This window comes from Megalops cyprinoides, chromosome 4 (assembly GCF_013368585.1).
Source record: "Megalops cyprinoides isolate fMegCyp1 chromosome 4, fMegCyp1.pri, whole genome shotgun sequence".
Lineage (NCBI taxonomy): Eukaryota > Metazoa > Chordata > Actinopteri > Elopiformes > Megalopidae > Megalops > Megalops cyprinoides.
In genome coordinates this window covers 24093993-24154991 of record NC_050586.1, presented here as the reverse complement: position 1 = coordinate 24154991, position 60999 = coordinate 24093993, and the positions used below count along the sequence as shown (strand labels likewise).

The window sequence follows — 60999 nt, the reverse complement described above, 5'->3', positions numbered from 1 at the left end:
ACATTCTCATTCAACACTGCAATGATTTGCAGAAATTGTTTTGGGTTTTGATACATGAGCTTCAACTTTTGATTTTGTATGTATACTTGGAGTGACAGTGTGTAAACAATTCAGATAAACTACATTATGTATGATCTTCATACATTTTCAGTTGCAAAATGAAAACAAATATTGCTACTACTAATACTCTATACTAATACTAATGCCAAGACTACTAGTAATACTAATGTTTTTCAAATCATTTTCTTCAGACAAAGGAAAGGCTGACCCCAAAAACAAAAACAATGACAACAACCCTCCCCCCACCCCTCTTAAATAAAGAGTGTTTCATCTTTCTAAATTGTAACACAGTTAACACAGTGTATATTGAAGAACGTTTCATTGTCTAATATGGAGGATAACTACAGTCTAATGCTGTTGTTTGCCAACACCATGGCCACTATATATTGCATCTCTTGCTCTACAGATAAGAGACTGCTACCAGCAAAAGGTCATTTTTCAACTTACACAAATACAGATATGTTGCTATATGGGACTTCACTTTCCAGTTTTACACACATGTAAACTATATTTATGCTTGATTTCAGTAGTTCACTACACACTGTATTGCATTTTGTATGATACTACACATAAGAGTACAACAGACTGAACAGCAGAGCACCAAATAATGTTCACTTGCCAATGATAATAGATGCAAGCATGATATTTTGAATACACTGTAAGTGCATTAGGAGGAAGAATGAGAGGCACAACAATAATAAATAGTATTACGATAACTGTTACGATTTATCAACAACTCTCCAAAGAGATGGTCGTGTTCATGACATTTGTAACATTTCAAATACACAGTATTATAGAAATTTGGCTCAACCATGCAGTGGTATAGCAGTAATTTAAGAAGACAGATTTTTTGGAATATGACTTGTCCAGTTTGTGTGAGGTAAGTTTGTCTAAATCCTTTAGTGTAACTTCATTTCATTTTGATATTCTATTCTAACAAATGCCTCTATTTCCACAGCGACATTACTGCTTGGGAAAATACAACAAAACAGAGACAGCATCAGTTTAGATACTCAAAAATGTTCTTTTAAATTTATTGCGGTTCTGTATATACATTTGTGTTTATTTACATCAACAACACACAACAAGTTAATCTTTTTTTATACAATTTGTAACTTAAGCCAATTTCTATAACAGAAAAATGCTTTTGTTTTTCTTTGAAAGTTAAATGAAGCAAGAACAAAACAAAACTCTCAACAAAAAAAAAAAAAACAAAACAAAACAAAGAGAACAATTTAACTAACAATATAATATTTTATGAGCTAATAACAAATGAATTTATAATACTAGAACAATAAATACTATGAACAAGAACAACACAAGTTACTAAAAACATTTTCCAAATGACAATTTTTCCATATGTAATACTTATTGCTTGACACATACATAAGTATGTTTCTCTCTCCTTAATTTCTTTATGCTTTATGCAGACCTTTAAACTGTATCATGAAAGTAGTGTCAAACTGAAAACTGCATTTTGATTTGTTATTATATTGATACTCATCAATGATCAATATTCACAATTTAGTGCCAACATAGGAAGGCCAGCTTGTTGATCTTTCCTTCATCTTCAACACTGTCATATTCATTTCTAAGCTACCCAATAATGACTTTTGAATTCTGAAAATTGAATGGATGATTTCTGCTAATTATCTTGATTGTCTTACTATTACACTTTCCCCTTATTCACTCTAATGTCAGATGATTTCTGCCAAACAGTAGAAGAAAATGAAATGCTGTTGGAGAACCCTGTCATTTTTAGATCATTTGCTGGAAAACTGAAAATAAAATGATTAATTTCCAGTGGTTTATTTTGTTATTGATACATGGAGTCACCAATTAATCATGCAAGCTTGTCACCACCACAACGACAAGCTCTGTGCCCACTTATGAGCACAGGCCAAGGGGCATTATCCTCTGAGACACATACAAGCCAACAGACTATTTTCCACACAAGTCCCACAATGCACCAGGAATCAGACAGTCAGAGGCGCTGGATAGGTCCATCCTCCTGATGATATATCTGACTAATTCATAAGTTCCCAAGTGACCATGGTGCTGACAGCATAGTGACGAGGAGAGTGACGAGGTTTCATCCATAACCTGCAAATACTTTGAGTCAACAATAGATAAATATTGAAAAATAATTTTAGAAACACTTGTTTGAAAATCGTCTCCTTCCATAAACAACTAGCTTAAATGGGACTTGTCAGAATCAGTAAAGAGAGCTAGAATACTGCTGGCTACCATGGATGTTGTAATTTATTTTCCCTGTTGTAATATCTTTCCACCTCTATGCTTTTGAGGCTCAGCAAGAGGTGCTGCTTACATCAATGCTGTTTGATGGAAATCGATGTGAACATCTTCCCCAGACTGCCACCCAATTGATCCGTCACCTGAGTTTTAACTGCGAGCTCCAGGTGCAGCAACTGCATGTTCATGTGTTTATGTTTGCCTGTACTAAAATGGGAAACTATAATCATTAGACCAGTGCCCTCCTCTGGAGTCAGGACCTGAATTTGGGCCCTCATTTGAAAGAAATGGGGTCATCAAGTCATCCATATAAATTTGTGTAAAAGAAAAGAAAAGAACTGGGGACAGTGAACTGTGAACTGACCTAAACTGAAAGGTTAAAGGATAAAACCCTGGGTGGAATTACATGTAGCTATGTATGTTACGCTAGATGAATGAGGGGGCCTACTTAGGAAATAAATAAACTGAAAATATTCTGTATTTTACACATAATTTTATTTATTACTTTTCCTTTTGTACATTATTGTCTTTGTTGTTGTTGTTTTTAGAATGTAAATTATGATTGTAGTGTTCAAAGTAATCAGATGTTTATCCAAGGGGTGTAAAAATGTTTTCAGTGATAGAGTAGAGTCATTTAAAGGAAAAGGTCAGGAAGGGAAATATTAGATGAAGGTCTGATTTTGTTTAGTCAGGAAGCCACACCACCACAGGTCAATGAAGAATAGCTAGAAGGAAGTATAAAATCACAACCAAAACCATACAGGAACACCAAACATATGTCCATTTTCTTTTTTTCCAAATAGTGCTATTGTTACCCTGGTGTCTTTTTGAGTTTCATTTTGTGCACCAGCTATTTCTGCAGTCTTTAAGATTGGCTTAAATTGTACAACATGCTATAACCGTTTGCAAATGCATTAATTCTGAAGTCACCATTTATCCGGTGACTCACATTTGTAACAGAAACACTGACGCAGTAAATGACTGGGGTTACTGAAAGGACATGTGTGATGGTCACATGCTGTTTGTGATGCTGAGAACTGTGCAGTTGTCTCATTCATTTTAGTGCTTGATGGTTATTCTCTGTGAACACCACGTCCAGATCCCAGCCCCCCGGGCCTATTTTAAATAAATTGTTTATCTGCTTGATATTCGGCCCCAAGCCTTTACAAGTCATTCAGCAGGAACAGAGTCATCATATTCTTAACAGAGGAGACGTAAATATTCTCCATTGTCTTTTTGCCCAGCTGAAAATTGTTTCTCTGTAACTGTTTACCTATTATGACAGAATCAATCTTTTCAATGAGTCACTGAAGGAGACATACATGTACTCTTTTTGATGAAAAAGATCAGACTCCCTGTTTGTCTCTAGAGGTAACTCAATGGGTTAGGCTGCAGAAAGCCCAGATATTACATTTTAAGCACCAATGTCACTGATAAACCTGTGAGGAAGATCAGCTTTTTTCAAGACCTTTACAGGTCTGATGGCAGCTCTTAACAGGACTGGTACAGGTGAGGGTAATGTTTTCAAAGTGACAAAATTGGATATAGTATTCTTAAACAGTAAGGTAAGAAGTAGGAAATGAAACCGCAGGACTGCAGAAAGAAAAGTCTAGGCCGCTCACAGAATCCCTGTGTTCCTTACCTTCCTATAGAAGTGACTTCCACAGGAACTGTCTGCCTGGTCTAATGAGATGGAGGTAATGTTTTCATGAACTTAAGGAGCCCAAAGCAAGCTTATTATATCCTCTACACAAAGCAAAATACAACTGTTCAACAATGTCATTAACTTCTCTGGAAAATAATTTCTATTTATAAATGTCTCATTTTATCCCCCACCCCCACCCAAAGTCTTCTTTCAACCTCCCCACCAGTATACAAAAATGTCCAATTAGCTGCTCTCACTCCACTCCTGCATGATGCCAACGGTGTGTACTGCATGGTACTGGTGTGGAGAGAGGGTGCGAGGCATGCTGTGAGGGTAGAGATACTCGTTGCCCTGCAGGCCAGCAGTAGGCGACTGGATGCCTCCGCTGGGCCCGCACTGTCGAGCAAGGGGCTGGTGGGACACTGAGCTCTGGTACATGCTGTGGGCATCGCCCAGCGGGGGTGAGGCGTGGCTGGCCACCCCGCTCAGTCTGGGTACCAGGGGCCCAGAGGTGAAGTGGGCAGAGAAATGCTGGTAAGGCAGCCGCTCCATGGGCTGCATGGCTGTCACCGGGCAGCTGGTGTAGGGCGGCACGCCCGCCCAGGTGTTACAGCTGATGTCCTCCAGGCTGGGCACTGGCTCTGTCGCTTGCGAGGCGCTGGCGTACATGCAGGCCTGGCGCTGCGCCGACTCAGTCCTGTAGGGGCCCGTCAAGCTGGAGGGCTGGGAGTAGCTGGTGGACCGATAGTAAGTCTCATCCTCGCTGGGGGAGCTCTCAATGTAGGACTTCTTAAATGGGTGGTCTCCTGTGTGGCACTCATCCTCCACTGTGAACAGGCAGAGGGAACCTCAGTCTATTGAAAGGCTGTCATGTTGTTTATCTAACTGTTATTTCTATTGGCTGCTGACGTGTTACTAACGGAAAAATATAACAAGGAGGAGAGAGGGAAAACCAGTGAATTTGAGCATTGATAGTGCGTTTGTGGTGGGCTTGAATATGGCACTGTAGCGAAGGGTGAGAGCAGTCACCCCACCTGGCCTCGAACCCGGGTCTACAGGGTACCAACCAGGCACAAAGAAATAAAAAAGGCTATACCAGTATTTTTCTAATACATTATTCTCACAGGTCCTTAATCAATTGATCATTTCCTGTTCACTTTCAGATTTGAGCCCTCCGTCATGCCAAACTTCAGGAAAGGCACTCATGGCATTGTGGAAAAACAGAACAACAAGAGTGTAAAGAATGTAATTCATGTGGCACACACTGTCTGTGTCACACATTTCCATGAGTCCACAATTCTTAGCACCCTGAAACTGTCATCCTGAGAAAGGCACAGGTGAGCCTGATCCTGGAGTGCCTGAGATGTTGTTTTACCAGCAGTTAATTACATAATTGAATTAATTGCTATGTTTAATTAATGCATGTGACAATATGCTGCAGGCATCAAACATTACACCAATGAGAATCTGATTGTAATATGTTCCCTTTGGGCACACAATCACATGACTAACCTAAAAGCATGCAAAAGAAACAAAACTGGATGATTTTTGTGTTTGTTGCACGACAGACATAAGACGTTTTCAGTCGGCAGTCATGGAGAAATGATCAGCTGTCTTTTGCAACGTATGTGGTATTTCCAGAGGGGCTTTGTCACATCTGAGCAATGTAATCAAACACACATTTTGTCTATAGACAATTCATGTGATATTTACTCATATTCGCCTCCTCAGGACTGTTGTAATGCCCTACTGTTAAGCAGCCCAAATTACTCTCTATCATTATTAAGTGATTGACAGAGGTGTAGCACATGCGAAGGAGAGAGATCTACCTTTCCTCTTGGTGCAGTGGTAGACCTGGCTGTGCTCATGGGGGAGGGGATAGGGGCCTGACTGGGACAGTAGGTCCTGGGTGGTGCTAGTGACCCCATTCTCACATGGGTACTGGGAGCCCAAACTGCCAGGCGTGGCAAGCCCTCGCACCTCCCCGCTGAAAGGGCTCTGGCTGGCTCCCACCCTTTGGCGAACCGTGCTGCGTGGGACCACCGGGTACTCTTTACTGCTGTGGGCAAAGAGCACAAGACATCATGAAGGGCACATGGCAGATGACATAAACAGGACACAAAACAGAGGACATCTGACTGGGCAGCAGGCAGCCATATTTGCACTGATTGTCAGCAAAACAATATATTTCACCATAATATTTCATTATAGCCCATTGTTACATTTTAATTACGATATTTATCTTTTGAAATTAATGTTTTTTTTCAATAGCACAACATCACCCATTCACACACTTTATAAGACTGGCAAAACATACCCTCCAGTCATGTTATGCCACCATAAAATAACAAAGTACAGAAGGTGCAGCATCATTGTACACCCCCCCCCCCCCCCACACACACACACACACACCCACACACCCACACCCACTGCCCCTTCCAAGTAAAACACCTATTATTCCACTCAATAATCAGGACACACCCTGATTACCTGACATAATCAGATAATACCCTTAATGCAACTGGATGAAGCCCTTGTAACAAAAAGGTTGCTAGTTCGAGTCTCCATTGGGGTACCGCTGCTGTGCCTTTGAGCAACGTCCTTAACCCAGAATTGCCTTAGCAAATATCCAGCTGTATAAATGGATAAAATTGAAACATATGTAAGTCACTCTGGATAAGAGCATCTGCTAAATCACAGTAATGTAAAGTAATATCCACTCTTCCTTGCTGGATACCAATAAACATACAAAATGAGCTGCATAACTGATGATTATCCTAGGAATCCCTTTTGCCCATCTGACATATCCCCTGCTTCCACAAAACCTCACACCACATGTTTTGGCCATGTGTGCACACGCACGACATCCAGGTGTGTGTTGCTACATCTGCCAACCATATACCACTTCATCATTTTAAAATTCTACGATTTTGACAATTAGCTTGAAGAAAAGCCATTGCAGGTTCACAGCCTAAAGAAAAGTGAGGATGACCTGTCGCATGTTGCAAACATTTATAATGTATCAATGATAACAGGGAGCAATCTATAAAAAGTGAAGGACATGAGAAACAGGTCAGATATAATTAATGTGGCAAGGGTCTCACAATAAGTAAGAATCATCATTTTATTACTGTTTTATGTTTAAAGGGAGGAATTTATTTTATTTGATTATTTCATGAAATGAAAGCACGCAATGAAAGCAATGTTTGAATCATAAGGAAGAAAGGAAGCATTATCATTGTTTTCAAGTATATATGCTATAATTGAACTTATGTAATGTTACTATGAGGAGATGCATTGGTAAACACTAAACATTTTATATAGTTTACATAGTTAGCAAACACTGGAAAGGGCCTATTGGAGGTAAGACTACCAATGATCAAAAGTAAGCTAGCAAATACCATCCAGCTACATAACGAGTGCCAACAGTCTAGCCACCAAAGCCATAGATCAATACTTTAAGCCTGGCGTCATTTATTCATAAATTAATGTAACATTATTTTATTGAATACAGCCACAGTACACTTTGAAAAGACCTGGAGCCAATGCCAGCTTGCAACATCATTGGTGGTATGTCTGGGACACTGTTTTTTCCACATACACAATGATCAATTTATTCACACCTGATAACACTAGCTGTATTAACGGGTGTTCATGCCAGAACACCAAGGGAAGAAAACTCTTCTGAAGAAACCACACAGAAAGAACCTGTACACATGTGTCAGTCTGCATCTTAATCAATGTGTTCCAATAGATAGTGTAGTACTTAACACTGATCTGTCTCTAAGTTTGCAAAGTACTCATGGGAAGAAGAAATAGTTTAGTTCCACTTTTTTGCCTGAAGGTAAATAATTACTGCTACTATGATCACTATGCTTTCATTTACACAATCATTTACACTTGCATTGCTCATTTGCATTGATTTGATTGCAAAAAGGTGAAGTTCATATTCAGAATATTATCTCCTGCATACAATATAGATTTTAATCAAATTAAAATTTAATTAAAGACATGGATCTCCCAGCTCAGGCTTGGTTGAACAAGACATTCCAACATGATGATTAAGCATCAAAGTCAAAGGTAAACAAAGGTAATGGTTAAATGACAACAAAATCAATTTTCTACATTGGAAATTGCACTACCCTGAGCTCAAACCAATCCATTCCTATAGAACGTTTGTGGTACAAACATTAAGCAGTTCCAAAGCAAAAACCAAGAAATCCGAAAGGTCTGAAGAATAAGTCTGCAGGGTATGGAAACCACTATATAATACACATACACACACACACACACACACACACACACACACACACACACACATACATGGCAACACAGGATGCAGGAGCAGGATAAATCAGGCTCTCACTATATTAACCCATGCAAACAAGAATATTAAGCAAACAAGAATAGCTGCTCCGATTTCAAATGCTCTGAATCCTTTATTTTACAGTATATACTGCTTATGCACATGCACACACCCTCATCCCCCACCCATACATGGCACTCAGTTTGACCTCTCTGAGATGTTAGCTTATTTTGAAGCTTTACCCTTATGCTACCCTGCCTCTAGAGTTTCTGTGACACACTGTATAGTAAGATAAAGCACAGGTCTAAAAATACTCCCCAGCTTCTTGTCACATTACATAGCATCTCCACCGTGAAACCCTAACAGACCCGTGACTCACCGGCTGTGTTCTCACTCATGAACTTTGCTCTTTAACGGACAAGATGTTCTCATGTGGTGGACAGTGAGAAGAAGTGACATTCTTTTCTACAACTTCACCCTTTCCCCAAACAAACAATTACTGAATAAATTACTGAATATTATTGACTGAAGTCATTTTTCAAAAACCGATAGTTTACTCTGGGATTTCTTCCCATTTTAAAAATAATATGGTTTGGAGTTGAGTTGAATTTGTTTATTTGTTGTTGAATGCTGAATGAGTGTTCTTTGGCTCAGTATGGACTGTTACAATAGTCATCTGGAGGGAATAAAGGAGAAGGACTATAGACGAGTATGCTGCATATAGACATATTTTTTGCGAACAGCCTGCAATAGTGTGTGAGTGGCAGACAGGGAGAAGGCACGTTGGTTTTGATTCCATGCCAGATCAACCATGAAAGCCTTTGCACAGGAAGGCCAGAGTCAATCGCTGGCCCCTGCTCAACAACTGCACTTGCGTCACCTCTGGGAGAGAGAGGGGTTAGGGGCCACACCATCTGCATTGAATCATAATTACTACTTTTTTTCTGCTTAAGCGATTGGTTTTCATCAGCTAAGATGGAGACATGGATACCAATATGCCCAGAGGAATACACCATATGTTTTTGTAATAATTCTGATTTTAAATGAGGTATTGTACTTTATATTCTGTATTCTACAAAAAGAAAAAAGCACAAATTGAAGAATGAAGCAGATGATAGCAACCTCTAACATACCATCACAGAGCTGTGCATTAGTTGTTCATAATGATCATACTATTGAGTCATCTACATAAAGCAGAAACCTTATAAGCATTTGATTAAAGATGCTCCTGTATGCTACATTGGTTACTTTAAGTCTTAGGAATCCAGAATGAATGTTAATTGCATACAGTACCACAGGTTGTCTAAAGAAAAATCACAAATCAAATCTAATTGAAAACCAGAGACCAGATACATCAACATCTCAGATTCTGATTTCTTCCATTATTTTCCTAAGATATGTCTGATTTCTGCAATGATGTGTGTGATCTCTGCAATTTCTAATTATTTTATTATTACCACGAAACTGTATTGTACTGTATTCTATTCTGCTGTGTAAAGCCAACCGTGGCATATTATTACTAGTCAAAGAGGGGAGCGAAGAATTGAATAACCACTGTTGCAGTTATGCTAGTCAACAGAGGGGTCTATGAGTCTCTGGTGCCTACCTTTGCATCCTCGACATCCGATGCAGCTCCATGTCATCACTCCCCCGAAAACCTTTGGCAAAGGGGTTATTCTCAATCTTCAACTGTGTAATCTGTAAGACAAGCAAAAGCACTAACATAAGTGACAAAGGCCCCCAGCTAAGTGCATATGGATGTTTCCCTTCCACAACAGTACTTCGCCTGGCAACATTGTATTTTAAACCGCAACACCACTATGCAAAGTGTAACGAAAACATGCTCCAAACAAAGGTGCTGATTGTTAACTCCATTTTGCGGAGCTCACGTTCCGATTCGCAGTCAGAGGCACAGGGACCATCTGAGCCTGCTCCCGGCACGCAGTTTGTGGGGTGCAGGGAAACGACCTGAGTGGAGAAACCTGGTCAATCTGTTTTTCTGCTCTTGCCTCATTCATCGTATGTGCAGACCTTTCCTTTGTGCAAGAAAGAATGCAGATGTGACATTGATAGATGCCAATACGGAAAACACAGGCAAACCTCTCCAAGACAGAAGGCCTGTTTTAGTCCCCTTCTGGTTATTGTACTGAAGCAGCCTCGTGTCTCCTCCTGGAGCATTGGTTCCTTATGAAGAGATGGAGTAAACACTGTCCATAGTTCCAAACTTTCTATTAGGCCACCTGTCATAGCTGTGGTCTACATTTCAGTTGAAAAATGACATATGGGTCTATGCACAGTGTGATGAGTCTCACTTTCTAGCCATATTACTGTGGGACCACAGTCAAAACACGATCATAGCAATTTATATATTAATGCTCATACCATGCATCTCTTGCCTGGCATGGCAGGGAACACACACTGATTATGGAAAAAAAATCATGGACATATTTTTATGTGATTTTCTATTTTTATTGTTATTGTTATTGTTTCACTGTAATCTAAGTTTCACATTTACATTTGAACAATGCTATATCTCTTCATAAGTAACACTGCAATGCATTTACCACCTGAATCCCCTCATCCATTTAACTGGCTTTGACTACTTTTGCCACAGCACTACTAGATGGTGGCAGAGAATTCAGTTTGCTAGTGCTATGCAGTGTGGCTGCCTGTCCACCGCTGCATCACCTCTGGTAGAATCCCTCTGTTGTGTAACCAAATTACAGTTGTTCATCAGCAAAATGTGTCTTTGCACATTCAGTTTAATTTTGAGTGACTGGCATCTCATTGGTTGGCTAAATCACTTACAGAAAGTAAATCACAATAAGTGTCCAAGGCTGCAGTGTCCTTCATTGTGACTATGGGTGCAAAGATTCTACCACACCGAGGTTACTGATAGTTTACCTCTAATGAGTAACAGAGGGCCGGCTGCAGCAAGAATCATTAGACATTGTTTTTCAGTAAACTTTGTTCAAGTTGGATGACAATTTTTTAAGATCAGAAAAATCAAATCCAATTCGTTGTATAAATCACATAGCACTGCACTGTTGAAATACAGTGTAAATTGTTTATCTTAACATGCTCCAGTTTTACAGATATGCTGCCAAATTTAGCTTTCCTGCGGTTCTTGGAATGCCTGCGTCAAACCTACAAGTAAAGAAATGGTTATGCCGAGCACGGGTATTCCCACATACGACGTGTTGTATTTGGCAGGTATGGGAATTTTATTGGCAGGATAACGGTGTATATTCCTGCAACAAACGGCATTTGCGCTGTCGCTTTCGTTGCAAAGTAACCTTGTAAAAACCCCTTTGTTGTGCCAAAGACCTCATAAAAACACAGTACGTAGGCAGCTACATTCTCAGTGCTTCCGTGGTTCCCTTTAAAGCAAATGTTTATTGATCGATTTTCGGCATGCATGACAAGACTTGTGTCCTTCATCAATCAATTTATCATAAGAACCCTTTCATATGAATTGCTTTTTCATCACTGACCCGATGAAATTGATAGAACAAGCTCTGTGTAAATACCAATGCAACCAAATCCTGATTGAGTAAATTCTGACGTTTATAGTCTTTAATTCGTTCATATGAAGTAGAAACATATATTCTGCAGCACTGAGTCGCTGTACGACTTCCAATGTATATTTTACGTAAAGTTTAGGAACGATATTTACATCGATTAGTCGCTATTTAAACTGTTAAGATTGTTTTAGGAAATTAATAATAGAATTATGATATAGTATCAGAATGATATAGAAAATTAAAGAGAAACAGGGGATTAACGACAAATTGTGTCAAATGTCTATGTAAAAATTAAGCATACTAATTATGATTCTACCCAACCTTTGTCGATGTTGAAGTGCCTTCGCAATACTGAAATGTAATCATGCTTCGCATCATCTATGTAATTTAAACTTGTTTTCAAAGTTTTTTGAAATGTTATGTACATACAATCGATTCAATAACCTACCTCCCTGAGGACGTACTTCTGACTTTCCTCAAAATTCTTATGGAAATCAAAACAGCAGAGAGCTTCTTTGTTTGAAATGTTAAAACTACCTACAGAATAATGATAAATCCATAGACGATAACAGTGATTGGCAATACGTGCAAGTTGTTCAAGTTTGCAAGTATTTTCGTAATTATTCGATCATTTTAAATAATTGTGGTTATTATCTGTATTTGTTAAATTTTAACTGTGAATGTGCGGCTTTACTTCACAAGCTACTTACACCACAAGTATCTTTTCGCAGGGATCTGATACCAGACTAATCTACTGGTATGGGACCTTAAACGTCGCTTTGCTGGAAGATCACCACATAACAGTTAATGAGCGCGAACTAAATATTGGTTCATCTTAGTTTTACTACATCATTTCACTGTTTCACAAACATTGCTCTCAGGCTAAGAGTTGACAATGCGTGAACTCTCAGGGCGCCACAGCTGTACGAGCGTTACCATGCAGTCGCATACTCATTTTACTTTGTACACTTTCACGTTAAACAATGAAGGCGACGATAGACTACAGTATTGTATTTCAGTTGATAAAATAACCTAGGTACATGGATTATCATTAATTCCCGGAAAAGACTGTGTTAATCATTTTGCCAGGCCTCAGTTGTAAGCTAAACCTTAATGAGAACAATTATTGGCCAAAATGCTCTCACGAATGTCCAGTTGCAGGTTTGGGTATAATTAGCGTTTTCCTAAGGACAGTTTCAATTTAGGTTTTCTGTTCTGGGTGACATTGGACATTTTCGATTGAAGTCATTAATGGTTCTCATTTCCCCTTTTAATTGGCCCACCCAAATCCTAAACAGAGGAAGTCTGTCTTGGGACAAGAAAACATACACAAACAACGCTGCTTAATAGTCGAGGTAATATACGCGGTCATTGAGTGTTCATTGAGTTAATTTGGTTACTTATGCTGCACATTTTTAAAATATAATTACATTTGTTCTTTCTGCCACAAATGGGGCCTTTGTCCACTGAAACCCCCAATGACTTGATAAACATTCTAAAAAATTGAATTATTATAGCCAGTTTTAAATGGCCAATAAGTACAGAGATATCCTAAGTGATATCTGATTCATCATGATATCATCAGTATCTGAACGTTTGTGGAGAGTATTACGTGCAGTGTGGGACGTAGCATTTCAAGCACTTTCTGTCTCACAGAGTCATTCTATGTTTTTGCTGCGGTTTGCCCCTTCAATCAGACGAGTTTGAGATAAAAGTCTGAATTATTATAGTTTATCTTCAATGCAGCAATCGAGGCGGAATCATAATCAGCATAAATGTGTCAGGTTTGGATTTAGGCTAGTTTTGTCATGCGTGATTTAAAAACACTTGTCCGAGACAAGTCTTGGGTCACCCCTAACTACAAAACTATGACCGATAACGACGTCTGCACTCAGCGAAAAACGTCATTTGCTGCATCTCGGAGGGTTATAAATACAACTTGTAGCATTAATGATAATTGTCACAATTGAAATTTAAAGCTGATTACATACCTATTACCCCTTATACTTATGTGCTCTTACTTTATAATACTATTCATAAGCATGGTATAAACATAATGCTAATTCAAAATCCTGTGTAACTGAAAAATCGATTTGCACGCAGAAAATCGATGTAAAACAATATAAATATCAGGACACAACGCATGTGTATGAACTGAATGCTCATTCAGAACAATGCTGTATGATCCAACAAAGCTAACTACATATCAAATATATCTTCACATACATGACATACAACTATTTCATATAACATATCATATCTATGAGACAACATATCCACCGCTTAAAATGTTCAAAAAATACCTAAAAATGTTACAGCAATAATAGAATTTTCTCCAATGGCCAAAGTTTCATGCCAAAGCTTATGGGAGCTATTTTTCAATTAAAACCCAAATACTTTTTACAATGATCTATAGTACATTCATAAATGTGTTTTTTCAGGTAATAAATAGAATGACCTACACTTGATAATCAGTTGTATACACACATGGGGGAGAGAGAGAGAGAGAGAGAGAGAGAGAGAGAGAGAGAGAGAGAGAGAGAGAGAGAGAGAGAGAGAGAGAGTAGTGGAGGCTACTGTGAATTAAGTCAGCCTCTTGGGTTACAGGAGAAACCACGCGCTGCTGGAGGACCTTACATCACTATAATTGCAATCATCTTGTTTTTGTAGAACTAAAACGGGCCAAATATTATTTATGCCTACAGTGCTTCAATTGAGCCTGTGGTTCACTATTTCTGTTTTTTAAAGACGTGAACTCTCACTTTTGCTCCAAAGTTGCTAATTCTAATGAATACTGAAGTTACTACTATAATTAATAATTATATTGTAACTGACTTAAAAAACTTTACAGATGCAACATTTATAAAAGCATATACAGCCTTTCATATTTTTCATAATTCATATAAATGCAAACATGATTTAGCATAAGTGAAACAATGGGACTGCTCAGAAAACTATGCAAAGCATAGATATATCAAATAAATAATTTTTGTGCACAGAAATCTGTTCTAGAATAGTAAAAAAAACTACCACTGGCAGTGCCCCTCCCACTCCTTATATAAATAGATAGGCACAATACTGAGAATATGTAGGCTAATCGTTTTTCTATCCCTCTCCCGCACCAAGCCTCAGATCTGCTTTTGAAGCCCTTGTGGTGTACATCCCTCTGGCACTGGAATCATAACAACAATGATCAAGGGAAAAGAGCAGTTCACTTCTGCCTCTGACAGCTGTAAACATTTTTGTTGAAACAGGACAAACTCGAAGAGCCGAACTAGGTAGTATAAGAAAGAAACCGCACCAATGCGTCATTTCACGTGACAGGAGTTATGGCAAAGCAATCCATTTTAAAACAGTGAATAAAGTGAATTACAACTAATGCCCCCGAGTTATTTCTGCCAATACGACATGGTATCAGGCAGTCAGATACGCGGAATAATGTTACTTTAACGTAGGCTAATGCAACAACTCGCCAGTATTGCCCGACTGTTTGCGCTTCGCATTGCGTGTGAGCAGTCATGTCATCTATAATGTCATCAGCTGTAATTATGACACCAGCCTATGATCACTGACCATTACAAAAAGGCAAAATATACAGCTATTTAAAATAAATAAAATAACATAATTAAAATACCGCAATAACACAAAATTGTGAAGCCTACCCTTCATGCAAACAGCAAATACAGCTATGCAATGGATAAACGTGGCGCTCGAATAGCTCAGTGTGACCTCACACTTCTAAGATATCGCCTGAGGTAGGTTATGCTTTTCCTGGTTGATTTTCTGGGCATGCGGTTACAAAATCGTTCCGCTCATGCTACGATTCCTCGCGGCCAGACATGGTGTTATTCTGTAAGTAGCCTATTACTGGGAACCTATGGGTGAAAGGTGTTATTTGAAGTGCCATCAGCTGGCATAGAACAGTGCATCGGGCTATCAGTATCTCGCGATATAGCCCAAGGCCTCTGTTCAACACAAACTTTCCCAATGATAAGGAAATGCTGCTTCTTTCAACACGACTTAGGTGGTCTCCAGATTTAACGCAATTTATCGTGTAAGAGTTATAGAAATCACTACTTTGTACTTCTTCAGTACTTGTTAAAATATGAGGAAATGTGCACTCCAGACACATTAAACAATCTGTTATTTTAACACAGTAACGTCCACTATTGATGAGATATGAAAATCATGGAAATTTAAATATTATACCCTATATTAAATATTATCTATATATACTATATTATATACTATATAACACTTTATATAAAACAATATAATGATAATAATAATAATCATCATCATCATCTCATTTTCCATCTAAATGTGGAGAACTTACGTGTGAGCGCCGAATTTAAGCGCAGCGTGTTTGACTACAATGTGTTTATGTATGGCATACATGTCAGTGGTCACCAATGAAAGACGTGTATAAATGGGAAAATGTACAAATACATGCACAAACAATTTACTTCAGTAATCGAAATACTGAAACGTATGTATAAACAAGAAATAACCATAACGTACAAAAGTAGTAACGATCCGAAGACATCTAGGATAACGATTGTAAACCCGCGGGTTTTTGCATGCACTTAGTTGGCTTGATCAGCAGATATTACACACTTTAGATACTCGTCATTAATATCATCATTTAAAATCAACCCAGCTCAGCAACATAGTCTTACCTTATGGTTTTGGTAGGATGTGACAGCAATGAATGCTGTTTCGGAAAACACGTGAGTGCAAAACGCTGTGTTTTTGGAGCCGAATCCATTGTTCTCATCTGCTTTCACAATGTGAAGCCTGGGTTGATACTTATGCATGGAATTCAGTATGATCTGAAAAGAAAGGAGCATAAGCATTAGTACGTCCTAAAATAATGTCTCTCCCATTACAATTGTGTAATTTCCAGATTAAGTGATACAATTCTATCTGGTCGAAGTTACAGTTGCCATGGACAAGTGGAATACCAGTACTGCCACTGCTAGTAATACCACCCTACCATTACTGTACATTTAAATATCAAGCATATTGCATGGTCATAATAGGATATTGCGATGCAATGTTTTTGTTTTGCTACTGTATAGAGTAGTGTTTGGTAAATATTTCACAGAGTTGGCCATTGGAGGAGTGCATAGCTGACTTATTGTGGCCAGAAACTTCCATATATGCTTCCAGAAGGCAGCAGAGGAGACAAACAAACCAGTGTCTCATCTCCCCTCATAGCCATATTATGTATATCATCCTCATTGCACACTTTTCTCCTTTTCCTATAATATTTAGGAACCTTTTGATCCCTTTCTCCTCCCCGGGCTGCACCTGCCTTATAGAAAACCATGCTATTTGTGCTCATGTCATTGTGATGTATGTCACTATTCATAGGGGATTGGTGGACAGGGAAATGCTCTCTGCCTTGTCAAACTTGACTGTCCTTGCACTAGGAAAGCCATCCCAAGCCCTTAGGTAAATTACTTTGACATTCCAAGTAGGCAGGGACATCAACCATGAGCAATCTGAAGGCTTTTAATTTGATTACAGACATTTTAATGGAATTGTATTGCAACAATTGTTTTATTTGTGACCTCTTGTCATTGGCCACTCCCTCATGCTTGTGTGTACAGTACACCTCTGGAGTCGACAGCTGATGTGTCATGAGGTGGTGACTTGCCACACATTCATATCTGTCCCTTTGAACACTCCTCATGCTACCCTTTATCCTGCTCTGCTCCTTACAGGTCTCATTCAACCCTGTACACAGTCAGCGCATTGACAATCCAGGCCTGTCCTCTCCCAATGAACACACTGAGAAACATGTAACATAAGTTTAAAAATGAGTACAACACAAAAAGCACATGGTTTCATTACTGTATTTTAATAAACTAGTTATACCAAACTAGTTATTATTAAACAAGTTAGAACTGGGGTTTGTTAGAGATGAGGCATGCCCCATGAAACACTAGATTTTGCACTTGCTCCACAGCTATGGTGTGCTGCTTGCTTTTATTGGAAAGAGCCAAAGTTGGACTTGAATGGTGTATGTAATTACTCTGCACTAAAGATACCCCTTCCAATGGTGAATTGATTTTATAAGAAGAAAAGTTTAATCCCCTCCTATATTGCCCTAAATTATGAAATTTATACTATTTATTCTCTCCTTTAGACAAAATCACAACATATGTCAATAAAGTAACAAAAGCAGGTCAAACCCTATGGCATTACTCACACACAAACACACACATGTACATAGTGACTACGTTTTGGAGCTCTAAACAGTTAAATATGGCTATTTTATGTGCAACAGCTGAAGCAACAAGTCAATAAATGCTTTTTGGTGGAGAACCCATGTTTTCTTTATTACTCCCATGACTCTCTTTCAACAAAGAGCAGGGGTATGCTATAAACTGCTGTAGATCATCAAAAGAGTAAACCTTTACAAACTAAATCACAATCAGACTGTTCCAGTGTCACTCCAGCAGCTGGGACTGGACAATACAGCAAAGATAATTTACTCTCCCATCACCGCTGGACTGAGTTCAAAGGGTTCCTTATATAAATACTGCATTTTCACCAAAACAAGTTATACTTTTTGCCTGGTTAAGAAAATTAATATATCTTGAAAACAAGTACGACTTTCACTGTCATATTTTCTTTACAACAAGAGCACCACTCACCAGCGAGATTGATGCTTTAATGCTGTATTTTCTGTGAAAGAGTACTACATTTTAAAAAAGACAAATATCTGAGTGGACATTTTTTTGATAAACGTAGCTGCTTTTCTTTCTGGTTTCACCCTCATTTTTCTATTAATAGTATGCAAGCCCTACTATATAATGATGTGACAGATGATGGAATATTTGCATTTGTATCTATTTTTTATGTGCTTGACTCAGATTTAACTTTTTTCCTCAACAAGTCTGTTCATATTTTCACTGAAACTTGGAATCAAGTACATATGGCAACAGACATGAGCATGCAGACAAATATAGTTAATAGGCTCTTAGAATGCCTATGTAAAAGTCAGCAAAGGGGCTGAAATGAAACCCAGCAAAAGAATTGCAATGCATATATCAAGTGGTTATTCCAAATGGAAAACACACTTTCAGCACTCTAAACCTTACGAAATACCTTTACACTTTAAGACATTTGAGTGTGCGAGTGAATTGTGAGCGTGTAAGCATTCGATTAAGGACATATGTCAGCATCATCTGTTTATACTTAGTTAAATCCCTATTGGCTAACACGCAGGAGAGGTGCGATAGAAGGACCTGGGCAGATGTATTGATCGTCATTAACTAATTTTCCTGATCTCATGATCATGTTTAATACATTCACTAGAAAACACCTCACCACCAATTAACTTACTCATATGGCATTTAAACACACAGCACTTTCACTATAATCATATATTATTAATGAAATCAATTGTTCAAACAATTCTATTTTCCTATTTTTGCAGCTGATGTCTATTGTATTTGCTAATTTTCCATTTTGTTTCTCTAAAAATGTAACATTTCAGTATTAGATTAAATAATTAGTTAATTGTATTGATTATTGTATGCATGTACAGAAATGCACATCACAGTGTATCTTATTCACCCAACAGTTTATAACATCTTTAAGAAGTCTCCAACTTTACCTCTTCAACATACACATTCAGAAGTGCCATAAAGTTGTTCAAGATATGACCAAATCATGCCTGCTTGGTATAATATATTGTACTTGTCCAATAACACACTAATCTTAGATTTAATTCTCAAATTATCAACTCTATCCAGCATTACAATGTTTTTAAATCCTTACTTTACATGTGCAAAGTTAGGTTTGATTACCATGGTATTCATATTCAGAAATGTGGTATCAGCAAGACAAGAAAATATTAGTGTGTTTCTATAATAATACAAATACTGGAAATACTGGTACAGCTGATTTACCCACCAATAAAGTAATAATCACATTGTGGTAACCTTATTTCACTTTCTGTTGTTGGTTTGACAAACTAATTTTGGCTTCATGTTTACAGACAAAACAAAAGCAAAGTTTTTACATGGAACCCATAGCCAGGTTTCATTTGAGTAATTACATTTTTCAAGTGAGAACCATCACTGCATTTAAGCATGGCGTACATGGGTCCTTTAATAATCTACTTGAGAAGCATCTACAGGTTATTGAACATAAAGTATACAGATGTAGGTGAAAGGGTGTTTTAAAAATGCATGGATTTCAGAAACACTAGGGCACCCATGAATGTTGTGGATTTGTCTTCTCTGAGCTTAGTTGGTGCCACCTCTCCTTTAGTAAAAACATACTTTCAAATGGCACAAATCTTTCGGGTGCCTGATCTTTGTCATATTGGCATTAGGCTACCACAGTGTGCTTAATATATGTAATGATTTTAAGCAAGTTCTGCACTTTTTCATTATTGTACATTTCATGTTATTTTCAGATACATTTGCAGTCATTATTATCCGTAAGTATAAAAACAACTCAAAGTTAACTACAAAGTACTTTGCAGTTAATTTGAATCTCATTGTAAATGATTATGATTAAGCTTTTCAAGCTCACTGGCAGACTAATGATCATAGCTTTACAGATGAATTAATGGCTTGTGCTGTTGTGAGTGATACTTTTAATCATTCCTGCCGAGTCCAAGGATAAATGAGAGAATTTACATGTTAAACATTGTTTCTAGTAGTGTAAAAAATAATAAAGGCATTCCCCAGACATTTGGCACTAAACACAAAGCATTACATGAGATCAAATGTATAAGTCACTGCGTCATTTCTGAAATATTTAACTAATGCAGAATTATGCACATATACACTCCAATTAATTCTGTCTTAGATTATTTCATAATATTATGAAAGTAATCAGTGCTGACTCAGGGGACGGAGTTGCCTAATATTTGTTGCTTTTATTGCAAGTCATCATCTCTAAAACTTAAGTATATTTCTTAGTTAGGCTTTTTAATGTGGAAATTCATCATTTTGACTCCTTTTCAAGCATCTTTTCATGTTTTTCCAAACACACCATATAAAATCTAAGCCAATGGAAGGAGGTATGAGACGTAAGTGATGTCAATTTTTACAACATCATTAAAGTCTGGGTTACTAAAACCTGCTGTTTTGAGAAAGCCATTTGGGCTTGATAATATGCATCTCCTGTGAGTGAGTGAAACTGATGCCAGTATATTTTCAATACCCTGACGACTATCAATATCATCACAATGTTTTTAGGGTCAAAACCCTGATAAAGAAAGTTTTTTACTTATGCTGATTATTCATATCAGCAGAAAAAAACTAAACCTACTATGATTTTAAAAAATGAGTTGATCTCAAAATGAAATAATCAAACATATCAGTTCCTACTGATGTGCAATTGTAAACAGTTTAAGGAACTTTAAAGTTAAAATAAGGATTTCTTTTAAGAAGAAAGAAATAATAACAGCACCGACTTCTACTATTTTTACCATAAAAACACTACTACTGCAAACACTACTACTTACAACTATTACTAAGAATGCTATTACTGCTGCTGTCGCCTCAACGACTATTACATGCGTACTAATAATAGCCAACATCTCTCTGTCCAACATCACTTGAGGCACGACCAGCAACAACCGGAGAACATCACACGGAGACAAAAGGTAAAAGTAACTAAATACATGAGTAAACACATTACACTTACATGTCCGAAAGGATCGAGGTGGTTGTTTGTTAGTTTTAACTTCTGGAAGGAGACAAGCTGCCTCATCCAATGCGCCCCCGTCGCCGGTGAGTCTGGGTGGACATACAACCTCCCGGGCATGGCAGGCTCTGCTTTCCCCGTCACAGACCTGAGTCACACCACAAATTCACAGTATTTTAAAATAACTCTAGCATCTAACATGACCCGGTCATTCACTGTTCTCCATTTCAGATTACTACGCATTGCTCATATCGAACTCATCTCGCGAGTGCAAGTAACAGTATTACTTTTTTTTTCCATTCGTGGGGACTGAAAACAAAAGGCCTGTGTGCGGCTAATTTAGGTGTAAATTGTTTGTGTGAATGCGGGCGAACAACCTCAGTCGCTAAAGAAAATTTTTGTCGAGCTGTGTCCAACGAAGTAGGCTACTAGCACAATTGACTTTTCAGTAATGTCAAGTTAAATTCGATAAGTTATGAACAGTTTAATGCACTGCATATCATAAACCCTTTCACCATCCATTCTCAACGGCAGTGTACTTTTCTCTGATTATTATTCTTTACCATGAATACGTATTTCGGAACTTTTATCATTAATAACTTTAGGTTTTGACATAAATATTTTTTACCTGAAAAAGAAAAGGCTGACTACATAGGTTTTTGCTGTCGTATGAAATACGTTGAGTAAGCAACGAAAACATGATTTGAAAAGCTATAGGCCTATTACTCGTGCTAATATTATTTAGGCTAAACTTTGTCTATGTTGAGTACTGTTACCTCTTGACTATGAATCACCTAAAAATATATTGTTGAAGATCCAGCCCAGGTACTGGATAGGAGAAAGAAGTCTTGGCAGAAACTTTGGACATAGCGCGAGTATACACCTTTTAACAGATTTGCATAAACAGTAGTTTTCAATTTGGAATTGCGACCTTGCACAATTCACACTGAAAAAATATAGATGTCAATATGCTGGGAGGTATAGATATTCTGGGAGATGGTGTTTTAATCATGGGAAATTTACTCGGTCATGGTTTAAAAAGAAGGGATTGAGGAACCTATCATTTGGATAATGCAGAAGACGCCCAATTGGTTGGTGCCGGTCTTAAATCGATTTTTCTACCTTAGACCTCTATATTATGACCTGCCGGGAACTATTTTACACTTTAATTAGGCTGTTTCAAGTAATCGGTTTTTGTACAAATGTAGTTAAATCTTTCCATACCGAAGTGTAGGCTAGGTGTATTTGATTCATACGCCGCCTGCCTAGTGAACCAATACAATACACAATGTTTGATGAAGCACAAATCAGTAAATGCTGATGGCGTTAGCCTACATTATACAGCTATAGATGTCGAGATTCGGATTTGACTTTGTATAGACAGGCACATTTTCGAGCTGCCGAGATGTTTTAATACTGTTGGTAATACTGACAGTCTGAAATGCTTGAGTCGGCCATTGGGCATTTTAAGTCCTCTCTATAAAGCCAAGAAATACTATCATACCGAATAGCCTACGTTAACATTAATCGTTCTGTAATACATTTTCATGTTTTAGCTACTACAAGCAGTATTCGGCTAGTTTAAATGCGATAAATAAATAGATATGTAAATATGAATTAAGTTTGATTTTTTTCTGGGATGGGTTCAATAGAGGGGAAAAAATCTGTCTGTGACAAGATACAGCTACATGAATCAGTACAAAAGTGAGCATGGAGAAGTACCCTGTTATTAATATTTAAAATGGCGTCGCTATGGCTATTGTTGCTGCCATTTTCAAGAGTGTGCTAAGCGCAGTAGAAGTTATATTGCCAACGGTCATTCCCTGCGGCCTCTGCACGTCGAATGACCACAGAATTAGTAATCACTGTTTATTTTACCACATCCAACAAACACCGATGAAAACAGCCTCACTAACAAATTATGGCGCTATTCACGTCTCTTGTCTGATATGGACATTCTGAAAATATGACCCAGTACCGACGGGAAACGAGAAAAACTTGCAAGCCTTGCTTTCCACACACTTTACAATGATCAATGCTTTTCAGTTTTATCAAAGTCATGGCCCGTTGAAATAGCATGCCAATACACAGGACTATGCTTTATAAAAAATAAAGCGCAATCTTTCAATATGGATGCATGGATTATATATGTTGGATAGCATAATTAAACACGATAAACATACACAAACCGATGCTCACATTAACGTTAACAAAAGACTCCATTTCCGAATAGACAGATGCATTTCAAAAGTACACTAGTTAAACGAGAGTTAAGCACCCATGGCAGTCACAAAGCAAGGAAGGAGAATCAATCAGAAATAAGTGAATTATTTAGCTTGTAACTTAACATTTTGCGAGCATTAAGCATTTGCTGTCCAAAACCTAGAATAAAAAAATCCTGAAAACTACCCTACAACAGTCGCATTTAAAGCTGTGTCACTTGAAATGATATATGTATTGTACTCTTGTCACATACCATTTATTATCAGCGAATTTGTAGCGGTGATCGTCAGCTGGTACTATATCCATCAAGAGAATATATTTCGTTTTTGGATTCAGTCCAGTAACCTTCACTTTGTAGCTTGGAAACATTCGCCTGCAAATTAATTAAGAAACAAAAAATTAATACTCATTAAGACTACAACAACTACAGTGTAGTACGACAATTATTGATTCAAAAAAGTAATGAAAAAAAAAAAACTGCTGATCCTGAAAGCAATAGCGGCGATTAAAACAGCATAGCTGGACAGCTGCAAGACACATGGTATAGGCTCTTGATAGATACCCTTCTAAAAGTCTAGTTCATGTATGAAGTTCAATGGCTTCCATGGTGATTGACATGACAGTGGTGTAAAAACCGCAGCCATGTTTAATAGAGCATTTATTCAGAAGTACATCTCGTGGTTCTTTCAGCTGCCTGAACAGGAATTCATTTTCAGCATTGAACATTTCTGTGTATATATGCACAGACAATATGTAATTACGACCTTTATGTTTAGGCCAAACCATTGCAGGAAAGGTTACCCCTTTAGAACAGTGCAAACTGACTACATCAAAGGCCAACATAAATAAAACGGAGGAAATATTGTCCCAAATGCAAATCAGTGCAAACCAGAAGTATTTTTGTTATATTTGCTTTCCTTCATTGGGAGGTTGGTGTGTGTGTGTGTGTGTGTGTGTGTGTGTGTGTTTGTTGGTGGGGGGGGGGGGGGGGGGGGGTTGGTTGTTGGGGTACATGTTGGGAAGCAAACTCGTTTCACCAACTTTACCCCAGCAAATGCAGCATACTATGTAATTGATTAAAAAAAAAATGCCATGTCAGTGTTAGAAATCAAGGGAGACCTATGTTTTCAAAATCACAATCATTGAAACAGTGAATTTCCTTATTTTAAATAATTGCAAATACATAATTATATAATTAGAAAGAGACATTTTAGTTAGAGGAATTGACAACTGAAATGTGTTTTTTTACATCTTTACATTGTGGACTCGATTTACTTATATTCCTTTAGCCATAACAAAAGCTGGACAGATCCACAGATAGATCCATTATAGGAAACTGTTCCCAGAAATTTATTTCAAGTAGATCTCAAAAAGACAGGGACTATGGGAGGCAAAGCTGGAAACTCTTGAATTGGACTGCAACAACCTAACACTGACCAGGTGGCAATGACGTTGTGCCTCGTCTTATCCTGGCAGGAGGGGGTGGGGGAGTTCATTAAAGTTTTCAAGTGGGAGAAGGAGGACATCGACTAATTCTGAACATAAAGCTCCCCTTGTGCAGTTGCTTGAGAGATTGAGGCAATTTTATGAAATAATTTAGCTCAGACCGGAAGGATATGACGTGCCCGTAATAAATAAGTAGGCCTAAGAAATAATGGAATAAAGAGACAACATGTTTACAGGACCATGAACTTCTTAAATACTGAATGCTTAACTTGACATTGGTGGGCGCAATATATTTGCGCATAACCATAATCTTTATAATCTCTGTCTGTTTAATACGCTTGCACAGTAGGCCTCATAGTGGCAGTTCCACTGGCTATATTATACATAAACAGATGTACTTTTACTACGGAGTGGCACTGATGTTTAACTTGCTTAGAAACTTCTTGCACTCTAGCAATATAAAGCGATTTGTGTGCAACGTTTTCTCAAACTCAAATTTACACAGGCAAAAGCAAGACTTTGCTGATGAAGAATCAACAGATGGAAAATAAACCAATAACTGTTTTAACATCTTTGGTTTGCATCGTTTGCTTTCGTTTCTCGAGCACCACGTATATACGTGGACTGTGGGCTTTCATACTAAATTACATGCGTAACATTTACTCGTTCGGTGGTTTTTACACATAGGCTACAACACATACAAGCAGCTCGTAGAGCAAACATAAAACGTTTCTCTCTTACCTCCCCGCCTTTGTGATGATCATTTCGGTTCCCACTTCATGAAACTTTGTCCAAAGTTCTCTTTCGTGCAAGTAAACCTTTATTCCTTCCATTCCCTAATAAAAAGTTTCCATACAGAGAATAACTCCATGCGCTCAAACAAAATTCTCAAACCATTGAATCACAGACACTTGCACAGACACCCACCTAAACAAGTATTTTGCTATTTTCAAAAACTTCTGGACAACGTTTCGTTTTACTTCCATTTTCAGGGATGACAAAATGAAACATCCTGAACTGCGCAATAGGATGTATATTGCAATCGAAAAACTATTTATGACCAATTAAGTAGCATAGAAACTTCACTGCACCTTCATGATAAAGTTACATTAAAACGTCAGCAGAATCAAGTGCACATTCTACTGTGTGCATTCCCCGAAGTTTCACTTTGCTGTGCAGCAAACACGTTACAAGTCAGTATAAATGTAAAATCATTACACTTTCAAATGTTCTTTTGATTAATAACCAGAATGAATTAGCAATTCGGACTTTTAAATTGGCTTTAAAATGAATTCCACCTTCTTGCAACATGTTTTATCCTCAATGATAATATCACCTATCATATTAATGGCACTCATAGTCTTTATCAGACTATTTCTTTTCCATTGCATTATATCAAATGTATCTAAATTGTAGCGTTATTGTAGTGTATCAAAGTTTGAAAAACCTCTCAGCTAGATAATCTTACTTTCATTCAAATTTATGCATACACAGCCCCTAGGCAACTTAAAGTATAAGTACATCGTAATATGTGAGGTATGGCGGCATTACTTAAAATGTCTCGAACAATTGCATACGTTTTCAAATGCTCTGAAGCCGTAACGTTATCTGGATGTTTCTTGTGTTTCTTATTCAATGCCAATTACATTAAAACATTTTTCCATAACATAAAATTTTAAAAGTTCATAACATAACGCTCACTAACACTACGTATACACTACACACATCTGTTGAAAAAAAATTGCAGATATACCCAGAAGTAACACTACTACATAAACATATCCACGCATACGTGGACATGCACATTCATACAGCAAATATACTCTAGATATTGCATTAGTAAATATTATGATGTATCTAATATGTGTCAGACAATATGGATACAATTATTAGCAGTATTTTTGATGTAATTATGGAAAAATGTTTTGCAGCTGCTTTACGGACTTTGCGCCATTTGCCGACATGCATGTTGCTCAAACACAAACCAGCGTACAACAGTCATAAGTCCGTATTCACAAAATAAAGAAAGAATGTAAAACATGTGACATTTGTTCACGTGTTTCTGTTTAACTTCTCATTATATATTTGCTGCCCATCCCGATGTTTTGAATGCAACACAGTTCTGACCTGTTGAGTGTATGTTGTCTGCGGCGATGGAGATTTGCTCGAAGTTCCTATTTGGCTGTCTTGTTTGCTTTCGTTCTGTAACTCCTTTGAATCCGAATCATTTGGGGTACTCGGGAGTCCAAAAGCTTCCTCGGTATCAGCCATGTCAGATCTTTAGACTGGAGTCCAACTGTCAATACACGAAACAAATCAAGCAAATAAAAAATCTAGAAATATTCAATACGACAATGACTCAACACTGAAAATGGAAAGAACCAGAAACAATGAGTACATCAATATAATAAAATTTAAACGAAAAAAGAAAAATAGATGTCATCCGGATGTATACCGCGCTGGGTAGGCCTAAAACAAATTCACATATAAAAGGGACATTGTCAAACAGAATCTGGTCTAAAAATATGATGAATGTAATTTAAACCGCATACAAATGTACTTGCAGATGTTTATACATCTATTGACAAGCATGTATGGTCGGCCCATTTCTGGAAATCTGAAGTGGGCCTACAGTTAAATTCATGTAGCCAAACATAAAACAGAGCCTTGGACAAAAAGCACAACCGCAGAGTGGTATACAGGTCAGTCCCTTCGTTTACAATGTCCACAGCAGACTCGTTTGGACTTTGCTGTTTTTTTTTTTTTACATCTGATGTCACGAATTATGTGCAACGGTGTCGGTTCGTATGATTACTTGGAAATATTTTACTTTTGGAATGTTATTCAAATGGTCTTTTATACACATGATAGCACTAATTCAAATTGGTAACACGAGTATAGCTGAGATTAAACAAATTACTTGAGTTTGCCAAAATCATGATTTTTGGTTAGAGTATTGATGTACTAATTGCTTTTCAATAATAATAATAATAATGATGATGATGATGATAATAATAATAATAATAATAATAATAATAATGTAAAGCCGTCAAACGTTAACAAAGAGCGCCTGGCATGAGATACATTTTGTATTAATAAATGCTAATCGCATTCTTCTATAAGTGTCATAAGTAGCAACTGTTTATTAATGCTTGCAAACCAGCTTGTACTATTAGGTCGTCAGTGCGCAAACGAAAATCATGGCATGCATATAGCTTCTTCCATAATGAAGCATCCCACGTTATTATTACGTACATATTTCATGAATATGTGTGATGTGAGCGTGGCCCTGAAAAAGAGATGCGTTACTTTGAGAATAAGAACCGTAATAGTAATATCAAAGACATTAGCTTTACAATTTATTTCGGCTACCAACCTCTTATTCAATAATAACAGCACAGATTGATCACCAATTATTGCATGAGGAGACAGAACATATACATAAGCGCAGACATCAACAATGCCTTAGAATTGAGTCTCGAATAGGATTTCTAAGCGTACAGGCCTTAGTGGGCAGGGATTGCAATAACAATGACCTAAGTGAACCGCTGATCGCGAAAGCACGAACTACACTGCATTCTGGAACCTCTTTTACCTCGTTTGAAGAGACGAGCCGTTCAGCGTTGCGAATCCCTCGAGGCGGAGTGGTGTTGTCCTGATTTTTTTTTCTGAGAAAAATTTTGATTTGATTCAGTTGTCTGTAGCTTTAATACATATTCCAAACGTATAACTCCAAAGTTCTACCCAGCACATCCAGTAATTGGTTTTCGCTCCAAAACACCTCCAGATTGCCAGACGCCCAAGTTTTTAAAAGGAGGAAAGAATATTTATCACAAGGTAATAGTGACCGGGTTATTTTCGTGAACCGCGAACTTTTTTCAGTAAACCTTGTCTGACGAGTGTGCAGACCCAAGCAAGATTACAGTCCTCCCCTTGAACACCAGGTTCGTCTCCGCCTTCGCGTCCCCCTCTCTCTTTCTCTCTCCCTCTCTCTCTCTGTCTGCCTTCCTGTCAATCGCTACTGAATGCTTGCGAGTAGCGGAAAACAAGCGCAGAGAGGAAAACGTGAGGGTAGCTATGGTTGCTCTTCTAGCGCTCCCAACCAGCAGTCATCAATGATCCACTCCGCAGCTCTCTTTCGCATTTCAGCCCCCACCCCCTAACCCTTTGCCCTCTTCGCCCCCCCCTCCCCCCGACACACACACACACGCTCGTTTTCCTCTTTCTTTCTATCTCATATGTAGACTAGAGCTAACATTTACAGGAAAATTACGACAATTTACCCCGTTAATTCTCCAACTCTATTGTCTGCCGTTTGCACAAATGCAAACAAAACACACAGAAAAAGACTGGAGAGCATTTGCAGCTAGCTTCAAACCCTCGCATCCCCTCACATTTAGAATGGTTTATTAAGCAGGTTCTAGATCAAAGAAGGGTTTTGTGAAAACGTTTTCCTCAGAAATGTGTCAGGGGGTCCATCCGCATCACTTATGCAACTTGAAATGTGCAGACAGGTAAATTTGATGTCTACACCACTATTTAACAATGTAAAATGGTCACGTATGTATGCTTGTCAGTAACAAACATGAACAGTAAAATAACCAAGCTGGCCGTAAAGGAGTGGGAATTTTCACATTTGCATTTCATCAAATGACGCTAACTCCTTAAATGTAATTCGGAAGGTAAAGCTGAATCGGCCAAGTCGAATAAAACCCGGACTGATTACCAGACGAAGCATCCTGGGGCTAGTGTCGAGGTATTCAATTTAGCACATAGCCATTTAAGACATGTATATGACTTATACAGGTCTTAGATACACCTGCTTAAATGAGACCATCCTGTGTCACCATTTCGGAATACCATTTCTGTTTCATTATTATTTGTAGAGAATAAGATATTAAGTGCTGATTCGTTTTAACAATAGGCTTAATAGGGAAATCGGTGCACGCAAGCTCTCGGTATAAATGCTTTCCAAATTTTACTTTCCGAAGTCAGACTTATTGATCTAAATAAATCCAGCCGGGCCGAATTTTCCTTCCAGGCGTGCCATTCTTAGTCGCTATTGGCTACTACTCGAGATCCTGGTTTGCCATGTCTTCATACGCCTTTGAATTGACAAGTGTTCATTTATTCATCAAACCACAATGTGAGCTCCTACTTGTGAACAGATTTGCATGCTATGATCTCCCTGCAGCTATTATTACATTTCAGTGTGAGGTTTTCATTCATGCACGCAAGGATCCGTGCACAACTGGCGCTACAATACACATTCAAGCAAACGATCATATTGCTGATAACTTTGGGTAACAGATGCGAAAATCTAGGACATCATTTATAGTCTGACAGCCTTTGCCTTTGCCTTTGCCTCCGTTAAACTGGCTACTATAACGTCTCCCAGTTACTGAAGTACACAAGCTACCTTTAGATGCCATGGCCGCGTCACTGTAAAATATGCATAATATAGGCGAGTATTTTCATTAATGAAATGAATCTAGTCCGCTCAGTGCAAACTGAGACCTTACCTCATCCGTTTACCTTCATCAGTGTGCGCTTCGGTCCCTAATTGTCAGGCGGTAGGAATCTCCGAAAATATGATAGCGTTGCTGTAATGGCCTTGTCAAAGGAAAACGGTAAAAATGCACCAAGATCCTGGTTTAAGCATCTGCAGACATCACCTAAAACGTATCTCTACATTGCCTTCTTGTAATAGTCCAATAAAATAAGAATCGCCCAGGGTAATATCTATCTCACAACCTTTCCTCCTATAAAACTCACAAACGTCACCACTAAGGGAAGCGAGCCTTTTGTGATGGTGTACAGCAAAATAAAGCCCGCATTAAGTCATGTTAGCTATGAATTTGCAGAAAATAGGATTAACAACAATTCATCAATTGTGGCATGTGTGTTCAATATGTGTGTTCGCGACTCAGAATGTATAAAAACGTTTGTCCCTTATTCCTGTCTTCATGTTTAATAGGGATTTGGGTGCATGTTTTTAATACAGCTGAGAATTTGACAAATGGCAATTCAGACACCACCGTAACAAGTCGGACAGCGCTATATATAGTGAATGATAATCTTGTGGTTCACACATGAAGGTATGGGAACCAATTATTTGCAATGATAAAAAGGTAATCCGGCCATCTCATGCCAAGATAAAGTAATACTGTGCCGCGGAGGCAACCCGGAACTATCCAGCTCACCACGAGATATGAGCGGAGCTGCATGCGACTCTTCGGGAGCCTTAAGGGCATCTACATTCCACTTTCGATAGTTTGAAAAACAACGTAGGCATTTCAATTTCAAGAGAGACACGCTGACATTGCCATCACAACTTCTCAACAAAGGAACCCTCTGGGGTAGACGAGCGATATTTCTATCCCCTTCGAATAGATTTGGGTAAGTGATTCTTTCAGTTATCGCTATTAGTAATTTTAGCAGAAGTAATGATAACAACACAGATAAAATTTTATGCCTGTCTTAAGTTATATAAACAAACCTCGCGAAGTCGGTTTTCACTAGCACAGATAGTGTACACGAGAAGCTCGGTTTGTTGCCTAGAGGAATGCACTAATGCATATCCTTCTATTCAGGGACAACGTAGCGCACGCGTTAACGGAACACTGCTCGTAGAATCGTGAACTGCAACGTTGTGTTACATCTAGCCGCTGCGAACATCTGCATATATGACGATTTTAATACATAGTTTTTGCAACACACTTTGAATTCCAGACAATGGTAAAATGTATAGCTATTCTACTGCATGGCACCAAGTCAGGTCTGTAACAGGGTTCTGTATACACGTATACACAGCCAATCCCATTATTTCTGACAGGTTTTGTGAATTTAATAGAAATGTTAACATCAAGTACTCCTATGTCAACATTCCACGTTATCCATAGGCTATTCAGTGCCAAGGGCGGTACAGAATTACACATCGACAAACAAACCTTTAACGAAGTGATGCTCAAGCATCATGGCCTGACATACATTCAAGAGAGAAGCTTTGATGAGCTGATTTTGTATTTTTTGCTGCTCAATACTACCGGTTGCATTTTAAACTTCTCTCAACAAATAACTACATACATTCGAAGGTTTAGAAGTTTAAGTTCTTATAATTCTGCCCCATAGGTCACCAAAACGTGAGGAAGGCACGAAAAGCACCAGGTATCCTGTCTGTGAAGAAAGTTTCATAACGTTTCTTTAAATCTAGTGTATAAATACAGACTCAATGCTTGTGTAGATACGTCTAATGCAACGTGCTCGGTCACTTCAAAAAGAGTAGGCCTATAGTTCCATACGTAACGCAAGAGAAATACACACCTCTAAACCCTATGCAAAAATGCCAATGAGAATATTTTCGTGTTTCACTCTTTCGATTTTTGAAAAAGCATCATGCTTCCGCCTGGGTAACATCACACAACTTGACTTAAGCCAGAAAGGTTCAAGCAGTTAAATATTACATTTTAGCATGAGACACGCCGAATCTTACTGTAACTTTAAAGCCAACGAAAAAAAACCCAATGTGTATCTGACAGCCAAAGGCAACATTACGAAGTTAACATTTCAGCATAGTCTGACATGGCTAATGAAGTCAAAAATCAAATGGGATTAATACAGTTTCTTATTCAGAGCCGATAACAGCATTAAAACGTCATCTTCGGGATTCGAAATAACATTTTAAAACTTCTAAGACCACAATCGTTTTGAATTATGTAAAGAAAAGGCGCGATTCTGATGCCTGCCCTCCCCACTTGTATGCCAAGGCCTGTATATCCGTACAAGTGTCGAACAACTTTCGGAGGGAATCGGGTAATTGATTAAACGATGCCTCAACTTTGTAAGCATGTGTTAAAGCTGTACCGACTTTCCTTCCTTGTTTAAAAATAACTGCAACGAATGTACTTCGGAATTCCACTGGATGTCTCTATCAAACTAACAAGTGGTCTGGCCTTAGCTTTCAACGACTAAATTAATGTTGTGTTTTTCTTCATTCCAGTCAATTTTTAAAATTTAATCTCAGCTTGATATATGCAACCAAATGTTAAACAAATGGTGGATATATTCTAGAAAAATGACTATTGATAAAAGTTAGGAGATAGTTTTAGATTCTTAGACCATTTCAGTGATCACGGTACATATGATGATGTATAGTAATACAAACATACTACTTGCTTATATTCTTTACTACAACTTGAGAACAAAACGCAATGAGGTTTATATTGAACGGCACCCTCCACATAAACCGCTATGCGCATTAATTGAATGACCCTTATTTTGCGCTATTGCACCTATAGACCAGGATACAATGATATACAATGATTGATTATACAATAGTGTTTCATATATATTTATTTACAGAACAGGCTACATCATAACATAAGGTAATGTTGAGACAGACAGAAACGTCAGCACAGAAAAGTCAGCACAAACACTTCTGTGACAAATGCAATTATGCACAGTGTTGTGTGAAGTATGTTTTTCTGAAATGATTTTCACTTGTCGGATTTGCTCTTTATGTATAGTGGTATTGTTCAAATTTTCCCTAATCCGTCTTTGTTTCTCTGTACCGTGACAAAGAAATCTCCCGGTTAGCTGCATTTCTCTTGAGACCGGGATCTTCAACACAGGACGATAGTAAGTTTCTCATGTTACCTGAAAGAATTACACGAATCTATTGGTGTTCAGAAAATCTGATAAAACAAATTGCTATGTTAAATGTAAACATGTGAGTATATAGGGGATATATAAATTGACCTGCGATATACAAAGAAAGGTGGCACATTTGGGAAGTATTATTATTTATAGTAACTATAGTCGTATGAGAGGACAAGTATTGTTCACATCATTATTGCTTTGCATTCACAATGCAAATAGTTTGTTTTGGGGAGAAGGGCGGTGGTGGGGGAACATTTTTTGCTAAATAAAAATGAAACAAAACTTAACGTTGTTTTTTTCCGAGATTTGTAATATACACACACTTTAAAAGTTTCAACTAATGAAAGAAAACACTCCTCCAAGACTCGAGTACGGGCACGTCAATGAACGGACACTTCCTGTTGGTTTGGCTCGAAGCTGTTAAGGATGCGGACCGCACAGGCTTGCGGGCAGTCTGCAAACAGCGCAGAGGTCATCTTCGACCTCTTACACTTTTTAATTTCTAGCAGAGTAGTAATTTTGGAGCTACACACACCATACATGTGAAATTAGATGGTCGTTGTTAATTGTGTGGGAAACTTCTTTCGATGAACAACTGCCAGGTAAACCATTTTACCATAACTACCATGAACTATTTACCTGACGGGCGTAAATAATAGAAGTTTCCCCTCTGGCCACAGTTATCTGGTTAACTAATTTACAAAATAGGCTAGGCTTTCTATAATCGTTCTCGCTTCGACAACAGCCCAGCAATTGTAATTCATATTTTGTCATGTGCTACATTACAGACTATAGGTAAGGTGTGCTGGAAAATGTCATATTTTTCTTTTCGCAAGTTCAGTGTCCTAGTGTATTGTAGTTCAGGCTACGACAGAAATTTCTGTTTTAAATGACAACACATATCTGTCTATTCGATGGTCCTTTGATTTGTCTGTTAATGTTTGCGCATGTGATCCTGACGCGATCTGCGCAAAAAGGCATCAGACTCATATGAGCACCACTGTATCTCACAGCTAGACATACTGTGGACAATTACAATTACATGTCAGCATATAGGCTGCAAGTCATTTCGAGATTTTGACACCTCAGAAGATTGTCATATTTGCATACCTGCATATTTATGTTTGAGGAAATTAAATGCATATTCATATTTGTGGAAAATAGTCCGTATAGTTTCAAATAAGTCTTAACTTGGCTCTTGTCTGGACTCTTGTTCAAATATATACATACATATATGCATTCATATATACATACATATGCAGTAATGTATACATTCATTTGTACATACAAATGCAGTCGTATAAACATAATACATAAACATTTTTGAGCCGGTTTGATATGTGGAAGTTTTAAGTGGTATTTTTGTTTCTTGTGTTAGCAACGAAGAAACAAACAATGCGGCTGTGGTTACCGGTTATCTCATTACCTCTTAATGATTTCCTCAGGATTCGACCGCACGTCCCTCTGTACCAGAGCGTCCTCGCAATTTTCGCATTGCTGCCCTGCTTCCGTCATCCAGCCCTTATTTTGTCGAAAGCGAATATAAACGTATGTTTCTCGTCAATGCCAAACATAATGTTGCAAATGCGTTGAACAAAGTTAGCTGTAAAGTCGTACGATAAAACGGGCGTTACTTTTTTCGTATTCATGATTGTGTATAAGTAAAAAATGAAGGCCTAACACTTGCGTAGATTCATTACTAAAACATGAAGATCAAGCCCATGGGTCTACATTTCTTGGCCTTCGTCAGAATCGTCTCCTAAGTAATGACTTACTGAATTTATTATTCCGGCGAACACTTTGCAAAGTGTCTGCACAGACGTGATTTGTTTTCCTTATTGTATTCTATTGACTTTCTTTTGATGTGTTGTTAATGGACAAAAAGTTTTGTCAATAAACGAACAACAGCATTGACAATAATTCAGAACTTAATTATGTTTAACCATGTATATACTTGCTGCTGATTATGTTGCAAACGAAGTCATATTGTAACATTTTATTGTGTCACGAATGATAAAGATTACATTTTCTTTTCTACGCCTAACCTTCATTTATTTTTTAAAATTATAATAATAATACCAAAGGAAAATGCTGCTCATCGGTAACCCTATAACGCGATATTCGGAACTCTTAATTGTTTATGAAGCGTTTTTTTTAAGAATGTATGGCTAAACTTTGCTTTGGACCGAATAGGTCTGTTATAGTCAGTCACGTTTACCCCTACAGCGCATAAAAGATTTAACTAATATCCTCAGAAAAGTAATGGACATGCATAGGCGGAATACCCATGAACACCAATTAAAGTTATTTCCTCTTACGAACAACTTGTATTGTCATGCAATATTTGAGACGGAGACCTTGCCTTAATTTCCCATCCCTTACCCTTTGCTTAATTTTCACTGCAAGTAAGAAAAGCAATTGAGTTATAGTTTTAGTTTAACTGGCATTTGCTATGCACCCACGACTTCGTGTGCTTTGCTTGCAAACTTTTTATGAGTCTTGCCTGCAATCTCTGTAGCTCATACATGCAACGCGCACCTCCACTCATCTGAAGTTTACGCCAAAACATGTTCTAGTGCTCCAGAAAAGACCAATTAAGAATGATTGATAACCCGGGGTTCACTACTTCCAGCATTTAGTGGGCTTATTGGTCTAAGCACGTCAGCCGAACACATTGCCTCTATTGTGCACTGCTCGAGTTTGTCAAAGCATTCGTCTTTTTGCAACTATTTGAGGCCAAAAGTTGGTACAGATGTGTAAACTTCCTGTTTTCTCTGCGTAAAAACACAATTTGGAAACTGTCACCAAAGTTATTATCTAGTAGGCTAATCCTGCTCTGTTATACTACTGTGACAGAGTTATCAAATTGTCCAACGTAACAAAGCTATAATTAGAGGGATCTGAGTGTGTAGTTTTTCGTCAGCTTGATCGCCGAAAGCAGCGGTCAGAAAATCCTGGGAGCAAAAAACGTTCCCCTTACGTTTGATTATTGCCGTTGTGCGTGGTGACCACCTTATAACTGAGCCACAACAATTACATGTGTAGCCTTGCACCTTTGCCATCGTTTTGTTACCATCATTTAAATGTGCCAGAGAGAGAAAATATTACCTACTTAGGAGGGCACAGTATTGGAAAATGCGCTAACAGAAAGATTATGATGTCAAGAATGACTTTGTAAATTTTGCCAGGTACATCACCTGTTTCCAGATCTGACATTAGAGCAAATACATTGTATTGTCTCTGAAGTACGCATGTTTGTTACTGCGACGTATCGACGACATATGAAGCCTTTATGTTCAATGTTTGTTGCCTATTTGGCAAGGCTTTAAATACTCTGCTTTAAATACCTGCAGAGAATGAATTATGTAACTTGTTTACTGACAAATGGGTTACCTACAGTAATCAGAAGCAACACGTGCTCTGCAAGAGGCTAGAACAGTTACTTGAAGGTTTTTGAAAAACAGATGGCTAGCGACGTTTTTATAAAGCATTTTATAAAGGGTAATGTTTTCAGCGTATTTAGCAAATATACACCTATGCTCTGATGTGTGCCAAAACCCGTTCTAATAACCCTCAACTTTGTGAGCTGCCGGAGCTAAACCATGCCTTTGAAGAGAGGTGCATCTTGTAATGTATTTTAACGGAACAGGTACTTTCAATTAATGTAAAATTTATTTACATACAGTTTTACAACTAAAATCACATTGATGCAGTAACATTGAAAAGCAATGTGTTCAGTCATCAAGGTGTGTACTTTGGCCGATATTTGTACCTTATCTACGCTGAAAAAAGCCATTTGGAACCAATGTGTTGTTGAATCCTAACTTTTATTATCATTTCCGAAGCAGCAGCAACAGCAATAAACAGGATGTTTTCCTCAGATTGGCCAGATTTTTACGACTACTGATTTAGAATCAACAGCATTTATTTTTCTCTCAGGGACAGTGGGGTCTATAGAAGATTTTGAGTACATTTCACGCACAGAGAAGCGTGAATTTCCGTCATTGGAGACGTTAGAGACACGTCTTTGAATTGTTTAAGCTGTTTAACTGAAATTTTCTGTCGAAATTTGACTTCTTGGATCCACTCAGGATTGTCACTTTTCAGCTGCACCAACCACTTACCAGCTTTGATACACAGAAAGAAACGCATTGAATCGTGTAATGCCAAGAACACAATCAAAGCATTTACTGTTAATTTTAATGATAATAAAATATCTATACAAAGTTTTTCATTACTTCATTACCTCAGCCACCGGAGTTTTCTCTATTAATATTCGAATCTGAAACATCATTCCACAAACAGTTTGATTGGAAACGCGTCGAATATATTTTTCTTCTTCGCTTTTTAATGCAAACGCATTTAATGCATTTGCTGCTGACGCATAGCGTCAGAGCTGACGTTGTGTTGGAGCAAGCGAAGTGGGGTAAGTCTTCCGAACGGACATTTGTATTGAGTAAATTGTCAGAAATAACTTTTGATAAACGAATATTGTATCGATTGCAATCCTTCATTTAAATGTCAGCAAGACAAACAAGAAGAACTTCCTGTTCTTGTCAGACTTCCATGTCCCAGAACTGGCCTTTGAAAGATGTCAAGCCACAGCTGTTTTGGAAAGAACAGAAGAGGTCTCTGTTAAAGTCACAAGCAAGATAGTTCGTATCGGTCCGACTTATCCAACTATATTTATTTGTTGGTGTAAGGTCTTTTTTGAGAATAAAGCATTTTAATGGACTGTCCAAGGTCGACAATTAAAAATAATCTTCAGCATTGGTGATTATATTGCTGATGACTTAATTGTGTTTCACTTCTCACCTTTTCAATTAAAACAAATTCGGTTCAACTGTGCTACGCTATAGGATTATGACAAAATATAAACAAAATATGTCGCTACTACTACACAGGCTCGAATATCTATCTATCTATCTATCTATCTATCTATCTATCTATCTATCTATCTATCTAATTAACTATACATCTATCTATACATCCATCTGTCTGTCTGTCTAGTTAAACAGACATAAAATTCTTCATCCTTTTTGCATTTCATATTTTGACATACCTTTACGTTCAGACTGTGTACACATAGTGCTTTTTGACTGTATATTCATGGATTTCAATACTGAAATGTGTTAACTTCAAGCCAAGAAATACAATGATAACAATCCGTTAAAATTCAAGTCTTCACAGCCAGCTGTAACACACCCGGCGAAAAAGTTTCTGCGTTATGGCAGGCCACCTACGTAGGCGAATCAGAAATACGACAGTAAAACTTTTACTTGCTGTAAAACGTCTGCACGTTCATATAATCTTATTTAGAATAAACTGAAAGGATTATTTAAGATTATGCTTAATTAAGTCCGAATGAAGAATGTAAGACTTAATAAATCGCATTGGGCTATATATTGTCTCACGTTTATCAATGCGTGTTAGTCGTATAAATTAGCCTACCAAGGAGAGCACAGCAAATATGACTCTCCTAATTTTAGTTCGAAATGTAAAAAGTTCCTGCTTCTGTTTAGTGGTGGAGACGAAATGGCTCTAGCCAACTTGTCCACCGACAATTTGTTGTAGAGCTTTTCCTATATTGCATATGGACATGTTTAATATGATTTAGAATTTTAAATAGACTAGATAAATGCATACGAAGCATTAGAATCTTTGTGCTATAATATAAGAAGTTAACTATGCCACGTTATGTAATATTGCATCATCATTTGATCGGATGTGTTTTTACGGCATGAACAGACGCAGACCTCAGTTAAAGTTACTTGTAGATGTTTACTTTTTAGACAGAATTTACACATATCCCCATCATAATAAAATCGATATCGTTCAGCCTTAAAGCTTCACACAGATTTAATTCCTTGTGATACATGTTAATGTTTGGATCCAGTAAGAAAATGTTTTCTTGGAGCTCCATTTCTCCTCTCCATTACAATTTTCACTACTCGACGTCCGGAAACCATCCTTGGGACTCAACAGTTCTCAGTGTGATATGTAGGCTGTGCTTTCTCTCAGCACTGAGAGTGGTGTCATGCAAAACTTACGCCTGTATTTGCAGCAACGACCTTCAAAGATGCAGTGCGAAAGTCTCGGTGTGAAAGTTTTTAGTACATCGAAAGCCATCCCTACTGTCACAGTCACATCGATAAAACGAAGAGCGTAGAGAAGAGAGTTTATTGGAAGGACCCTTGTATTGTCTCAAGCTAAACGTGTTTTTTTTTCCAGATAGAGGGAATTTCCAAGTTTTGCGAGAATTTTAGTGGTGGCAGGGGAGAGTACGTGCAAGAACAGTATAGAAATGGACTATTTAGTGCGCCTAAAGCCCGAGAGCAGCTGTCTATTTGCATGCACAAAGCTGTAACAGTGAGAACGGCGTTCATGAGTTCCACTTGCACTATAATGCCACACCCAAACCAATTGTAGGCTAGTCTAAAACGAAGCAATTAGCCAAAATTTCTTAGGCAAGGCTGGGTGGCATTTTAGAAGGCTCATAATATCCATGTCCATAGTGCTTTCTCAACACTTGGTAATGCCAGCACATGCACCCGTGGTATGTCAAATACGTGGCATGAATTTCAGAGGGTGAATTATTTCTTATAATTGAATGTTGAAACTTTCACTGATGCACCTTTGAAGTGTAAAATGTAGAAAACATACTATTTCTTTTCAGAATCCATTTACACAGGCTAATTTAATATTGCTTTGTTTGTAGTTTTTTTTTTTGAAAAATGTTTTCAACGCCCGATGTCCATAGACATTTAACGAATAGAATGCCTTATTTAGACTTTACAACACTTTAAAAGTTCTTTACTTTATTTATTTCTTTACTTTAATCTTTGCACATTAAATTGTTTATTAATCCTTGATAAAATGCTTATTAGAAAAGTTTTTATAAACGAAGAATCAATGCGCTATGCAAAGTCAAGAGCAGCTGCCTAATATTTTGTTTCCCCGATATCATTTTTTTTCAATGTTAAACTCACTGCCTTTTTAATGTATTTTCAACAGTTATGCTAGGTAACAATAACGAAACATCTTTGTTTGCCAGATGATTTTTTTTTACCGCATCTTAAAACTCCTACAGCCGCATGTTCAATTCCATTGGCAAATTCCATTTTACCACCACAATATGGCAAATGGAACACCAACCAAGTAATTCTGGACCGTGACTAACCGATACTCTCTGAACTAGACCGCATATTTCTAGATGGCGGTCAAGAAATATGAAATATAACATATTATTGTAGGTGTATACGATTCAAGGGATAAGTAAATATATGAACAAAGGATCAGACACCCACACAATGTGCGCCAACACGCACGAGTAGTGAATCCATTCGGATCAGCAAAATTAGTTCAGTGGTTAACCTGCTGACGAAACAAATAAATAACAATTTTAAATACAAGTTAATTCAAAACATGGTCACTCAACAGGTTCGCATGGTCAGTTGACTCAGAGTCAGTAAAAAAATCACTAAAATCATAATCTGCTCAATACGCCCATATGCACAGCGAATGAGATGTTAACTTTTACCAGTATTGCACTGGAAATATTAGCAGGAATAATAGAAATTATTAATCAAAAAGATACAAATAATTACAAAGCGTTAAGACTTCAACTTTTTGCCACCTGTTGATCCACATCACTTACTCAGAGTAACACACCCGCAAGTTGTTGTGATGCAATTATTATTAGCGTTCTTCATGCATATTTGCATATATGCATATTTAATTCTTTTACTGATCCCATGTCTAATTACTATACTTATACTATAGATATTGATGTTACGGTCTTTGCAACTCTCCCTTCGTTTGTGTTGTCTTCGCCACTGGTTATAAAGATATTGTTTTGTTTTTTTTTTTTGCATTTTGACAAGGAAGGTGGTATTCACAATGAATATCATTAGTTACTGCAAATATCGTAGTGCCTCGTAAATGTATTATTATGATAGTCGATGGGAATGCTGTGACAATTGAGATTGAATAAATAACACACATGCGAGCAATCATTGGGCCAGTCAAAGTTCCCTACCTAAATAAATAGCAGGATTTTGTATTGATTTTGATTTTTCTAGAACACACAACCTTACGACGTTGGGATAAAGCAACAGTGTTTCTGCTTCGTTTTCGGATTCAAATCATTCTCAGTGGTCTAGTTACTACAATAAAATGACCATCTTTTGCTAACTGTAGTTCTGCTAATGTGTAAGTTGATGTAAGAACTCAACTTTAAGAACACGGTCCATATGGAAATTAAATATATTGAAATGTGTTGAGAAATATGTTGTTCAGTCCAAGAATATATTGCAAATACAATTTAACATGCTGAGAAAAATTCCATATATATTGCAATATACCAAAACAGCAACAATTCACACATTTTAAATATATTTACTGAATTAAAAATCCATATTTTAAAATATATATTGTCGCTACGTATTTTTGTATGGGGGATTTATATGGTAGAGTTCAAAAGCAGAATAAAGTTTACAGGGACGGCACCATAAATATCAAGTTAAAAAGGCAACAGATAACAAAAGTTGAAACTGTGTTTATATTTTAGAAATAAAAAGCCTTCATCATGGCAACATCTAGGAGTACTAATCTACTCTACAATTGATTTAACAGCTTTTACAAATCTCATGACTCTCTTTAATTCTCCCTTGTGCAGTTTCATTTCTATCTAATATAGATACTAAAACTATCCAAGCAAATCGTTAACCATGTTCTGGAGATAGAGGCAAACTTCAGTTAGAAATACTGGTTTTCAGCAGGTGATTAATATATGTATGGTACAGTTGCAGTTACCACATCTTCTGATGAAGTCTAGTTTTTTCCCACAGTATTTCTTTTAATGTCTATGGATTTCATTTACATGTACTTGTACATGTTTATTCCTTCAAGATTTTGCTTGCTTATCTGATGACACCTGCCACCTTCTTAAACTGTATCTGTGTGTGTCTGTATGCGCACTTGTGTGTGTGTTTGTGTGTGTGTGTGTGTGTATGTATGTTTGTGTGTGCCATGATATCGCACTCAACTCCGTGAAGAAGGGGGCCTGGCCCCTTCCAAGCTTCCGTTTAATCCACTAGACATTGACTGTTTTGATAAGGTATCACAGGCCATGCGGTGCTGTAGCATTCAACAGCATAGTCCCCCACACCACTGCCCTCACTCAGAGCTCCAGCACAGGCCGGGGCCCGCACACGAGGAGCGGCGGCGGCGAGGTCGACATATTCCTGCGAACAATCACATCACACAAGGGGATGCACATTCCTGCTCCCCTCTCCTGCTCCGATTTTCTTCTTTCTTTAGATTGCGCAGCCAGACGGTCGTGCCTCTAGAGCCTTGTGGGAACAGACTGGGTGAAGGTCATGGCAATTAATGCAGCCTTCCCTTGCAACCTCACTGTGGTCATCCAGTGTGACGCAACGCGTGGTTAAATGCCTGGCGCTTCCATCACTGTTTGCCTCCACTTTTGCCTCTTCACAGATCTCTTACAGTTCTGGCCTTACATGACAGCTGACTCATATTGCATTGCAGTCAAACTCTTTGACCCACAGATGCACAGAGCTGTCAAAACAAATGCAGTTTTCTTATTTAAGTAGGTGAACTAGGCTGGATATCATTTTGATTTCATTTGCTGGGTCCACATGTACTTGAAAGTTGCTCTGCTTAGTAATGTCCACTGTCCATCTGAGGAACTTCCCAGGAGTAAAATTGACTGGGTCAACTAGATTCACAGACCTGGTGCATTGAAAAAGTGTGGGATGACTGTCTTTGTTTTGTCTTAGACAATCCATGTTCATTGCTGCTGAGTAATATCTACATACCACAAGATCACATATTTTAAACTTTGCACATTACATTGTACACTGACTGTATGAAAAAAAATGAAAGATCTGTGTCTTATTTTAATTACATATTTCAGGACCACTGTTGCTCTTGATGGATAACATAGTAACTATTAGTAAAACAACAGTTTCTCAGGTGACAACAGGTCAGTAAACGATGGTTATACCAAATTTAACTTAACGATTCACAGGAACCACCCATGGATCCTGTACTAGACTGCCATCTACAGGTGCACATGAATCCAATTCTTCTGCAGACTCAATTTAAATGTATATGTATTTGTTTGGTTATCACATGTAAAATGTGTTTTTCTTCTTTGGAAAGAAGCCCACCGACTAAGCTCCTTTTATATTCAGAGAAGTGACTGCAGCGACCTGATATTGCCAGATGGTGTGAACTGTGAATGGCTGGCTGTGTGAGTCCATGTTGTGTGCATGGAGAGCATCATGCCCTATATGTTACCTGATGCATGTGGTCCATGTTCCCCATTCTACCAAGGCATCTCTCGTGTCTCCAGTCCTGAGATCTTGGCTTCGGAGGAATGACAAACTGAAGATCTTCAATCACACGACAAATGCAGCCACTGCAATGATGTGCCTTTTGGCGATTACAACTGGCAACGTGTGTGGGACGCACATGCCCGAGGACCTGCACTGCCTCTCCAGGGGTAGAGGAGTGTGTAATGTGGTAAGGGGATAAGGCAAGAACATCGGAGGAAGGGGGGGGGGTGCTAGGATCATAACTGAGCATCAGGCACAGCCTGGGGGGGCCCTGCTTTGCCCTGGAGGTCTGTGTGCCATCGGCGCTCACTTCCACCTAAGGTCAGGCCCACAGGAATGAGGTCACTCTTGCTGCTCTGCCCAGCGATTTACAGCCACAATCAGGGTTTCCATGCCTGTGCTCTAAATCATATTGAAGCCACAATTTAGTGCTTTTTTATCTTACAATAAGTATTCCTTCTTATTCATTTCTGAGTGGCACCATGCTATTTTGTTTCCTGGCAAGTAAGAAGGGACGTTAAAACTCTACTGCATGACAAACCATACACGTTGCAATGTAAGCTATAATATTGTAATGTTAGATAGCTTAATGGCTTCAATCCAATGAACAGTAAAATCTCTGAATATCAAAACCTCATCAACAAGACAAGAAAATCAGTTGGGAAATTTTATGTTTTATATTTCATTTCCAGTTGAGTTTTAATGATAGTTTTCAAACTGTTTCTGAGAAGTTCATTGGGAGTAGATGATCAAAGTGTAGTAGTGTAGTAGTGTAAAAGACACTAGAAGAATACTAAGTTTATCTGTTTTCCTTGACAAAATGAGCTCCAACTGCAGGTGACTTCAAATTTGTGGATTCTGGCTATTCCAGCACAGAGCACTCCCAGCGAGATATCCAATATAATCAAACTTTCCTGAATAAACTGTTGAAATGCAATGTTTTATTGTGTACTTATTATACTGCATGGTCAAGACCAGTTTTCATGCAGACAGGTGCTTGATTGAACCAAAATTGCATGCATCAGCTGAGCACATGTAGTCTACGCACATATAGTGTACTTCTCTGACTTCATGTTGTGTAGAGTTCAATGGTGCAATGACAGAAACTAGAGTTTGGCAACTGCTAAAGGCTGCCATTTCCAATTAACATCAGCAGTAAACAGTGTGGCCCTTTACACTCTATACTGTGTATTTTGTCAAAACATATACAAAATGGTCATATTTCTGGCTGAATAGAAGTATAGTGAGAAAACCTCCTTTAATGTGTTAATGGAAGTCAAACCACTTTGTGGTGGCATCAGATCACCCTGGATTTGTTTCGGGCACATCTTGCAATGTCTACTGATTGTGGTGCAGCCCACCATGTGTCATATATTTTACATAATTTTAAGTGTTGCTTTGACAGGCCCTGGTTACACTGTGGGTGTTTTTTGATGGTTTCAGTGGATGCAGCTGGGTTGTCTAGCAATAATTATTATAACCTCTCGCAGTTGTCATGTTTGTGTTTAAACTGAGTGAGAATTCCATGATGACAAGGTCTTTGATAAACTTTCTCTCACATGGCACATCATTTCAGAGAAGTGATCTTTCAGGTTTCTCCTTAACAACAGAAATCCACATCAGTTTCTTACCACCTACTGCACTCAGCTCCTGGCCCTGGTCCCACCTCTTCCCCCTAGTGATACTGCAGCATTGTGTTGGCTGGCCTCCCTATCTGTGTCATTACATTACATTGTTATCATTTAGCAGACACTCTTTTTCAGAGGGACTTACATAGGTTACAATTTTATCCATTTACACACCTGGATATGCATTGAGGCAATTGTGGGTTAGGTACCCTGCCCAAGGGTACGACAGCAGTGCCCCAGCAGGGAATCAAACAAGCTACCTTTTTGTTAGAAGCCCTGTTCCTCACCACTATGTTACACTGCTCCCTAGTCATCAGACTGCTTCATTTCATTCAGAGCACTACTGCCAGGCTGGTTGCCAGTTTCTCAAAATATGTTCACTTCTCACCCCTTCTTGTTTCCTTTCACTAGCTTACAATCACTATTTGCATCAGGCATTCATGGGCCCCCTAGAGGTGTAAGGGGCCACTTATGTTGTACATAAATTGTGTCAAAATTGTGGAATCAGCATTTTCTAACAGTGATGAAAAGGCCACCTGTTTAGTATTTATATTGGTTCACAGAATCTGAACCTTTCCAAAGCTTACATTAGTTAACATCTTTTTATGGAGCTTTTAGGCTTTTATTGTTATGGTTTAATGTCAGCACAGTCTTTTAACTGTGCAGTTTTGTTCTTGTTATTGATGTGAAATGTATTTGTTGTCAGTGCCATTTTAACCTTGTAAGTCATTGTGTAAGAATTCATGCTAAATAAACATATTTAAAAATGAATTAATAAATAATCTACAATTGTGTGCATGCACTACCCATACACACTGTATGTTGTCTTTGATAAGGCAATCAACAGAAAATATTAAGGTGCTCAAAATGGTAGTATGAGCAATGATATTGTGAAAAAAGAGGACAGCCTTCAATTTTGGATCAGACGATTATTAGAGTTAAGGATGCAATTGACACAAGGAGATTTTTCAATCATGTGCCTCCACTAAAGAACAAAAGAGAGCAAAGACATAGCTGATTGTACTCGCCACATGCCATGTACAGCATGCCACATGTTTACTGCAATGTCTTCATTAGGCAGCGATTCATTAGTGGCACTCTTTTTTAGCAAATGAGGCCTATAATACTTGCTTCTTGCAAATCGAAGTTTGCTTTCCCTTTGGATCAGACGTATTGCAAAACTGCATCTGTGCCATGCAAAACACTTCCAGTTTATTTTAAACTTTCAGTCAATTTGAACTCATGCAGTGACAGTTTTTGGGATCAGGAATCCCGGCAGCTTTAGACCAGACCTCCCCTTTTTACCTGTTAGCAGGGACATGAACTTACTGAAAAACATTTAACCAACACAACGATTTGCAGCATGGTGCTGCAGTCAGTTCCACGCAAACATCACTCATCGATTTTAAGTGAACTTCACAAAGTGCACACACACTATCATCCACTAAATATCTCCACTGATATAAGCTCATATTCTGGAACATTATGTGAGTTGTAATTTGCAGAGAGAAACCAGAGCTGTTCCTTTGAATAAAATGGTTGCTTCTTTGGCTGAAGACGGAATTATATATATTTGCTGTAATGGCATGGCACATATTAAACAACACATGGAAATGAACAAATTGCATAAAAATAAAAATAATATCATTTAAAGCAGTGTATCTAAGTGGAGTGAAGAGCTAGGTGCATTGTAGCTGTTTATGGAGGGTACATTTGTCCCATTACACATTATTCTGTCCTTACTGGGCTAGTAACAAGCATTTAAACTTGGTCATGCTGACTCATCATCTGTCTAGCCTAAGATTTATATATACAGTACATATATAACCCAATACATTTTTTCTTTTTTACATTGTGAATTGATGAATGAAAGATGTGTGTATGTAAACTAATGTATATATTTGTAATAGATATTTATAAATGAGGCCCAATACCATAAAGAAATATAGACAAGGTTTTTAATTTTGTATGTAAACCTTTCAATGTTGTTTTGGTTTTTGTTGTATAGATGGATTAATACATGAGTTTCAGCAGCGCAGCAGCAAAAATAAAATAAAAATAATTTTTGTTTGGGGTGTAAAGGTATGTTTCTTTACATAATATCAAAAAAATCAAGGGAATATTCATTTTGTCTGTGACACTCATATGTTGTCTCTAAAACTTATAGTTTAAAATTTTTATAGTGCAACAATGAGCTGCTCAGCAGATAACTATTTAAAATGTGAAAATAATTCATTTTTATAACCATTCATCTCATTGTGGTACAATTCTACTTGCAAGTTGTTGTGAACTACATATGCATTCTCAAACTTAAACCAAAAGCCTGATGACTAACAACAGCCAGATCCTTGCCAAAGGTGTTATATTTGTATTCATGGAAGACATTTTTAAGGAAAGCTGCAAAACACTGCTACTGAAGGCCTGTGGTGTTGGCTTCCTCAGTCTTGCTTCATTGCACTTGTTTTAATTACTTAAGAAACCTTATTATTTACAAAATAATTTAACCTACATGTCATTGATTAATTAGATCAAAAAGCATCAAAGGAAGTGACTTAAATGAAAACCAGCATGTGCCTCCAGGAGCCTGACACTGCTTTTTTAATGTCTCTTAATTTTTTTCAACCTGTCAGTGTTTCTCTTCACTTCAAGACAGGAAAGGAAATGCACTTTAAATGATTATTTCAGGTTGTGCTATTTGACCCATGAAGGCAACAGTGGCATCGTTAGCAAGTTCCAAGCAGAAGGGTGGAACAAGTAGAATTGTCCATGTGATAACATTGCCATTTAGGTAAATGTTGCGTGTCGCGAGTGTTTGAAAAACATGTCAATCAGAGGTGTCATAATGAAGGACTGACCTTTCAGGAGTGGGCCACGCCGCTGCCTGGAGAACTGTGTACAACACTGGCTCAGATCACAGGTCAGACGGACTAAGTGACTTTTGCGAGGTTCTTACAGACATCTCTGAACCATTTCACACATGTATATATGCATATAAAATATCCCGGAGGTGCTGCCAATGGGGTCGTCACAGACGTGTGTGAAGGAAGACAGGAAACATCTTCGCTTCAGAAAGGTGGTGAAGATTACCCCTTGGGCTACAGCTCATGGGTATATTCAGACTAAATGCCATAGTGGACACTCTTGCTTTTCTCTTATGACATATTTTTTTTTGATGTGAAAAAATGGGCTTGTTGTATAAGCCACAGACAGGTAATGTTGCCTATAAATTGTTTGATTCGGATTTATTAGTTCACAAAGAAATTATACCATGGGGAAAAACAGAACCCCTTGCATTGTTTATTAATCAAAGATATCCTTGGAATAACAATATTATCAAGGGAAATGGTAAAGACAATGCTGAAGATATGCAAAACAAGCAGAAGAATTCACACTTTTCAAAAATAAATCCCATTTATTTTTCATGAATAGGAGTATTTCAGCCGAGTGTGCCTCCCAAGTTGCCTTTATGGGAAATCAACAGTAGCAATGCCTTCCATTGTGGATTTGATTTAATAAAAGCTACAAGTCACTAAATTATGTTAAAACAACAAATTTAGGAAGTCATGATCATTCTCTAAAAATATAACTCAGGGACACTTTGATTTTACAAATTGATCAATTGTAATTTACCAGTCATTTAAATGAGAATTTATTAGTAAATTCAAAAAGCTTTGTTTGCTATCAGGGTTTTGTGATAGATAAAAGATTACATATGAAACTGAATAGATGTTATGAGAATCCAGCCATGAGGACTGAATTTGTTCAGGCTAAAGCATGCATCTCATATCATTTCTACTTTTGTTTCCTTCAATTCCACACATGCATTATTAGTAATAATAAATAATAATTATAGTAATATTAATGTTCAGAAGCAAAAACATGCACAAAACTGTTTGAACTAAAAGCATAATCATAAACAAAGGCTGAAAAGAAAGATTAAAAAGTGCACCACAGTTGCTGTAGACAGTTGCTGTAACATGGGGGATGACATGCCATTAAAATGGGAACAAAATAAAATTTTATTCCATGAAAGGCTTCCACTCAGAATTGAGCTACAGTGCTTAGTAATATATTGAGTAATAACTAATAATAACCTACAACTGCCAATAGAGTTAATAATTTAGGTTTGTTTTTTGTAATGGAATGACATAAGACTAGCCAATGATTTTAAATGAAACCTGCCAAAAATTCTCCTTTATAAGATGACAGGACATAAAATATCATGCGTGGAAGTGCTGAACCCACAGAGAAAAGATACACTGGAACATTAAAGCCTGGGTTGCTACGCTGTGGAAGCCTCATTTTTAATCATACCATGACTGCACAAGCCATCTAGAAAAATAAACACATTTTTGAAAATGAAAAATGCTGAGCCATCTAGTTTCAGTACAAGGCACAAAAAAGTATCTGAAAACAGTCTAGTTAACTAACATGCCAGGGCAGTGGAGACCAGTGTTTGTGTGACTCAGTCTTTGATCTTCGACTCAAGACAAGTGAGCTTGTCTCTTCTCAAGATTTGTGTCGCAGTATTGTGAAGGTTGAAGCTGTGATCTCCCCTAACCATACTGCTTAAATAGCTTCCTACATTCATATAACTTTATTATGGAATGCAAAGTTATAATGTCACAAGTTGAAAGAAGCACTATTCAATTGTGTCCAACAGCAAAGCTTAATACTGTGCAGTATGTCTTGACCAGGTTTATGACTGTGTAAAATGAACATGAAAACTCACAAATCTCATAAGCAACAGAGGAAACTCATGCAAACCAGAGTGAAACATGCCCCTCAATTCCCATGGCACATACATTAAGAATTAGGACACACTTACTTAAAAGGCACCCCAAGGCACGCGGTATCATACTATATATTGACCTACAGTCTTTTTCTCTTATGTCTGCCACATCACCTTGGTAGGCCCACACTAACATGCCTCACAGAGGAACATACAAATTACTAGAAAATTAATATAATCCAACAAATAATTTGTTTTAAGAAAAAAATCCAGTCAGCAACCTGAGAGTTTACTCTAATCTCATTAAGTTTTTAAGGAACGTTACACGATCATACACACACATTGAGAGATAAACAAAAACATATAAGATAGTAGGCAGGCATTCTTCTTTCCCACATTAACTATTATTGGGTTGTGTGTAAGTGTTTGGAATTATTATGAAAGGTTTTACAATAGTTTAACTGATAGTTGCTGCACTAAATTGGCCATTTTAGAAACTGAGTGATACTCAGTTAGATAATGAAGAACATCATGAACAGAACTTTCTAGCCAACTTAATTTCATTTTCAGTAGCAGTAGATATTAATAGCAAAAGAGATTAAGCATTTCAGTTTGTGGTGCTTATGTCAGCTTGCATGCTATAATCAGAGAGTTAAGAAGGCTAGCATTATGGTTAGAACTAATAGAAATGTGATAAATGATTGATAAATTACAGTCGTTCAATGGGACAAATTAGAGATATAATTTAAAGAGAAGATACACTGCAAATATCCTGCTTCACTACCAGGTAATTGATTATTGAAAAGTTCTTTCTGGTTCTGACCTTACTCTTTGACAGAGCATGACAGAGCAACTGATGGAACTTTTCAAGGTAATATTGGTTTTTGTGATGAAACATCTAAGTGTAATGAGAAAATATAAAAGGCAAATGGGATGTATGGAATTCATATCTGATCTGTGGTTACTTCTTTTGCAATGTGGCCTAGCACGTAGGTAAGAGAGGTTTGACAGATGATAGTTCATTGACTTTCATGAACTAATAAGTTAATGAACACATGCCACAGTCTGTCCAGGACATCTTGGAAAGTGTGCAAAGGGTAACAGGATAAAACCTTCCTCCTCTCTGGCTGCTGTTCCAATCAACATGACCTCTAGCAAGACTACGAATGCTCCTGCAGTTGTATCCCTTGTGGCCCTGTGACTTAAAGACAATTAAGTCAGCTCCTGGTGTGACTGACATTTTCTGGAGCTGTAAGGGTCTGTCTTTTTCTCACAGAATCAGTGCAGTCAAGTGAACCCGCCATCTCCTGAGGCGATGTGAGAGAGAGAGTGTTGCACAGAAAGACCACTCTTACAGGCACAGTGCAGGTTTTAGGGATGACCTCGCAAAGTGTTTCAATTTACAAAGCCTCTTGGGGGTGTGGGGCAGAATGGTGTTTCCTGTGAAATCTCCCTGCTGGACCTGAACAGCACAGCATGGCGGTGTGTGAAACAGGACAGACTCTTGAGCTGCATATATACCTCTAAAGAATGTATCTTCCCAATCAAAGCCTTACATCACTGCCTGACCATTACATGATGCTGCAGCATTCCTCTGACACCAAAGCCATGTTGTGAGGGCACCATGTGTTTGCTGACTTATTGCCAAATACCACACAAATATTAGTCAGTAACAATTAAATACATGCAGTATTTAAAACATTTTTCATGATCATCTCAATGGTATGTCTTTACAGCATTCAATAGGTCATTAAAATGTGTCAAAGCTGGATTTCAAATTCTACCTATCCCTAACTGGAGTGTCCCCTCTCTCAGCTTTATACTCCCATTGTAGGTCTTAGTCTGCCTGTTGGACTCTTTGAGGTGCGGAGTTTCTGGAGATGTTTAGCCAAGTGAACAGACGGATAACCCTTGTTTTTCCGACATTACCAGATGCTAATCCGGAACTGGATGGAAATAAAAGTCAGATGACATCCTTCATTCGGACATGCAGTCCAAAAGGCTGGTGCAGCTGATAAAAAACACACTGACCATCAGCCTGCTTGCCTTGGTGTTTGAGATGAACACCTAGCGATAGCAAAATGAGTTTTCTTTTCTGCCCTTCTTTGCAGGGGTTTGTTTCTATGGTGTCCATTATCTGTTACTGCATGTCCATTTGTATTATTGCTGGATGGTGTGGTGACAGTACCCATTGTTATCATGACTCTTTCATTTTGCATGAGTCAACATTTATAAGTTAATATGGCCAACAACAGATTTCGATAATGATCTATATACTGTTTGATCTGTTTAATTATACATATCCATTACATTACATATCAATACCTTTGTGACATTTTGTACAATAGAACCTATACTTCAGAAAGTGAAAACATCATTTCTTACCAGTAACACCCTGAAAATGTATTTTTGTACAGTCTATGTGCTTGCACTCCCTTGCATTGTCTACAAATGCAAGGGAGTGCAAGCACATAGACTGGTTATGTACCGGAGCAGACATACTCCAGATGTAGTGCTTTACAGTGATAATTTAGAACTCAGTGCCCATTTAAGATCAGAGCAGGGCAGGCCCACTGTCAAAGATTTGTTGCCTGTTTTACCCATTCACATGACCCAAGAAAGCTAACATTCAAGAGCTTTATTTATTGTGATATTCACATTTTTATCAATGCATTTGTTTTAGGGGAACTCACTTTTTAATAATTAGCCATTATCTCTGGCACCTTAACCTCTGAAAGACCCTCTATGTAGCCAGAAAACTTTGAAAAAGACTTGACTCATACAACACATATTATTTTTGTCTAACTACTTTTGTCATTTAAGCATGTTATGACAGTGTCCATGCTATGTATACTTTGAATGAAACTAAACTAAAAATTTGTCATGGCATATTTTCCTTGTAGATACCCTTACGCAGAGCAAGCTACACAGCTTTTTTTTTTCTTGTTCCATTCATTCATCCGGATATTAACTGAAGAACTTCAGATAAGGTACCTTGCTGAACGGCAAAGCAGCACTACCCCACCTAGGAATTAAACTGTCAGCCTCTGAGTTGGAGGTGCACCTCCTTAACCACTACATCACACTGCTGCCCCAACAGCCTATGATAAGACAGATACGTTTTAAATACATTTCCTGAATTAGTAACAGTTGTTAATGACTCTCGTTGTTTGTGTTACATTTTTTGTTTCATTCCTTTACTTACACATCACCCCATGCAGATGATTCTATATAGTCTGTTGGACCTTAGCTATTTAAATAAGCACTGTTTATACAACCTGTTTATTACATTCTTCTAATAGCAAAGTGTGGTAACAATAATTAATAATCATCAGTAGCATTAACATTCTTGTTTCATGTAAATTAATATTTCATCGGTTTTATAAACCACAGAGTATTTTGTGTATTGTCCACATTTGTCAATAAATGTTCTGTTTATGTCCTGTGTAATCTAATCATTGTGATATATTTGGTATTACCATTGCCATTTCGGGCTTATTCTACTTCACATTAATTATTAATATTAATTTACTTGTGCCCTCAAGTGAGAGATGCTATTTATTTCCAGTATGGTAAACACATATTAACCAAAATGACCTGACAGGAGAGGTGAGTAAAATGATCGGTGTCTAATGAGCATTCTTCAACTGACCATTAGTCCATCCCATAATAGTTTGGCACATGAGAGTTGTTACATCACTAGCATTAAATTAACTTTTCTGATCTCATTTTTAAGACTGGTCGCACTACAAACTAGTTGGTGACATCATTTACACTTACACTTCATAGATGCAGGGAGAGCCAGGCTAAACAAAAATATGGTTGACCTTCTTATGAGACCCTCTGTAATGAAATAGGCTTTAGTTGTTAACAATAACAAAAATGATCACATGACCAACTGTTAAGGATTTCTGATCAGAAATTATACAACAAACAGATCAGGACTGGAGGTAAAAACTTGCAAACTTGCTTCCTAGTGTATTATTAGCTTTCAAGTGAAACCAGAAGCAATATATACCTGAATTTCTATATACATCATGATTTTCGCTACCTGTTTTTGAGCCAGACTAACATGTTTAGAGAGTTGGAGATTTTTAAAGCTGTCCTCTTTTGAAAGGACAACAATTATAACAAGCAGATATAAAGTAGTTCCATCAGCTCTCACTTTCCCAGTTGTAACAGTTACTTCAGAGAAAATACTTTCTGCAGTGAGAAAGATTACTAAAGTATGGATGAGTTCACATCGATCTGTTCATGTCATGGTTGCTAAGCATGGATTATTGGAAAACAACTGAATGAATTATGATTGTATGACAGTATGACTAGTGACCACTACCCTTAGGTATATGTAAAACATATATGTACAGCTCAACATCTGAAAATATCAATGCTGCTACAACAAGAAATGACCTTTTGCAGATGTTAAAATGTTTTAAAAGCATATTTAATGAATATATACTTAGATTGGCAAAATCTGGTCAAAAATGGCAAAAATGTCTTTTATTGTGAACATTATTTTCATGTAATGCTATGTGTTTGTATTGATGCCAAACCTGCAGTTATATTTGATATAGTAATTAGGTGTTTGCTGATTTACTCTTTTCTGTTTTTCACATAAGAGCAAAGGTTGAGGGCCAAACAACCAAATAAACTACATAAGCCAAATAAATACAAATGCTTTTCATTGTGTGATATCGCCACCAGGTGGTTAAAATATATAATGATCTGTCTTTTGAAAAATACATTCACACATGCTAAACCTCACGTTGATGATGATGATGATGATGACTATTATTATTATTATTATTATTATTATTATTATTATTATTATTATTGTTGTTGTTATTGTTATTATTATTAGCAGCAGTAGTAGTAGTAGTATTAGTGACACATATTTTGGTCTTTACACAGTGTATTTAAAAAAAAATTTGGCTACATGAGGATAAATATATCCTCACAAGGCCATCAAGGCTATAATTTTGATTGAATTCTGAAGGCCAATTCTGTGGCCTGTGTTTAAAAAACACTTCTTGACAAGGTTCTCCTGACATGTTCAAGACTGCTGTTTTATCAGGTGTATCATTATGTATCACCATCATTGAATTCATAAACAATTGTGTTTTACAGAACAGCTTTTTGGACACCCTGGAGTGATTTTAATTACTCTGTGGAGACAATCCCCTTTGTAATTTCAGTCCTACTAATTTTCTTTACTATGTCCTCTGACACTGTGGATCATTAGTGCTTCCTGTCTACCTTTGCTGAGTTGGGGATCTTAGCAACCACCCTGACCTGGTTCTCCTCTTCCCTGGCAAACCACTTCTACCAGGTCTCCTGAAAAGGCTCCATCTCTACCCAGCCTCTAACTGCTGGGATATCTCAAGGCTCTTTTGCTCATTACTCTTCTCCTACACCAGCTCTCTGGGACCACTTGTGTACTTAAGTGCATCTTTATCCAATGCCAGAGCCCTGTACATGATATATTGTTCTATGTTATGAGTATACTGTTACATACCTCTGGAGATTCTGCACATGACACTATCACAGGGTACCTGGCGTGGCTCTGTGGTGGATTGGCTTTTGAGTGCCACAAAGGGAGACAGAAAACAGAATTGCAATTCAATTGTCTGATAGCTCTAACAGTCACCATCAATTTTATGTAGATATGCAAACATAACATTCATTCTGCACATTCATTCTGCACATTCATTCTGTAACTAACTTTGGATTGGGTTCTGAAGCAGGCTTACAGCATGAACTCCAGGCTCTTGAGAAAGACAGCATAAAAGGCACAGAAGCATCAGCTTTCCTGCCAAGATCATGTGGTTACCTTTTCTCATCAGGTGCACTGGTTGTTTTACCACCCACCTGCTAACACAGAAATGTGTAATTACTGAGCTATTTAGTCAGTTAACCTGGGGGAAATATTCAATTGCCAAATCCATGCAGCACTGTGTCCCAGATTGCATCTACCAATTCTCATTTACAATGTCTTGCGAGAGGGAGCTACTTAGTCAGCTAACCTGGGGGAAATATTACATTGCCAAATTCAAAGGACATTATTGGGAATTTAGCCAATTCACTGGGGAATCCCCTACTCTCTGCTATGGGATTGTTTATGACCACAGAGAGTCAGAACCTTGGTTTAATGTTTCATCCAAAGGATGGTGTCTCCTACAACAGTGCCCCTTTCATTGCACTGGGGTAGTGCATTTTCTTGGACTATAGGGAAGACTGCCCCCAGCTGGCCAACCAAAAGCACTTCCAGCTGCAACCTGGTTTCCCAGGAGGTCTTGCATCCAAGTACTAAACAAACATAACAACAACGCACTGCAAAATCTTCCATACAATGAAGAAGATGGGGTCTTCTAACATGGACCCACCAGCTGGAAGGATGAACAGCAGGTAGTAAAACACAGGATCTTTCCCATAGAGACACTTTGAACTTTGTAAATGGCTGCTTGGTCACATTGGTCCTGTATGGCTTGTCTGGGATGTTCTTATGAGTGAGGTCAGTTAGGGATTTTGCTATTACAGCAAAGTGGAGAATTTGCCATCTATGGTACCCCCAAGCCCAAGATTACTGTCACCTGTTTTTTTCCTGCCAGACAGTGGCCAGTTATCTACCAATTCCACTTTATCATCTTGTGGTTTGACAAGGCCACAGCTGATGGTGCATGTTTGGGATTATGGTGCATAATTGGGAATAGCGCCAGGGTGGCTTGGCATAGTGTGCTGAGCACCTGTTATACCTGTTGAAGATTTGTGCCCCAAGCAGCATAATGAATTACTACATTATTAAGGTATACTGCTGTGTAATTATTATGCAGTCTATGAAGCTAATTCACCATCATTTGGAATACAGCACAGGGCTCCATGTAATCCAAAGAGTGGAATTTTGTAATGACATATACAGTCTGTGGTGGAGAATGTGGTTTTCTGGCAAGAAAGCTGAGTCTGGGGGACATGAGAAAGATGGGGGACATAAAAGATTGTGTGATACACTTGCTTTGTCATGCCATTTTATGACTGATCGACTCGTTAGCAGCTGGTTCTTCCTTCTCTTGGAAGATATATAAGACCCCTACCTGGAAGCAAGGAACTTGTGGCCCCAGCTGGAAAACCCCAGATTGTGTTGTGTAGTTATATACATATTATTGTGTTCATTACCCCATTTTTTCATCATTCATCATTTTCATCATTTGCATTCAAGAGCCATTCAGGAGCAACTCAAACTTAAAATGTCAAAATACAAAAGCCTCATTGAGAAACAGCCTTCACCTCATGGTTGAAAAGGAAGGACAGGCTAGTACAATCTTCACCGTAGGACTGAAACCATTCAAGGGACATTATGTTCTTCACTGTTTGGAATGTGTCTTCATTTGCATAAAACGTAACTGAGGCATACATAATGGAACACATAACGCACAGGATAAAAAATTAAGAGGCTCTTTAAAAAAAAAAAAAAGATTTATTTGGATCAGCTATATGGAACATGAATAATTAGTACAAACATGGATGAACTGTAAAGAGGCCTAAGCGCAAAACTGAGTGAATGTAAATCAGTGCAACTATGAACAGGATCAAAGAAAACAAACTGTATTTACGATCCTGAAGTATAAGCACAATGTCTGAAATACAAAAGTATCAATATAAAAGATGCATCAATTTCATTGACATGAGTGAATATGTCCTATTCATGTAATTTGTTTCTATTTCTTCTTCCTTTTTAATTTTTGTATTATTATTATTGTTGTTGTTTTTATTATTTATACTATTTATTGTTAAAGTTAATATCACTACGCCCATATAATGACTTGTTCATTTAAACAGAAATTGCTTGTTGAAGAAGGCTTGAATGAAAATGAAAATTATGAAAGACATGACATGAAATGAAAACTACAAATGACATGAATTGCAAACTAATTTCCTGACACCAATAATCAATAGAATTAAAGAGTTATCATAGTCTCTTGTGACTATGTAAACATTCATTGAGTGAAAATAAATAGTCGTTAAATCGGGTATAATAAAGCATATGAAGCAACAAAAGACAGGCCCAGAGATAAGTAAGAGTATTTACTACCATGGCAACAATGGGGTCTCACATGATGCAAGCAAAACAGCCTGTGATAGTGAGGTGTTAACCCCAGATTCTAAATATGAAGGTGATCACCATTTCACATTTCACACAGTTGCTGATAATTAACATTGACCCACTGGACACGCGTCTGGCTTTGGTGCTGTGAATACTGAAAGTATCAATGATTTGAGGACACAGTATCTGACTGATAAACATCTGTCAAAACTAAAGCAGCATTATGTTTTGGTGAGTAGATGCTTGCCCACATTGCGGGCACTGGAATAATCCAATATTAATTGTTGGGTTGCAACTTTACTATGATTACATGTTAGGCTACCCTGACTGAACAGCCTATAATCAGACAAATTCTCAGAAGGCTGACATGCTCAAGTAAATGGCTCCATCTGTTGGAGTTATATGGTACAACACCTCATGGAACCCAAGAAATGTAAAATGGAACATTTGATCCCCATTACAGTAATGAGATTTAAACCACCTGGCCCCAGTCTAGCTCTAAATGAGCACCCAAATTACCCACTTCTGAGGTGAATTTTGTTTGTGAAAGCTTGGTAAAAGTTGAAAAAGTTGAAAGATATCTTTTAAGCCTTTGTGGAGAGTTGAAACCTGCATTGTTCTTTTGAAATTGTTCTATGACAACTTGATTGGATCACAGACTTGTAGACTTGTAGAAACAAGAACAACCAGACACTGGACTGGAGATCCTCCGAAAGGAAGACCCAAACTGAAAAAGCACGCACTGACCATCAAATTGACTATGTACTTATCTTCTGGTTATGGCCAATAGCAGAACAGAACACCCCATATTCCTATTATTACATATTCATTTTTTTGGTGTAATTATTGCTGATACCTCCTGAAAAATGTCCATATGATGACATAACAATAGTGCTGCAGCCTGGTTAACAAACTTCACTTTTTATTTGTAAAAGGATGAATATTTTACAATAAATTTAACAGAGGATGAAGGGATATGTGCAAATGGGAAAAGAGTTATTGAGATATGGTTAGATGAGGATAGATGAGTGGGTGGTAGTGTGGCATGGTGTTAAGGAGCGGGGCTTTTAACTAAAATGTCACTGGTTCAATTCCCTGCAAGGGCACTGCTGTCGTACCCTTGCACAAGGTACTTAAACCATTTAGCATCTGCTAAATGACAATAATGTGAGGTAACAGTATTTGCAATATTTTACCAACTATATTGGTATTTATTGCAGATGCTTTTCACCTGCATGAACCATTAAATGACTCAGGAATTCTGAATGCTGTGAATCCAGTTGTCTGTCAGTCAGTTGGCAAAAAAGCATGGACATATTTCTAAGGTGAGCAGCAGAACTCATGTTATTAAATTAACACAAAGAACAATCCACTAGCTGCATCAGGTATACTCTCCAGCAATCATATAAATATCAGTATTTGAAATGAGACTCATATAAACCATTGTTCAGTTTCATAGATGTCATTTAGAGGTCCTGCTAGTTATAGCACAGCTCAAACCTAAGGGAATGCTTAGCTAGCTATCTTAACCAACCCAGTGCTAAATAAAACTAAACCAGCATACCAAGCCAGTGCCAGAAGTTGGAAGCTTAGGAATGAAAGGGTCGGGACCATGTGAGCAAGGGCAATCATGAGGGATTGTGGCACATCCGGGTATCATTAGCAAGACTGGGGATGCCCGGGGGAGGCTTATTTAAGCTTGTAAGAGCAATGTGAAGTTGGAGAGGCAGCTGACTCCCCAAGTACATGGTGATTATGGGCAGAGGAGCAGTTCTCTTTTTGTGTCTTGTGTGCTATTTTTGGTGTTTTTGCGTGGTAGCGGCTGAACCCAAGATGAGCTAGAGCACAGGGGAGCAATGCCAAGGGAAGTCAGATGATAGCCTGGACAAGGAGAAAATTATCTAGTGTGGAATCCCCTGAAGTGACAGACGAGACAGTCCAGCTGGGAGTGCTGAAGTATTGGGAATTAGAGTAAGTAGGGGAAGTATTGATTCAGAGGCCAGTGGTGTGTGTGTGTGTGTGTGTGTGTGTGTGTGTGTGTGTATGTGTATGTGTGTGTGTCTGTATGTCTGTGTGTGTGTGTGTGTGTGTGTGTGTGTGTGTGTGTGTGTATGTGTATGTGTGTGAGAGCCATGGGTTTGGAGATGAATCCAGTGCTGAGGTACTATACCCGTTAAAAGACATTGGTGTGTTGACAGATGAGGATACATTAACGCTTATACTTTGGATGGTGATTCCAAACAGGCACAGTAACATGGGCTAGAATGCCATCTTTTCCTTTTATCCTGGAATGGAAGAGCTGGCTGCCCAGCAAAACTCAGTAACCGTGCAAGAAGGGCCTTGGTCAGGGTGACCAATAACCCAATGTTCACTATAACAGAATTTCA

General features: G+C 37.9%; 1 protein-coding gene across 2 annotated transcripts; it reads right to left on the bottom strand.

The window, feature by feature from the left end:
* Positions 1-4201: 4201 nt before the first annotated feature.
* On the bottom strand, positions 4202-27406 carry LOC118776544 (T-box transcription factor TBX5-like). 2 transcript variants are annotated; one of them, XM_036526924.1, is made up of 8 exons: positions 27263-27406; positions 25877-25971; positions 23943-24062; positions 21467-21614; positions 16468-16620; positions 9871-9962; positions 5788-6017; positions 4202-4785 (listed from the first exon to the last, which is right to left on the bottom strand). In XM_036526924.1, the coding sequence occupies exons 1-8, from the start codon at positions 27404-27406 to the stop codon at positions 4202-4204; spliced, it is 1566 nt and encodes a 521-aa protein (XP_036382817.1). The 2 variants fall into 2 exon arrangements, with proteins under 2 accessions (XP_036382817.1, XP_036382818.1); XM_036526925.1 differs by having other exon boundaries at positions 5788-6014.
* Between the last annotated feature and the right edge of the window lie 33593 nt (positions 27407-60999).

Excerpts from the sequence above, each read along its gene's own strand:
- LOC118776544 (XM_036526924.1), bottom strand. The coding sequence starts at position 27,406 with ATGGCTGATACCGAGGAAGCTTTTGGACTCCCGAGTACCCCAAATGAT. Across the intron at positions 25,972-27,262 it reads AGACAACATACACTCAACAG|GGAATGGAAGGAATAAAGGT; the intron begins GTCAGAACTGTG and ends ACTTTTTATTAG. Across the intron at positions 6,018-9,870 it reads CGGATGTCGAGGATGCAAAG|CAGTAAAGAGTACCCGGTGG; the intron begins GTAGGCACCAGA and ends CTTTGCCCACAG.